General features: G+C 38.5%; 2 protein-coding genes across 4 annotated transcripts; both read left to right on the forward strand.

Moving 5' to 3' along the window:
* The first annotated feature begins 9,796 nt into the window (after window positions 1-9,796).
* LOC128739121 (nucleolysin TIAR) lies at window positions 9,797-36,586 on the forward strand. 3 transcript variants are annotated; one of them, XM_053834729.1, is made up of 5 exons: window positions 9,797-10,100; window positions 10,360-11,332; window positions 29,513-30,045; window positions 30,102-30,195; window positions 30,252-36,586. In XM_053834729.1, exons 2-5 carry the CDS (start codon window positions 10,780-10,782, stop codon window positions 30,416-30,418), a joined length of 1,347 nt encoding a protein of 448 aa, XP_053690704.1. In that variant the 5' UTR covers window positions 9,797-10,100; window positions 10,360-10,779; the 3' UTR covers window positions 30,419-36,586. The 3 variants fall into 3 exon arrangements, with proteins under 3 accessions (XP_053690704.1, XP_053690538.1, XP_053690617.1); XM_053834563.1 differs by having other exon boundaries at window positions 10,386-11,332; XM_053834642.1 differs by having other exon boundaries at window positions 10,392-11,332.
* LOC128745778 (uncharacterized) lies at window positions 30,425-31,414 on the forward strand. The gene has a single exon (XM_053842855.1). The coding sequence runs from the start codon at window positions 30,425-30,427 to the stop codon at window positions 31,412-31,414; it is 990 nt and encodes a 329-aa protein (XP_053698830.1).
* Window positions 36,587-70,592: the final 34,006 nt, after the last annotated feature.

Raw genomic sequence — 70,592 nt, forward strand, 5'->3', positions numbered from 1 at the left:
TCTGTTCCATTCTCTTCGTATAATCAGTACAGACTATCGGATTTCAAACATGTCCATACAGTCGCTCGGTGCTTTCAATACCAAATGGTAAGTTTGCCAATGACGACCAATTTAGGAATTCATACTAATCAATTACGGTTTCTTCAATTGCAGTGTTGATCCTCTTGCAGACCGGTAACTCTGCCCGTTGCGGGTTTCGGCCTTCTTCCGGAGGAGCTCTGCCTTGATCTGCGCTACTAACACGGCTCCCATTGGACTCTGTTCCATTCTCTTCGTATAATCAGTACAGACTATCGGATTTCAAACATGTCCATACAGTCGCTCGGTGCTTTCAATACCAAATGGTAAGTTTGCCAATGACGACCAATTTAGGAATTCATACTAATCAATTACGGTTTCTTCAATTGCAGTGTTGATCCTCTTGCAGACCGGTAACTCTGCCCGTTGCGGGTTTCGGCCTTCTTCCGGTGTAGCTCTGCCTTGATCTGCGCTACTAACACGGCTCCCATTGGACTCTGTTCCATTCTCTTCGTATAATCAATACAGACTATCGGATTTCAAACATGTCCATACAGTCGCTCGGTGCTTTCAATACCAAATGGTAAGTTTGCCAATGACGACCAATTTAGGAATTCATACTAATCAATTACGGTTTCTTCAATTGCAGTGTTGATCCTCTTGCAGACCGGTAACTCTGCCCGTTGCGGGTTTCGGCCTTCTTCCGGTGGAGCTCTGCCTTGATCTGCGCTACTAACACGGCTCCCATTGGACTCTGTTCCATTCTCTTCGCATAATCAGTACAGACAGTATCGTACGACTGATACTGGACGTTTCTTGTCGCTTGCTCTGGTACATAACACGTGGTAAGCCGGTGAACAGCATTATTCAAACGCTAGCTGAGCTAGTGCCAACATCGTTTGCCAGGGCAAACGGGAGTCACGTTCGACTCGTGCACGTGTTCATCGGCGGCTGACCGTGTGACCGTGTGTTGGAGCTGAAGTTCCATTTCGCTGCCGTGATGGAATATCTGGCGACAGGAGTTCTGGAATTGGAACGACATATGCTGCTCGCGACAACAAAACGACCAGAAGCATGAAGCATCCCACGTCACTTGCAGCTGGCCACTTGGAGTGGTATTTCATCGTGATTCAGGACCATACACGAACGGTTTCGTTGATCTCATAGCTGCTGAGGCTTTCCGGTTGGTCCGTTGCAACAAGCCGTGCCTGGTTAGCGGTTATTGGTACTCCAATTTACCGAACAGAGAATTAAATTAAATGCGATAGTGCAAGTTTATTGCAAGCAGGAGTTATGATAATCAAACAATCGGTTCTTTTAAGGACCACACAACGATTGAAGAGTTTATTATATTTTCTTGCCCAGTTATTACAATAATTAACACAGTCAACGAGAGAAAAGTTGAATTTTTCGCCATTGCGGACGACCAACCAATGACGGTAATAAGTTTTCTGGTCACAGGTGACATTTTCTGCGACTTCCAATACGTCTGCAGGTTGTAAATGCTTTATCCGTGTCCTTTTGTAAGCCGCAGAAAAGTTGCGCAAAATATTCAACTTTTTGAAAACTCGCGCGTACCGTCTACCGATTACCAAAGGAAAAGCACTATTCAACGTAGAAACATATCATACAAATTTATTTACGGATGTAGCTTGTATACATGAAGAATCGTATTATTATATACATGGATACATCCTACTATCGCTACAAAGAGACTTACGTGGTCCTACGTCACCTATGCGGTCGTGTCTTGTGCACAACCCCTCTGATTTTTTCTAACAGTTGAGTTATAAAATTTGAAACTGGTATACAACAGTGTTCTATTTCTGCAGATATTTGAAACACGAGTAAAGCGGAGTTTCAAACAGATGGGATATTGTGTATGTGGCCAATAATAAGCAAAATACAAACTTTTGACAGTCGGTTGTTTCATAATCGTTTCCGTTCAGAATGATACAAGTAATTTAAACAAATTTGGGGTGTATTTCGGCCGACGGTTATTTGTTTGGTTGTTTCAAATTGTAAAACCTGCTGTGAGTATAATACGTATGCAGGGTAGTACGAAATTATAGCAAAGGTTTCTATATTTCGCGGCGGCAGCACTATTGCTTTGCTATCAAAATAGTAGTAATGACGGATTTTCTTTAACGTTCATTAAAAGATGATATTCACATTACTATTCGCCGGTCCAACAGAACAAAGGGATGAAACTAAAGACGTGCATTGCTGAAGATTACCTGGGGCCCTATTGTCAAAGTCATCTCACCTAAATTTTTTGCTGGTTAGCCGCTAGGTACCTTCTGGCCGGTTTATGTCGGTAACTTCCGGCTATTTCATAAACGTGATGGTAACAGATGTTAAATATAATTGCTGTGACGCGGTTCAGAAGAACTTTGCATCCAAGGGTATTGCTTGCTTAATGGTATTTCAGCTAAAGGATCAGTTCTATGAGGAGTATCAAAAAAAAATCAGAGGGGTTGTGTACAAGACACGACCGCATATATAGGTGACGCAGGACTACGTAAGTCTTTTTGTAGTGATAGTGGCATGTATTCATGCTTGTAATCATTCGATTCTTCATGTATACATGCTGTATGCAACATATATACATGCTACATGCGTTGTATGTAACATTTATCAAAGTAGTAACATTACATACGTTCAATTCTCAAAAGATTGTGCATTTGAAAACAATTTAACAAAATCAAGAACACAAACTATTGCTTTCCTGCTACCTTACTGAAATTAAAGATTGTTTTTATTGTCCATGGTTTCCCGTCTCGCAAGTATCCATGGTTAATCGTCTCGCAGTAAAGAATTTGCGATCTGTAGGGACAACGAACTTGTGTCATTTTTTCTGGCACACTTCCCTAACACAGACATCAAATTGGACGAGGTTTAACCGCGTTCGTAAGAAATCTGTTGGCACGAGGGGCTTTGTTACTCTCTCTGGCGTACTTCCCAAGCAAGTACATCAAAATGGTCTAGGTTGAACCGCGATGTTAAGAAATCTTGTTGAAATGAGGAAACTGTCACTTGTTTTGGCTTACTTCCCAAGCACAGATATCAAATTGGTATAGGTTTAGATCATCGTAAAGAATCTTCCAACCAATCACGAAGCAAGAATTCTGGTAAAACATAAGTTCATTATTTTCAATTTTTCAATAGTTCAACATCAAGAATCCATACTTTTCTTCATTTGGGTCAATTTGTAGAAGATTTTTCGATCGATTGGTGTAAGAATATTGAAAATCGATCGGAAAACCGCTGAGCTATTAGCGCTCAAAACCTTTCATTTTTCGTGACGCTCGCATTTTTCGATTTTTTGGAATGACACCCTATCTCAAAACTTGCCGTAAGACGTAGTCCTACGTCAAAAATTGGATTGTACGATATGCTAGTTTATTTTTGTTGTTTGAGAAATGCCAATATTACGGTTACAGGTTGAAAGTTTACAGCGGCCGTGATCCAAACTCGTTTGTACTTCATTCTTTTTTTGTACGATCAAATCTTAAATTGCAAAATAAAAGAGGTACAGTTGCATACTGTTTGAATGGTTGTTTAGTTTAAGCAACTGCTCAACTGCATAAGTTTTCAACTGTTAAATGGAGATCTCTGCGCTGAGTCTAATAAAATGTATCCTAATTGCTATTTCTTATGCAAGTGTAGAGAGCTGAGATTGTGTAGATTCACACATCAGTGGCTATGACTCACTGACCCTAAAAGCGTTCAATTACAAATTTGTTCAGGCCAGTTGCGTTAATCTCATATCGTAAGTGTACTGGAGTCACCTGCTAGAGATGTAACACACCTTGCACCGTCTGATAGAATACATTGGGTTACAAGCGATGTATCTGGTGTAGCTCTTATGTGATGGTTATCGAGAGAGAAAGAGCGCTTGACAGCCGAGCAGAGAATCGGCAGTTTACGGATAGACATGCAAGGGATCAGATCGGTACAAATGGCGACGAGAATAAAAATGAGTAAGTTCAGTGGATAAAAATAGTAGAAATTAGTTAAGTGATTAAGTGATATGAAGAATACTTCCCGGTAAACTAGCCGGTAACGAATAAGTGAATCGTACGTGATGTTCGCGATATATTACACAATGTAGCACGGATAAAAATCTGGTATCGCCGAGCAAAAAGATGGCCGATGAAAGCAAGGGCAGAGCGCTACTTGCTGGATAAGCCGCGTGAGTGAATTGAGGTTTGTTTAGAACGGGTCAGTGCGAGCTTTGCTTTAGTTGAGTAGCCTAGTTTGATTATGTAGGTGTGCTGCGAGACGCACTTCATGTTTGATTTCAGCTTCGGTCATGAGCTGTAGTGCCGTCGTGCGGGCGGGGAGCATTAGGAGAGGCACTTGTAGTATTGCCTTTTACTGTTGAAGCTGATGTTGATTTTCAATTTTTTCATTTGCTATTGCCTGAGCAATAGCGGTTGTTCAGGCGTTTCAGTTGTGGCATGCTTTGCTGGTGGGGATGGAGTGCACTTCAATTGTTTTCGTGTCGAGTTTGGTTAAGGGATTTGTTGGATGTTTCAAATAAACAAATAAACAGATGTGCGACAATCCTGTGGAGTGTCTGATTTGTGAGTCATGTTATAGACATTTCCATTTATGTGTGTGTGTTGGTGCTTGAAAATGAGGCAAACAGGCATCAGCTCTTCCCCAAAAATGAGGCAAATATCATGTATATACACGCGTATTTCGTGTTCATTAGTGTGGGTGCTTGAGCTGTCAGAAAGCTCTATATATGGGCAGGATATATGAATCAACAGATACCTATTTCATGAAAGTATATGGCTCAAGAACTGCCCAAGCAGCACCATTTGTTGCATGAAGGGTTACGCAACTCTAATTGAAACATTCAAATATGGTAAAAGTTCGCATCAGTTACCTTTATCGAACTGTTATGTGATTGAAAAAGCGCAAGAGGTGGAGCCTATATGCAACCAATTGTTACACAGATGTTTTATGGAACATCAATGCGCGTTATCTATCCATTCGCGACTACGATACTAAAAGAGATTTTAAGCCTGTTCGCACTCCCACGAAATCCTATGCCGCGTTGTCAAAACTTGCGTGAAAACATAAACAAAAATACTTCCTTCTCTTTTTTTCTCGCACAAAAACCAATGCGCGTTATCTAAATACAAGCAGGTATTCGCGACTACGATACTAAAAGAGATTTTATGCCTGTTCGCACTCACACGAAATCCTATGTCGCGTTGTCAAAACTTGCGACTACGATACTAAAAGAGATTTTAAGCCTGTTCGCACTCCCACGAAATCATATGCCGCGTTGTCAAAACTTGCGTGAAAACAAAAACAAAAATACTTTCTTCTCTTTTTTCCTCGCACAAAAACCAAACAATTATGAGCAACTTCATCACGAATTATGTTTAGCGGGAACCGGGATTTCCTCTCAGGGCTCCAAGACGAAAATTATTTATATTAATATTCTTAATGCGACTTTAGTTTTTTGGGGCCTATTATGAGCTAATCTCCATGCCATTCAAAATTTATCGTGCAAAATATAATTTTGCTTTGTATTATTTGATGCGCCTCGTGAAAGTTATTAATTTATTTATTTTCAAGTTTAAAGAATTAACCCAGCCAGATTAAGAATTCGTTTACGATGGAAAAATGCGGTGTAAAATCGAACTAGATACTGCAATCAAATAATATTTTAGTAAATGCCATGGATTCCTGATGAATGTTCGTGTAATTATTGTTGAAATAAAAACATTCCTTCGTTGAAAAATATTTTTTCATAAAAATATGATGTATTTGTATTTGTTTGGTTACATTTTATTTAACAATATGCCGTAATCAACATGATGCAACATCATGTGACATTATTGTTTAGCAATGGCATTATAATAACACGATGTTGCGATGAAGTTTCATGTTACTAGATATAGACTAATATATTTGTGACAGCCAGTATTGTCAATTGCAAGGAAAATTGTACCATCCAAAGTGCGATATCGCTCATAAAAGTGCTATTTTGCACTAAATCGTTTCGGTATCTTCGGCGCACTTTTTCGTTATCTTCCAAGCAATAAGTGCTCCGAAGATACCGAAACGATTTAATGCAAAATAACACTTTTATGAGCGATATCGCACTTTGGTTGGTACAATTTTCCTTGCAATTAACAATATAAGTATTGGATAACCTGAATCCAACATATTAATAACATGAAGTTGCTTATTTGTTGCGTGTTTCAATACTGTAACCGGTGAAGTTTTTTGCAATTTAAACAAGACTTCATAGCCACATGGAAGATGTTGCAAGTGCTGCTTGGGTGAGTATGTGGATAATACGCATTATGTATGTGGGTAGCACATAACGATGCAAGTATGTGGGTAGCACATACGGAGGCAAGTATGTGGATAGCACATACGGAGGCAAGTATGTGGGTAGCACATATGTAGGCAAGTAGCACATACCGGTGCATGTATGTGGGTAGCACATACGGAAGCAAGTATGTGGGTAGCACATACCGATGCAAGTATGTGGGTAGCACATACCGGTGCATGTATGTGGGTAGCACATACGGATGTAAATATGTCGGTAGCCCATAATGGTGCGTGTATGTGGGTAGCACATACGGATAAGCCGCCGTAGGGTTGGCTCTCGCCAATGTAGAAAGACATTGGAGTAGCACAGTTGTTGATGTGTGGGTAGCACACACTATATGTGTAGGGAACGCATACAGATAAGCTATCGTGTGGATGGCTAATGTGAGTAGAAAGACATGTGGGGAACACAAGGGTGGTGTGTAGATAGCACGCGCATGTAGCACGATTTAGAAACGTCAGTCGTTTGACCTTTCGAACCAGGTCATGGCACCCGGTTGATGGCTTAAGTGGAGTTATGTTTTAGAATGTTTGGTATTGAATAAAATTGCAGTAAAGGGGGATGGTAGAACCCCTTGTTGATTGCCGGACGTATTGATTTGCAAAATCACTATGGTTTTACTACTAGGTTCTAGGTTGTCGAGTAAAGATGAAAGCGGAAGCCACTGAGCGGACGAGTACGCTTTAATAACCCTTTCGGTTGATAACAATTATGCCCCTAAAACGGGCAAGCGAAGTGAAGAATACTTGGACAAGTATGAACTGTTTGACGATTTTGACAACCTCGTAAGCGATTTATCAAAAACGGAGCAAGTTTGTTTACTAGAATGATCCTGAGGTAGATCAGATCAGAATCGTTGCAGGTTGTCTCCCAAGCTTCTAAAAATAACCAGTTGAATAAAAGACCTTTGAAAAAGTTTTAAATAAAGGGTATACTTGTTCAGAGTGGGTTTATACGTGTCCGAAAAGTATAACAATAAACTCCGTGCGACGTGTACAACCGGTCGCCGGATCGAGCGTGAACGTGAACGTTGAATACAAGCGGATAGGTCATATCGCATATGACCATCACGCATTTACTGCAAACGTATATCGTTCTGACATCATTAAAAATTATCTTCTTCCCAGCCGATTTTGGGTACAATGTTAATTTGCCTAGTTTGGCAAAATTACAACCAAAACGGGCCGGTAAAAAGATGATTTTTGATTTGAGAGCGATAAGCGTCGTGTTTCCTATCACCGTGTTCAGCAAGCGTAGTGCGGGATTTATAAATACATAATGCATAGTGTGTACTATAAACAACCGTATAAAAAGTAGTGAAATTCATAAAAAAATCCTTCCGTTATTTATATCTTTTTCGTATGAAAATTATTCGTCTTTTTATGACAATCATACGAGGTCTCTATAATTTCCATACGACATATATTAACATTTCATATCGTAATCGTATGATTTGCATCTGAGAAAATGTTAATTTTCATAAGAAATCCTTATGTTTTTCGATACACGATGTATGAAAATCATAAGTTTTGTTCATTTGATTTTCATTATAAAATCGTATGATATGCACTAGAAAAAATATTAAACTTCATAAGAAATCGGTATGTTTTTCAATACAGGATGTATGAAAATCATAAGTGTGGTTCGAATGATTTTCATTGCAAAGTCGTATGATTAACATAGTATTTTGCTTTGCAATTGAAAAATGAATTAATGTTTCTAATACTTCACGATCAATACGGTATACGGTTGCTTAAATTAAAACACGTTCCGTCCAACATTTTGCTTGCATGGTGCTCTTGAATATCTGCCTCTGATATCTTCTTTTAAATAATACTTTTATTCGAATAGATGCTTGTGCTACTGCTTGAAAATTCTTAAGTTGAAGTCACTGTTCCAAGATGATACCTTTTTATCATAAATTTGCCCGCTCACGTTGTTTGATATATATGCTCTTGTCTCAACACTACGTAGAAAACCATAAAAAGCAATCTTAGATTGCTACAAAACAGTCTTAGATGATAATTAACACTTTAAAAGCTTACCAGAAATCAGACGAAAAATATCGCGGGCGGATTACAATGTTGCTCATGCTGTTTATTGAACAATCATGTCCGAACATTTTAAAGAATTTCTTTGTTGTGTTACTACTTGTAGGAAAGCGATATAAGGACATTTCTTTGAGACATCTTGATATCACTTTGACGAAAAAATTTCCGCTTGCAATTTGGAATGTTGCACTTCATTGTATTCATGAAAATACATACTAGAAATAATGTTCTAAGCATAAACATAAAAGCTGTAAGAAAAAAAAAAGACAAATCTTGCGTATCCAACGATTTTTTTAAAAAATTAACTAATTTTCCATACAAAATGCTCGAAATCTCAGAACTAGTGTAGATGTGTTAGTGCAAAGTGTATATGACAGCTCGCATTGTCATATACCTGGTATATATCAATTTACTTTGCACAGAGAACAGATTAACAGGCTCGAAGGAAGTAATCGATTTTTTGTGTGTAAAATCTGTCGGTAGCGCCCTCCAGAAATAGTTTGCCAAACGCATGAAAAAATATCCATGTACCTTTATCAATATTTCTTTGTGCTGGAGTTACATAGCAGCGATGGCAGCGACATCAAGATTTAGTTTGCCACTTACTGCTCGAGGGGTGCTCTATTGAAGGATTACTCGTAGATTACATAAAAACCTTTTACACACTTTTTGTCAATTACCTGGTAGTCTGTTCTCTGTGCTTTGACTGCGAGCAACCAGAATAGAGTCGCGCGCAACTAAACCAGCGAAAAAAAAGTTTTAGATAATAATCGCAATATATGCTCGCATTGAATAAAACAACTATCAATCTGTCAAATATGAAATGGTTCGCATTCTGAACTGATTTTAACCACTCGAGGAGAAATAGCCATCGAACTGTCAAATTTTAACTAAAAATTTAAAAATTTCGCGAAATGGTTCACAGCCTTAATTTTACCCGCGTCTAATAATATATGATGGCAACAGTTATACCGTGATCCTAGAGTGACTATATACAGAGTGGCGCCAAGTCATCCCAAATGTATGCAATGCGGCTTTTCCAAGGTTTTTCTTTCTCTTTCCTGCATACGCGTTGGATAGGTCGTCTGCTCGATTGGAATGACACTGACAGATAATTATCATTCCAATTTTGACATTGTCGCCACTCTGTATATAGTCACTCTACGTGATCCTTATTGTTTCAGTGTACTTTGTCGCTGAAATTAAGTCAAATTTTTTTCTTTTATGTGTCCAATTTTCAAGCGTGTATGTAAAATTTTTGACAGCTGACACTTCCAGAGCTACCAACGTGCGCGAATGATTTTTGGTTTGTGAACGCTGCTGTCTGCTGTCGCTAAGCAAAGTTGAAATCGGCCGATCACTGACCGAAAAAGTATCAAATTTTAAAGTTTCCGATTCCGATTATCCGCTCTACTGGAAGTAGCTTGTAAAAACACAGATTATACGACTGATTTCAGTTTCGTTAATTTCTTGCATGTAGGCGAGAATTGCTGCTCAGTATTAAACAATTACAATCTCGGAAAAGAAACGAGATTCTTTTGCTTCCATTGAGGAACAGATTCTCCGCCAGAAATCGGCAGATGAACAAAAGTGTGTGTGTGAATTGTTCAAGTGAAGAATTTGAGTCTAGAAGAAAATATTGTATGACTATGCAGTGATCTTTGGATGTGAGTATGCTCTAACAAACACTTTCTCCGCGGTAAAAGAAAATCTGTTTTCACCAGTATTGCCAGATGTATGTTAACAACTAGATGTAGCAATAATTTTGACATAAAATAAAAATGCACCAATATCATTACATTAATAGCAAATGTTTTTGTTAAAATGGTTAAAATCAGACTTCAATAAACCAGAAGTGCATATATTTTATATATTTTAGGATATTCATCCGGCAACACTGATTATACTGATTTTTAGCAAAAATAGCTCAAGTTGACTAAGGCATTTGAAAGTTTTAGGACATTAATAAACGATTAAATTACTCTGTTATTACGTGGAAATACCTTATCAAAGATTACTGAGTGAGAAAAGTGTGTGCAAAAAACTCAATGTTCTCGTGAACTCCTAAAAAGCTATTTTTTCAAGTGCGGCTGAAAGGCGGAGGGTAGTGATATTCGAGAGAAACAAGTTTTCATTCATCCTACTGCAAATTGGTTGCTGCTTCTTGTTACGCACACACTCTAAAGTCTAGTAGACACGTTCAGCAGGACGAGATCAAAGGAACCATTAGTAAATTTTATCGTATCTTATCCTGAAAGAGTTAAAAGGAGTCTCAGAAAACAAAAAATCCAAACTCGAGAAACGCGATTTTTTTTGAGATCTACAATCAATAATTGGAAAAGGAAAATGACGGACGAGGCTTACCCAAAAACTCTGTACGTGGGTAATTTAGATCAGTCGGTAACGGAGGACTTGCTCTGTGCATTATTTGGTCAAATGGGCACAGTCAAGAGCTGCAAAATTATACGCGAGGCAAGTAGCGATCCTTATGCATTTATAGAATACACCAGTCACCAATCAGCGCAGACTGCTTTAGCCGCAATGAATAAGCGACTATTTCTTAAAAAAGAAATCAAAGTGAACTGGGCTACAAGCCCAGGGAACCAACCGAAGACAGACACCAGTCAACACTATCACATATTTGTCGGCGATCTTAGTCCAGAAATCGAAACCGAAACTTTACGAGAAGCATTTGCTCCTTTTGGTGAGATCTCTAACTGTCGGATTGTGCGTGACCCGCAAACGTTGAAATCCAAGGGTTACGCTTTTGTATCTTTTGTAAAGAAAGCTGAGGCTGAAAACGCCATACAGATGATGAACGGACAATGGTTAGGTTCGCGAAGCATTAGAACTAATTGGTCTACTCGAAAGCCCCCGGCACCTCGTGAAAACGCTAAAGGTGAGTTTATAATTAAAAGTATCAAGATTAGTAGTTTAGTTAGAGCGTATATTACTATTTTACTGGTGAATATTCCAAACATAGCATACCATTCATTTTTTTACCGTACACAATGGGATGAAACCCAAATCTAGGTAAACAAAAATACACTAAACCGTTAGTCCTAGGTATAGAACAACATGCTCTGCCTATATTTCCCATTTTTTAGGAATACAGTGGTTTACCGCTTTTATCTACCTCTCCGGAAATTTTTGGTAGACAAATTTGGGAAAAAATAAATTTCTCTAAAATAATTTAAAAGAACAAAAGATATTGTTGATATTGATCATTTTCTTTAAATATCAGCCATTAGCCATAATACATATCAATTCAGCAATTTTTTGGAAATATGTATATCTAAATTTAAAATTGCTCTGATTTGATTTCAATTTTATGTAGTTGTCCTTTTGCAGTAAATTTTAGACTCGTATTTTCATTTGCCCCCTTTCAGATTATCAAATATATTTTTATCTTTCATTACTTGCATATGCTTTTGTAATTTATTTACGATGAAATTCACTGCTAAATGTGGATATATGTTGAAAAACGTTTGTGATTTCGAGTGAAACTCGGGGTAAATTTTTCCAAATGTGATTGTTGCGTTGTTCAGAAAGTGCTTTTATTTCGTTTAAGAATAAGGCCAGTACGGGCAGGCTTGGCATACACTTTTCGCTTTGATTTTGCTCTTTTGATTACTGCTCCTCACCCAAGCAGAATTTGAAAAAGTGGTGTATGGGGCAGTTGTAAAGCTAGTAATTATCTATAATATTGCTGAAGAAAGTGAAGTTTTATCTTTAATATTTACGGCGCTGTAGGGCAGCAATGTCGTTGGTAGCAAAAAGAGCGCTCTTTTTGCTACCAAGCGGGTAGCAGCCTTATAGCGCCATAAATACAAAATGCACAGTAATGCTTACTTCAGCAATATTGTAGATAAAAGCAAATTCTACAAACGCCCCATACATAACTTTTTCAAATTTTGCTTGGGTGAGGAGCAGTAATCAAAAGAGCAAAATCAAAACGAAAAGTGTATACCAAGCCTGAGTACAAGGATCACTGATAATGAATAGATGAATGTTTCTGGGGATCATCCTTATTTATCACAGCTGTCACAAATATCTCTGAAAAATGTCGAATTGATTGGGTCGGCCGGAGGTTTATGGTTAGTAAGGAAAGGGGAAGTATACCAGACCCGAATACCGAAGGAGCATTCTACAATGAATATGGGCATTGATACAAAGGTAGCAGATGGGAAAATTATATCAATTTTTGTACATATTATAAAGCAAAGCCTAGGTGCTATATTCCGTTATCGAAACTTGACCTTCTGTTTTTATACGACAGACTTCGCAGCCAGCTGGTAGAGTGCTGGACAATTGCAGGGCCAGTTGCTACGATCCTATTGACTCTAACAGCCTCTCCCAGTTTTTTTTTTCGAACATACGACATACATTCGAACATTCGAACATACGAACATTCGAACATACGACATATACATATTATATTACATTTAATTCACAATACTAATATTTCTAGCGGCTGGGTTTTGTGGTTTCGTCGCCAATTTCCGTTATAAATACTGCGCACTAGCTCTTTGGTCTGGAGGGTGTGACTTTGTTTCATTGCTTTTGTCGACTACCGGGTATGCCCAGGTTTTCTTGCGCTCAATATACTTTGTAGAACTAGCTTGGGACACTGCATAAATGCCGGGGGGTTGAAAGATGAACTTTGTTCCATGGTCCGAGGTTGTTTGTGTTGGAAAACTAATGCTGGGTGCGGGGTTGAGGACGAGACTTTTATTTCTTCACTATACTACAGTTTATAACTCAAGTAGTACGAAATGTCCAGGGCAAACCTCATTTACATCCCAGGATGTCTAGGAACCATCCAGGATACCACCTGGACAGAAAAATATCGATTTTCAATCCCCCTGTCCCATCCATGGACAAGCGTGGACATTGACTCAACCCCCACCCTGTTTGTCCACGTGAACATTTTTTTTTCTTATGAAAAATTTAACAAAACAAAAATGCATTGTGGTAAATTTTGTTTTCAACTTGATTTATGCAGTATTTATTAAAAAAGCTTAGGAAGGAAAAAAGGAAGTTCCATAGTCTAAATCTAAAGGTTTCCACACAATGCATACGAACTTTGAGTCGTTGCGGAAATTTGTGTTTTTCCATGAATTTTCTGTAAAATTTCCGCAGCGTATTAAAATCCGTATGCAAGGTGTTAGGACCTTAATTCTTCTGTTCATAGTCGTCTTGACTTGACTTTCACTTGACGATTTTTTCCGTCAAGAGTATTCCTGTCTGAAATACAAGCAATTCTAGAATGTACGACTGTGTGCTTGCGCAGAAACTATGGACATTCAAATATATGCATCATGTCCGACAGCCAAACAGCTCTAAACGCTCTAAAGTCGGCGAAACGCACATCAAAACATGTCTGGGAATATGTTCAATCACTCCAAAAATTATCTTGTTGTAACCAAGTCAACTTGTACTGGGTCCCAGGTCACTGTGGAATCGATGGAATTTTGCAAGTCGATTAAAATGGAATTTGGAGGAATTCAATAAAATAACGGTAGACATTAGTCATATGGTGCTAGTGTGCTGTGAACAGAACGAATTTTTGATCACCAAAAATCACAATTTACTTAAATTTTTATGCCCAAATATTGCCAAAATATTTTTTTATTGTTTGCTGTCACTGTTCGTTGAATAGCACTGTGAATAACATAAAGCAGTCCCCCGAAAAAGGTGGTGGTGTACGCCCAGGGTGATTTCTTAGTTGTCCATTATTCAATAAAGATGGTTTTTGGTACATTGGTAGTATCTGGGATAACTTCTACGGGGTGAAGTGGCTGTCAAATTCATACATTTTCGATGTCCCACGCATAGGTACCAAAATGTTAATTTTGACAGGAACCAAAAAATTTGCTGGGAATTCCCCTTTACCGAGGACCATTTGAAAGTTGCTCTCTTCACTCCTACATGAAAAAGAGATAGCAACACACCATGCCCTTGGATAACTTAGTCAATTGCCAACAATGAACTTTATTGGTTAATGGGCAGTTGAGATATCACGTTGGGCATACAACACCACCCATCATCTTATTCGAGAGATTCCTGTAGTTTAAACGTAATTTGAGTAACCTGGATTTACTACATTGGATTTTACTACAAAAGTTCAAATTAATGGACAAAGTAGTCAAATCCCCTTCAAAAAAAAGTCTCCAAGCCTGGAAAACTCAGGGAATTCTTTTTTCGAAATTGAGCAGACACCTCCATCATTTTTCCTCTCATCATCGTTATCATCCTCATCATCATAAACATCATACATCATGATCATCATCATCATCGCCGTCCTCATCTCATCATCATCATTATATTTGAAATCTGACATTCCGGCCTTTTGCAGAGTGAGTTCGTGGAGTCCGCGCAGAGCCGGAACGTCTCCGCCTGCGGGCATAGGCGTGTCGGCTATGCTTGGGGCTCTACCTGTGTTTTAGTGGGCGACGTTGTCCTGTCAGATAGAACTGGTGTTTGTGGTTGATGACATCACGAAAGGGTCCGGCAGTGTTTTATACGCTATTAAGCGACCAGCTGGATAACCTGCCTATAAAAAAGGAAAAAAATCAGAAGGGCTGTGTACAGGACACGACCGCATAGGCGACACAGGACTACGTCAGTCTCCTTGCAGTGATAATTGCATGTATCCACGCATGTAATAATACGATTCTTCATGTATTGTATATCATGCTACATGATGCAGCATTTGTTGAGACTAACTGCAGGTTGAGAAAATTCGATTATTTTTAAATGAATGTTAATAGCGTCTCAAATCTTACTTCAACATCAAACACTATTTACATATATATATATGTATTTTGATGACATCAAAAAATTGTTATGTTAAAATGGCTTGACTGTGCTGCAGGTTGAAAAATTCAAATTTTTGCACAAGTCGATAATTTTTGCCTTTCTACCTATAAATATGTAGTACAAAGGTATAGAAATCACTCGGAAAACCGGAAATGGAAAGAAGGTCCTGCGGACCGAATGTCATATACCATTCGGCTCAGTTTCGAAAATTGAGCATTTTCTGTGTGTATATATATGTGTGTGTGTGTCACAAAACAAAATGTCACAAAAAATGCAATGTTTTGATAAAGAAGTTATATTAAAGGTCTATTTCATTATATTATGTCGAAAAAATAGGAATAAACTGCGCTCAACAGGTGAAATAACCAAAACAAGAAAAATACCTTCAAACGCTGTTTTCTCAACTCGATGATATTGCAGATGGGACTGATATGCGATTCGAGGCAGCATAGGTCGCTTAACTGATTTGAACAAAATAGATTGCATTTGAAAGGGGAGCCTTTCAAAACCTTAACTTCCAAATTTCATGATGAATGGGCTTGTGGTTTGAAAGTTGCATAAAGAAATGTGATACAAAAGTATTCAAAACATATTTTTGTTACATATAAATATCAATTTAATGGGAAATACTTTACAATTTATTGTTATTTGAAAATACTGTCGGGATCTATTAAACGAAACCGAGTTATTGAAAATCGGATGATTACTTCAAAAGTTATTCAAACTTTAACACTTAAGCACTGTATATTAAAACTTTCAATACGTGCAAAGCCAAAATATTACAATCAAGGGTCGATTGTATGTATGTATGCATGCATGTATGAATGTATGTATGTGTGCATGTATGTATGTATCATACATCCTTATGAGGTATCCAACACATCAGCAAAGTTTAATTTCAATTAAAAATAATCGAAACAAAAATGGCTCTTTTTCCAGCGTTTTAACCTTCCTAGTGCATTGGGGTCGTTTTCGACCCATCGGCATACTTACAAAGCTTGATACTCAGTAACGGTACGAGCTAGAGACTTGAAATTTTCTGACTTTTCCTAACTTTGGAAAATTAGCATTGTGGGGGAGTTTCAGCTTTCAGCGACATCTAGAAGAGCCACAGCAAAAAAAGTTACATATTATGCATTAAGGGTCGAAAACGACCCAAGTTTTGAAATTGCTCTCATTCATCCATTTTCAATCCGAATTTCGTTTTCTTTACCTCGTTTGAAAGATATGGCCAAAAACTAGCACCCAAGGTATGTTGGGGAATATTTGTTGACTGCTGGCCACTTCTGCGTCGGTTCCGGAACACCCACTACCAGGTCCCGGGGAATATTTTTATATTTTGAGATAATTCATTTTGCGGCACATCAAATCACATTGGCTTGATAAAATAAGACTAGTGGAAGTACAATGGGGACATTTTGGACCCGAATGGCCATTTCCGCATCGGTTACGGAACATCCGGTACCTGGTTTTTGAGGCCATTTTTGAATTTTAGGATGATTTCTATTGCGGCACGTCAAATTTCATCTCATTGATAACAAAAGACTATTGAAAGTATAATAAACACATGTTGAAGGCAAATGGCCACATCAGCATCGGTCCTGGAACATCCGGTACCCGGTTTTTGGGGACATTTTTGTATTTTAGGATAACTCATAATGCGACATATCAAATCACATCGGCTTGATAAAATAAGACTGATGGAAGTAAAACAATGTCATTTAGAAGCCAAATGGCCACTTTACCATCGGTACTGGGTCATCCGGTACCAGTTTCGGGGGACATTTTTGGCTTTTGAGATAATTCACCATGCGGCACCTCAAATCACATCGCGTTGATAAAATAACAACAATGGAAGTATAATGGGGCGTCAGTCGCATATAATTCGGTACCCGGTATTTATAATGAACCGTAAAACGGGGTAACTCGGGGCAGATGAATTACCCTGTAATCCAAAAATGTCCCCAAAACCCGGATACCGGATAGTCCGGAACCGATGGTGAAATGGTAATTTTGGCTCCAAAATTTTTCCATTGTACTTCCATTAGTGTTATTTCATCAAGCCAATGTGATTTGATGTGGCGCATGATGAATTATCGTATCCAAAAATGTTCTCATAAACCGTGCACCCGATGTTCCGGAACCGATGATGAAATGGCCATTTGTCTTCAAATGGTCCCCATAGCTCTTGTAACTGTTTTATTTGATCACGTTGTGATTTGATGTGCCGCAAGATGAATTATTTCATAATTAAAAAAAACCGGCGGAACCAGGTACCGGATGTTGCGGAACCGATGGTAAAATGGCCATTTGGCTTCTAAATGACCTTATTTTATTTTCATCAGTCTTATTTAATCAAGCCGATGTGATTTGATGTGTCGCAAGATGGGTTATCCTAAAATACAAAAATGGCCCCAAAACCCGGGTACCGGATGTTCCGGGACCAATGCTGATGTAGCCATTTGCCTTCAAAATGTCTTTATTATACTTTCAATAGTCTTACGTTATCAAGCTGATGTAATTTGACGTGTCGCAAGATAAATCATCCTCAAATTTAAAATTGTCCTCAAAAACCGGGTACCGGATGTTCCAGAACCAATGAGGAAATGGCCGCTTGGGTCCAAAATGTTCCCATTGTACTTCCATTAATCTTATTTTATCAAGCCAATGTGATTTGATGTACCGCAAAATGAATTATCTCAAAATATAAAAATATTCCCCGGGACCTGGTAGTGGGTGATCCGGAACAGACGCAGAAATGGCCATCAGTCAACAAATATTCCCCAACATACCTTGGGTGCTAGTTTTTGGCCATATCTTTCAAACGAGGTAAAGAAAACGAAATTCGGATTGAAAATGGATGAATGAGAGCAATTTCAAAACTTGGGTCGTTTTCGACCCTTAATGCATAATATGTAACTTTTTTCTAATGCATTAGGAAGGTTAAGCAGGATGTGCTCTGAAACATTTCAATCGTTCTTTTTTCAGTTTTCTTCTCTTACTGTTGCCCGCAATCGGAAATGTTTGTGGCAACTTGCTTTTTGAATTATTGATTTACTACATACATTCATTCTGGAGTCTAGTAAGGAAAATACAATAGTTGCTCGCAGTAAATTGAAGTTTAAAAATATGACTAACTGAATTATAGATACATATTCAGATAGGGTATGTCGCTGCTTCGTCGTAATTGCCTATTCCCGTCCTATCCAACATAAATTATTAAAAATATCAGCGATTTTATGACACACAATGCAAAATTAGTTATTTCCTAATATTTTAGTTTATTGACTGTCATATGCGATCAATCAAAGTGAGCTGAGATCTATTTAAATGCTTTTTTCATTAAAGAATTCCCAGCAGCCAAATTTCCTACATTTATTCGCGCGACGAAGACTAATCGTTTCAATTTCCGTCATTCATAAAATCAAAACAATTTACGCAACCCATTGTCGTTATTCTCCAGCCGGAAAAACTTGCATGACCAGCAAAAATCTTGCAGAATAACATTTGTTATACCGTCCTACACAAATACATGCGCGCTAGCTGCGTAAACATCATTGTGATTTTTAGTTTGGACGATGAAAAATTTTGATGGGCGGATTTTAAAACGGTACGACCAATTTAAGTATTGCAGTCAGTTGTGTAATTTCAATAAAATGCTTTAATAATCGCTTTTTAGTGAATTCAAAGTGCACGGGTCGGAAGGTAAGTGTGTCTAAGTCAAATCAGCACAAGAACTTTTGGAGTATTCATTAAATCTACCGCCATCCGGGGTGAGATTGGGCCACGGGGGTGAGATTGTGCCAAAAACGAAAAATGTTTATTTGTGAAAATTTATTATATCTATAGAAACTGGTGACATAAATTCAAAATGATGATGAACATAACATATTTCTTCATAACTTAGAATGGAACACAGACAATATTAGCAAACTATTTAGCCTAAACAAGGTTTCAAAGTTCGCGATCAAAAATACGCGGAAATAACGCTTGTAAAAAATGTTCCGCATAAACCAACCCAAACAAGAAATCGCATCAACTTGCTATTTTGAAGGTATATAAACTAATCATTTACAATGTATTGAAAGGCTATTATGCGTTGGATAAATTTTGATTACGAAAATAATATTTTTCGAAACTTTGTACTTTTCGAGCTTCACGGGGGTGAGATTGTGCCAAGCCATAATGATCGATCTAATTTGTAGATTTCACATACACAGCCAAAATACGTCAGTATACACCAGTACACTCACATTCTTTACTATTGAGCACAATATTTTGACAGATTAGATTGCATCATCCATTTTGGAGCAAACAGCATCATAGGTCTGCTAAATAATTTAAACTAATTTTTACTTTTTCTTTGGAAATTCCAGATACTTTAAATAAACACTCTATTATAAGACGAATATATTATACCGTGTATAAACATCCAGTTTTAAGGAGGGGGAGGGGGTGGGATAGGCCACATGCTCTGCGGCCGCGGGTTCTCGAACGAAGTAATGGTTTCTTTTGTTAAATGATCAAATTGGAATGCCCCCTTAGGATACACCCCTTCATATATCTCCCTCTTGTAAACCCTAGAAACGCTACTGGCTATATAAAGGCTGTGCATTGACTACGAACTCTTTTTTAGTTATTTTCGTTCATACTTTTTGTATGATGCGTTGTTTTTGGCCGACCCCCTGCCCCTAATAGTCCACTTAGTTCATGGACGACCCCATGTGAACTACTTTACACTGATATTTATGTGTATTCTTTATAAACATGATAATGTTCACTGTTTAGGTTTTTAGCCCAACTTTATGTTTTTGGCACAATGTCACCCCCTAGAAGGGGTGAGATTGTGCCAAAGTTCATGCACTTCCAGTAAAATTAGGTTTCATTGTAACTAAACCATCTCTACGGTAGTTGTTAATTGAACAATTTAGTATATATTGACAGGTTTGAAATCAACTTAGTTCCTAAATTGTGTGTATACTGAGCTAAAGAAGAAAAATATAATGTTTTTTGGCACAATCTCGCCCCGGATGACGGTACCTAAGAAATGTTGAAAATTAGAGTGTCTTTCCTTACTAAGACGGGAATTAGAAATAAACCCCACTAAGAAATAAAAAAAGATCTAGTAGAAAGGCCAGCTCTCGCCGCTAGGTGGATTAATTCGGGTTTTTTACATCGTTTTTACTCATTTTCATGATTGAAAGCTACTATAGAAATAAGTTAAAGTTGTTTGGAAAATGTTTTTTACCTTACTGCCTTATATCGAGTTGACGGTCAAATAAACATTGGCATCACTACGGATCCCTCCCGCTTTGTCTTGTCCATCATTTTTGAAAGAAATTAATCTAAATGTAAAGCTTGACTATTGTAACTATGTAAAGAATTGCAGGCAACTAACTGACGCAAAGCAGCAAATGAAATTTTCAAAACTATTCTCGGGAAACGTTTCATTTATTTTTTCTTTGGTTACTTACGCTGATTTTATAAGAGGGCATGTCAATTGACAGTTCGTTTCATAGATCATTTTGCGATGACGTCATTTTGCCGTCAAATGACACCACTTGGTGCTTTGTTTACATGTTTTTTGTCACATCCAGCAGTTTCGATTTAAAATTTCGTGAAGGATTACTGCATCAGTTGCTTTAAAATGCATGTAAGGTGCTTTCTCTTAAATAAAAACTATAATTTTGTATCATTATCTGCCGGACAAAGATAGAAAACTCAATTCAAACTTTAACACCATGTAAACAAACCACCAAGTGCTGTCAAAAAAGTGTGATTAGGAGCTCCCGTGTAATGATCTATACATTCGTCGGTTTACTACCAAAAGGGTGCAAGTAAAAAATGTAACTACAGGTATACCTCGATAGTACGTACAGCCGCGCATCGTTTAGCGTACGTACTATCGAAACGTTCGTACTATCGAATCACAACTTTTAATGTAAAGTATTATTTGTATTATGCTAAATATTGTCAAAAACTTCCAAATTTTGATATATTATAAAACAAATAATTATTTTAGCAAAATTATTTTAGAAAAAAACTACAAACGTTAAAAAATAGTTGTAAATTAAAGCAAAAGGAATCCAAAAACGCTTAGTTTTTTCAAAATTCTCCCTCAAATTGAAAATTTACATATTTTAATTGAATAAATCTAGGTAAAGGTTTGGTAGGTACATAGTTGTCTATATGTAACTGAAATGAGGAAGCATGGAAAAAGGAACTCAATAGCCGTCATACGGGCTATTTCATTCCAATTCCGCTAATATCGATCGAGTGAGCTTCCAGTATCTATATGCTGGCTATATACCAGGCTGCTTATCTGCCCCTAAAAGCGTAACTGTCCCATATGATTTTTTTATCGATTTTGAGAAAAACACGGAAGTAACTTATTTATATCCTAAATTACCTAAAAAACTGTAATTCAGACGGACTGCGAAAAATCCAAAAAGCATCAAGCATGAACAGTTCCATATGCAAAATAAAAGCATAACTGTCCCATATATATTGTCCATTATGAACATTTTCTTTTTGCCAGTTGAGGTAACAATATTTTTTTTAATTTACGCCTCTATTGAGTGTGATGATAACTTAACAAAAAAGTAATATGAAAGTAATATTTGTTTCTAAGTTTATATCCCTACGATAAAACTGAACCTTGTCGTGGTGTAGGGCTTTTTAACTAATCAGTAAATGAACAGCGGTCACGTTTACTTCTGAATGTGGGTATATATCAAAATACTTTTGTGATTTCAAGTGGGACTCGGGGTAAAAATTTACCAAATGTGATTGTTGCGTTGTTCAGAAAGTGCTTTTATTCCGTTTAAGAATAAGGCCAGTATGGGGATCTCTGACAATAGATGAAGTTTTCTGGGATTCATCCTTATTTATCACAACTGTCACAAATATCTCCGAAAAATGTCGGATTGATTGAGTTGGTCGGGGGCTTAGGGTTAGTAAGGGGATGTAAGCGGGATACCAGATCCGATTGGATGCCGAAGGACCACTCTGTAATGATTACGGGTAATAGCACTTCTTAGGTAGCAGATGGGAAAATTAGGTCAATTCGTGTCGCGTGTTCGAGTTTCGGCTAGGCGGTGCTGCTAGATAGAGTAGGATTTTTGCACTGGCCCCGTGGCTGTCCTGAGCTCTGATGGCCGCCCGCGGGCTCTGTCGATGGGAAGGGGTCGAGTATTAAAGAGACGTTTAAGCCCAGAGCTTTACAGCACTTTGGTCTCGAGGGTTGGAAGGCGGGCGAGTCTCTATATTTAGAAGCTTCTGTCGACTACCGCGAACGTACAGCTTGTCCTGCGCTCAATTTACTTTGTATCGTGGGAATGCACTGTGAATACTAAGGAGATGAAAGATTAAATTTGCCCTGATAAGTTGATAACCACTAATGCTCCGAAATTTGTCTTACCTATTGGTTCATTTGTGGTTGTTTGTGTTGGAAAACTGAAAGCGGGCGCGCGGTTGAAGACCGGTGTCAGGCGGGGCTGACGAATTCTCCACTTCTTCACTATACCACATATTGCAACTCGAGGGGTACAAAAAGTCCAAAGCACATTTACAAATTCGATCTATTATTTTTCTTCTCATCATCATAATTATCATCATCATCGTCATCATCATCATTATATTTAAAATATGACATTCCGGCCTTTGGCAGAGAGATCTTAGAGTCAGTTCGTGGAGTCCGCGCAGGGCCGAAACGCCTCCGCCTGCGGGTATAGGCGTGACGGCTATGCTTGGGGCTCTACCTGTGTTTTAGTGGGCGCCAGTGCCTGTCTCGTCAGGTAGAACTGATGTTTGAGGTCTCCCTGACACTTTGTTGACAACACAAAAGGGCCCAGCGCAGAGTTTTATACGCTATTAAGCGACCAGTTGGATAACCCGAAAAAAAGGAAAAAAAAAAGGAAATATTTGTTTCTAAGTTTATATCAAAGCTCGGTCACGATTTTTTCTTAATCGGTAAAGATTTCACACAGGCACAATTTTCTTTTGGCTATGACAGGGAGAAGAGTATTTGATAGAGCAGCTTTTTTCTACGATTCGATTCCACAATGTTCTTTATGGTGATTTTTTATTTCATTCGAGATGTTTTCAAAAAAATAACTCGTGTTGTTTTTTCGACAGTAGAGCATACTTGTAGCTCAAAATTCATACTTCATCAAGTTTTCTGCTGTATTTAACAGCGAAGCTGCCGTCTTTTGAATATAATCTTTCGAATGCTTTCGAGATATTGTAATTTATAAATTGTTGATGATGATGACTATGTCCAAGACCGCGATGTCTTCCTTGGCTTCTCTAATCACGATTTTAAAATCCTGAAATATTATAGGAGCGTTCGGTTGTGCATACATTGGCAAAGGAATTATCCTCCGCCATGTACGGTTAAAAATTTAAACAGAATATATGGGACAGACATGCTTTTACTTAGCAACTTGCGCTTGTAAATAAAAGCATAACTGTCCAATCTTCGAAATTTGGAAATAAATGCATTTGTGTTTAACTTTACAACAAAATTAATGTGGATAGTTTAATTACTAGCATAACGTGATTTTTTCTCCGAAGAAAGTAAAATCATTCATGAATAATGATGCACAACATATATATTGCTTGCAGTCTCATTTCCCCACTTCACTTTTTTCCATATGGGACAGCTATGTTTTTATGGGTAGTAACCGTATTACACGTAGGTATTTGACGAACACCACTATCTGCAAATGAACGAATATAACATTGCCTGCTGAACCCCCCGTCGCAGTTGCGAAGATTGCGAATCACGGAAAAGGTGAATTCTCTGACCAAAAATTTGCAATATCTAATGCCGATAAGTCTACCCGGAATGCGAAAATAACTGTTATTTAGAACGTATATTTGATTAATTTACTATTTAAGAACTGTTTTTAAAATAATGTTTTTTTTTACATAATAGAAATAACTGATATTATTCAAAAATTTATAATTATTGAATACGTATTTGCTTGTATTGACTCATAAATATTCATAAAAAACTTTCTATATAGAAAATAAAAAAAAATCATTGTTGGAAAATGTACGTACTATCGAGGCAAAATGTACGTATTATGGAGGGTACGTATTATCGAGGGTACGTACTAACGAGGGTACGTACTATGGAGGTATACCTGTATAGGGATGTTCAGTCATAATGTCAAAATTGTTTAAACGTATTGAAGAGTCAATTTTCGTTAATTTAATCTAATAAGTGCCTTCATTACATGTTGTATAGTAATATAGCATAAAAACCGTTTGTTGACATTTTGCGACTTACGATTAGAGAGCCACTGATTTTCCTCGCTTTGAGAAATGCTGCCACGATGCTCCAAAAACCGTTATTATCAAAAGAAATTCTCCATGAAATCTGAGTATGTCAGTCGATTCGTAATACTTACCACCATATTTGGGTAAAATTTAAAAAAATCGTATGCACCGTTTTGAAGATACGGGCTTTTAAAGTGAAATGAGCACAAATCTCAAGAAAATGGACGAAAGACCTGTATACAAATGCGCACAATGGTATTTGTTCAATATCGGTATATGTATTGCTTTTGAGCTATGCTGGATGCAATATAAGGAATTTGAATGACTTAAATATGAAAGATGAGTATGTATTAACAAATACTGCAGTAATTATGCATATTTGTGATTATGTGTAAATAGCGTGTCAAAAAATGGTTTTAAATAGTCTTCATACATATACATTTATGTACATAATTAATATTATTGAATAAAAACTTAATAAATAACCTTAAATCTAAAATTGATTACATAAACTTACACAACTAATTATTTAGTTAATTATTCTTCCAACTAATACAAATAAATTAAACTATCCCAAATGTCCACTATAATAGTCAACTACTGCGCGTAAAAGTTGCTTTTTATACGATGCTGATGTTTTTAGGGTTTTATATCTTTCCCAAGTTGTCGAGAAGTCACTGTGCACAGATTCTGTGGCCTGTTCATTGTGCCAGCCCAAGCCACGTCCAGATTCTTCACAAAACTCTTTAATGTGAAATATGGTTCCCAGCAAGCAGCGAAACTATCGATATCTTCTCTATATCCATCTTGCAAATCAAATGCGAAACATTTTTGATAGAGGCTTTTGAAATGCTTCAGGACCTAAAGATAAAGAAGTGAAGGTTTACATTTGTCTGCAATAGTCGAAAAAAGGAAACCTTACATCGGTATAGCCACGTAAATCCTCATTGTCCATCAGGATATCTACATTATCAAGCAAACTGTGGCAGGCACGACCCGTAAACCCATAAGTTCGCTGCTGATGTCTTACATGATTTTGGTTGATCCATAGATCTGCCCAGTCTGGACTTATTTTTTCAACGGGTTTGAATACTGTGTTTACTATCCCAAGCGTCACGCGGAGGGGAGGCAAAGGGCATAGTCTCAAAATAGGAGTTCTATATCTTGACCGCGTACCATCGTAGGCCTGATGCAGCTAGCGTAATTCTTCCGGTTTTTGGATTCCAGATGTTTTCTACAATTTTCGCGGAAGTTCCCGATTGTTCTTGGTACTCAACGTAATGCAAGGTTTGCCTTTTCCATCTCGCAATAAGGGCAGGGATTCGCTGAGGGATGTGCCATGATTCCAATTAGATGGTTGATGATTTTCAAATCTCCGGCAATAATCGATTCGAATTGATGCAGTTTTAAAAGTTTTATCCAAATTAGAGAAATATTGTCGTAAATGAAGCCGTTTTACGCCACTATCTTTGAAAGCATTAGCATGATTGTTTTGAGTCTTCGGTATGACAGAAAAGGGTTATTTTTGAAAAGCCGCCTCCACCATCGATACCTCGCTTAATGGAGATCATTATTGTTAACTAAGGCCTAGTTTTCTTGATTCGTTGGATGAGTTCGGGTACATTTTTGCAATATACCACGGGTACGTGGGAAGACTGGGTCAAATAGACATCTTCAGCTGAATTAAAAATATTCTTAATATGGTATCTTTGAAAGTTCTTTGTTTAATTTATCTTCTGCTATTTCTGCAAGCTCTACTATACCGAACAAATCATCGGCTGTGAGTTGAGCCTAGCGAGTTTTTCCTTCAAACCAGTTTGTATCTTCATCCCACCACGCTTTAAGCCTTTTACAATACCTGCCAATCAACAATTTCTTAACCAATCAACAATAAAACAAATTATGTGTTATTGAAAGAACTTCAAATGAAAATATTTATATTTTTTTGAAACGATGGTTCTACAATTGATAAAGGGATGGTAGGGGAAAGAAATGAATTTTTTTTGGCGAAGAAGGGGGAAGAGCGGAAAGGTGAGGAGGTGGGGGGGGGATATTGGTAGCTACGCTTAACAAGTAGTCGTTTTGATTCCTACCTTTTGTCCAATGCTGGAAGGTGTATGAGTCGAACCAAGCTATAATCTGAGATTATAACCGGATTCGAACCCACAACACCCGCCAGGGCATGTGGTTCGCTGGTACTTGTACCTTTGAACCATAGAGACGCTGGACAAAAGGAGACTACAAAACCCACTCATCCATTTTTGAAATTTTGACTAGACAAAGTCAAAAGTCTTACAAATCGATTGGTATACTCAGATCTCAAGGAGAATTTTTTTTGATAATAACTATTTTTGGAGCACCGTGGCTGCGACACGCAGAGCCGCCACAAATACAGATATTTGTGCATGCATAAATTTGGGACCCATCAATTATTTCAGTTGCTGTGATGTCTGGCTCTACTAATGTTCCTGAATTTTAAAGTACTTCATATACTATTTATGTATTATGTTCTTTAAGGCTGTGAACCATTTCGCGAAATTTTTAATTTTTTGGTTAAAATTTGACAGTTCGATGGTTATTTCTCCTTGAGTGGTTAAAATCAGTTCAGAATGCGAACCATTTCATATTTTACGGATTGATAGTTTTTTTTGCTCAATGAGAGCATATAAGGTGAGAATGAAAATATTGTTTATTCTGTCCGAGTTAAAATTGGATTAATTTTTGGTGTTCATTTGCTTTTATTTGATAGATAAAATTCATCTTATTTCAACCCGGGTTGTTTGAACAAATTTATTATGCGATAAGCATCCATACCAATGTAAAAAAAATCCAACGAAAAATCAGTGAAGCACGTCGAAGCTCTCTTCCTCACCTGTGCATATCTCATTGGCTCTCAGAAGCGAACCATCGAACTGTCAAAACCTTGGTCAAAACCAACCATGCTCCCGAGCAGAGTTATTTTCGACAGAAATTAAAAAACCATCGAACTGTCACATTTTAACCAAAAAGTTAAAAATTTCGCAAAATGGTCAAAACTTTCGCAAAAAGATAAGATCGAGAAAATAAAATATATACTTCGGAGAAAACGGTAGGGTCCCAAATTTATGCATGCACAAATATCTGTATTAATGGCAGCTCTGGCGTCACGTCACATGCACAAATTTCCCTTCAACCCTGTTTCCGAGCAAAACAATTCTGAACAAATTCTTGCAGTATATGGATGCAATCTGACAAAAGGAAAGGGTGGCCGCTCACTTTTCTATGACGTTTCACTTTCAGGATATCGGATTGGACTAGGAAACCGCTGTAGGGGTATGAGGTGGGAGTGGGACCATCATCATCATCATTTAATGTTTAAAGGTGGTATCGGTTGAAGGAAAGGGGTGGTTTTACACTTCAACAAAATTGTTTACGTTCAGGACATCAAATTGGACTAGGTTTAATGTTTAAACGATAACACCGGTTGAAGAAGATGCGTGGTTTGGCACCCTGGCGTGCTTCCCAAGCATAGATATCAAATTTCACTAGGTTTAATCGGGTTCGTAAGGAATTTTGTTGGAACGAGGAGGTTTTGTCACTCTTTCTGGCGTACTTCCCAAGCACAGATATGAAATTGGTCTAGGTTCAATTGTCTCAAAGAATCTTCGACCTGTTAGGACGGGGAGATTTTGTTACTTTTTTATTTCTAAAAATACATTAAAACTGTGATAGCGTCTTTTGCAACCAATCACGAAGCGAGGATTGCCAGTTGGACAATGCTTCATTATATTCAATTTTTCAACAGTGTGTATTTTGAAATCAATAGGTTTCTATATTGAGGTTGATGCGTAGAAGATTTTCCGATCGATTGACGCAAAAATATTTAAAGTCGATCGGGAAACCGCTAATTAGCGTCATTTATGCAGGATAGTTGTTCGGCATTCTTGCCGTATTCCCTACGCAACGTCCAACTTTAGCCACCTTTTTAATACTGGGTTCTCCATTAGAGCAATGCGAGTTCATGGTTCATCCTCCCCTACCATTCTCTGTTCTGTACGCCATCGAACATCGTCCTTGGCACTCACAGGTCCTCCTCGAGCATTGCCCACGTTTCATGCCTGTAAAGAACAACCGTCTGAGCGTCTTGAACAGGGTATAATTTGTTTGGGGGCTTAGTCTGGTCGACCGTAATTGCTTGTGTTGAAGCCCATAGTAATTACTTTAACCCTCTAACGGGCTACACCGTAAAAACGATGCGATCAAGCTAATGACTATTTTATCATGAAAGTACACACAAAAAAACCTTAAGTTCTGATTTTCATGCAAAAATAATTATCTGGAGCAGTGGCAGGTAAGAAAAAGTCCAATTTCTCTTTTTCTTTTTTCATGTCTAACGCTCTCCCAGATATTTTTTCAATTCCGATATATTACAAAATTAAAACAATGCATGAAATTTACTCATAGAAATTTCTTTTAGGTCAATCATTTTGTTCTAGATGTCCTTTTCCTTCAAAAGTAAAAAAGGGAGTATTCGCGCATTAATTATTTTCGGAATTTTTGTTTTTGAAAAATGATAAATTGAATGCTGGTCAGAATGTATGATATTAGTATTAAAATGTCAAGAAATCTGTTCTGAATACATTTTGCATATTGCCAATTAAAAACAAATTTCGTATTCGGCTCTGGAGCTCCAAAAGCGAAGGCCGTCTACAGACGGTCTTACCCGTTAGAGGATTAAGAATGTAGTTTATTGAACAGTGATGAGTACAGTATGGTTCCGATTATATCAGCTCCCGATTACATCTACACTATCATATCAGTTTTCCAATTATATCAGCCCAAAATTCACGAGGGGCTGATATTGCAGAACAACACTGTATCACACAACTACTCAAATTTTAAACTAAATGAAATAGCTAATCAAATTTTAAACTAAATCAACTGTAAACATTGATATATTCAACGCACTATTTTTGTACATATTTTATTCTAGGTATTAGAAGCGGAAAGACACCAGGTTTCGAAGAAATCTATAACAACACCGGCCCAACAAACACCACAGTGTATTGTGGAGGATTTCCGCCTAATACAATAACGGATATTCTTATCAATAAGCACTTCAGTCAGTTCGGCCCAATTCAGGATATTAGAGTATTTAAAGATAAAGGATATGCATTCATTAAGTTTATGTCGAAAGAACCAGCAGCACGAGCCATTGAAGGCACTCACAATAGTGAAGTGCAAGGACATCCAGTGAAATGCTATTGGGGTAAGGAGAACGGTGGTGAAATGGCAAGTAATGGTGTTCATGCAGCGGCTGTCGCTGCCGCAGGAATGGTTGGCATCGGTATAAACAGCATAGCTGGAAGTCCACTTCAGTCACAAAACGCTGCGGCTGCCGCAGCAGCAGCCGCCGCCGCTGCAGCTCAACAACATGGTGCTAACCAACAACTTACTCAGGCAGCTGCTGCAGGTGCTGCTCAGTACCCATATTCCGCGTACGGTCAAATGGGATACTGGTATCCGGTATGTATGATTAACTTCCAATTTACTTGTTGTAATAATCATTGTTTGTCTTTTAGGGTTATCCACAAATGCAAACTCAATATATGCAGCAGGGATATGCGTATCCTTATGCTTATGCCACTGCTGCTCCCCAGCAGGCAGGAACTACTGGTATGTTACAAATGTTAATATCAATGTAAAATCTTGCTACAATATATTCTTTCCAGGTTATCGTATGATGCAGCCTAATATGGCCGCTGCTGGTTGGGGTATGCAGACTGTACCAGGGGTAGGCACAAATGGGGCTGCCGCAGCAGCAGCGGCGGCCGCTGCTGCTGCATCTTCCCAGCAACCTATGATGTATGCAACAATGCCGCAGTTCCAGACACAATGAGAAATAATGAAAAACTGTCCCAACAATAGCATCGTCAGCAAAGTAGTAGGAGCCGCAACCACAGCTCAAGTCAATCATCAACCGGCCGCCCATTACAATCTAATAACTAATCCTGCAGCAGCAGCTGTAGCTGCCGCAGCCAATCTCAGCAACAGTCTTATTTCACCACCATCGATTATCACAAATGCTAATAATGCAATTATCTTAGCAGCTCATCACCAACAGCAAACGGCGACAATTCACCAGCATCACTCATTCACACCTCACCATCATCATCTGATAACATCATCGCCGGTTAATCCAAATGCTCCAAGGGCAGCGGCTGCTGCCAAACTTTATCATCAACCAACAGCGACGATCGCGAATTCTTTGCTCGCAACACCTGTCAGTTCTACTGCTTCTTCCAGTACTTGTCAGTTACCAGTGCGAACGATTACAGCCGTGGTTGGTGCAATGACGACTATTGCAACATTAGCGTCCACTGCAGCCACAACCGTGCTAACTCCTTCATCTTCCACGTCCGCCAATGGAATTGTTCCTCAAAGCAATGGTAGTAGTAGTGATAGTAATAGTTGTAACAGCAGTAGTAACAGTATTGCGGCCGCTGTCGCTGCTATCATCAACAGTAATCTTAACTTTAGAAACCACAGCAGCAGTATCTCTAGTAGCAACACAGGTGTAAAAGTTCCCAGCATTAGTACTACCTGCAGTAGCGGAAATGGTAGTAATGTCGAGCATAATCATCTCAAACACAAGATGAACAGTGAAAAGGAAACAGAAGCAAAAGAGATTACCAACGGTGAAGGGACCGCTAACAATGTTCGGAAGAGAATGAAACTGGAAAATGGTGACAGTTGTAGGAATTACTGCATTGAGCTAGAAGGGACGGTAGCAACAACGACTACTCAAATGACAACAACAACAACGATAACGAGCATGCCGTTGACTAACATTGTCAGCAGCACGGACAATTGTAAAATCAAGCAGGAGAGATGAATAGAAAACGATGATGAATGATTGTATAGTGTGAGAGCAAATGCGTATACCGGTCTGAACGGTTCGATATTTTGTTATGTTCCGGCTAAATATTCGCGGTGAGTTTAGCGTAAATGTTCTTTTTCAAATGCTATCGCTTGTTAGTCGCTTACATAGCCTAACTAGAACTCACTTGTTAGACTTTTGAGCGAGCATGAAATTGCAAAGCACAATTTTTCATCTATTTTAATAGTTTTCAACCGGGGGGAATCCTAATAAGATTAAGATAGTATTGGATCATAGTCTGTATGGTTGGAGTGATATTCTACGTCGCTGTAGAATTGGAATACAGTTTTCTTTAGTTTCTTGTTTATTTTCACGAATGTTTCGAAAAACCTCCAAAATAACGTATTGTAAAACATGCGAAAACCAGTTAACGTAATGGTCATAAATTACGGAATGATTGTTTAATAAAGTAGTGACGAATATGTATAATTTTATTTATAGTTTGCCACTTCTTATAACCCTATCCAATCGAACTTATTCTTAAACACAAAATGCCGGTTTTTCATTCACATGGATAGCTTGATGCTTGAATACGCCAGCTCAGGCTAATGGATGATTGATTGATAATGATTCAGCAACATATTATAGTACCATTTTGCAAATTTGTTCCAGATGTTATTAATTTTCTGTTAGAAAGTGTAACATTTTCGACATTGTTTGGTGAAAGTGTCAACTGTACAACTACCACTTATTAGTGGCAGCATGAGGTTCGAGTAGGCCGAGATGCTTGAAGATTTTTCAATTACTGCTATAATCTAGAAGGCAGTATTTTCTGGCCACTAACAATTAAGACATTCTGCCAGTATCGCTTTTTTCACTTCCTCAGTATTTTATTGTGTTTTACATAGTATCATTGCAAACAAAAATACTAACCCAAAGTTTTACCGAATGAAGCAGTTAAACGCCGTTCACAAACGACGTCCGGTATTTTTCAACGGTTAGGAACCCTCCCACCCTCTATTGCCCATTTTCGTCAGCTTAATCCCGCCACCCTCACTAAGGTGGACGTCCAGATTGAGCGTTTTATCGTACATTGCACGTTTATTTATCAGTCCTTGTCACTGAATTTGCCGGATTTTTCAATCGTTTTTGATTTTTGTGAATGGACGTCCGAAATCACGTATTCCTTCCCTCCCCGGAGTCCAATAGCATCCGTTTTTTTTTCAAAGCCTCGTGGTGAGTTATGTTACCCAATGCATTTCCCTACCTTTTAACTCCCAAGTGGCTAATATTGAAGCTTTTGCGGCAATCGATTCGACTTTCATTGATTTAGTATCAGCCTTTTTGAGTGAGTATCAAGAAAAACAGATTTTTATTTAGCATATTAAGGTTAATGAATAGAAGTTCTTGTTTATTCAGTTTACCTGGACACAAACAGTCGAGTCCATTCCCTCGAGTTTAAAATTTGGTTGCACTGAGTAAAAATCTTTTTCATGCCAAAACGTGCAAAAGCTACGAGAGATTCGTTTGCTCAAAATGTTATAAATATTTAAATTGCTTTTATACTATATGCAACTGCACACAAAGACAATTGGCAATTACTTCAATAGGCCAAGAATCACTAAATCTACTGAATTAGAAAACTAGGTTTTTCAATGCCGAATAAAGAAGTAGAAAAATAAACATCAATATGTATAGGGAGGGTGCATGTCGTATTTTTGTATAGTGTTACTAAGGTAACGAGAATTTTTATATAACTTTTTGTGAATTTGCTGAAAATTGCAAGCCATTCTAATTTAAATAAAACAAACTAGAAAGATTTGGATAAAGTGATATTCATGTGAGCAGCCGTAGAATACCATGCCAGACCAAAGCGCGCGAAAAGTAACACTTTACTTGGAATGGTGCGTATTTATATTTCGCCGCAGCTGCAGCTGATGTTACCAATGGAGTACGCAAATACTATTTTCAAGAATGTCCAATGATAAGGATATTTTTATTATGGTAATGTGTAGATACCAGAAACTACGACATCATGGTCAGATATTACCGCACCATTTTTGAACGTTTTGCTATTAACCGATTTTATTCAAATTCTCACGAGAAGACCTTTGTTAGATTTAAGCAAATGTATGGTATCACTCCAATAAGTACCAAAATTGTTCAAATTTTTCCGATCTGACATACATGTTTAGTGTCATTCTAGGGCGTTTTAAATATGACTTTTGCGAGTAACTGCTTTAAGCAACTATCCCGGACAGATAACGGAAAACTGTCTTTGAGACTAAAGGCCCAAACAGAATGCTGCGTCAACGCTTTCGTCAGCGTTATTCTGACAGTTTTCCCATGAGTTTACTGTCAAATTGGCGCTAACGGATGCGTTGACGATGCATTCTGTTTGTGCCTTAAGCAATTAAGCATTTCGGGCGTGTCTTCTTGAGTTTTACATGTTTTTAACAGGCTGCTACTAAAGAGAATGTTTTAGAAGAACACTTGATCATTGGAAAGAAAATGGTCAAAAATAGTTACTCTTAGTAAACTTATCCTATACATAAATAGTTTTCATTATTGGTGACGCCACATTCTTGCTAATCCTTGGTTTCCCTCGCCATAACAACTTTACACAAAACTAACGTTGAATGGGCTCTCCAATATGCCCTACGATCAGGTTTATCAAATTTAGTGCTGTGACAAAAAACACTTACGATGCCGCTTGACACAAGCAATTATTTTTTTTTTATTTTATTTTCTTCTAATATTTATTCTCAGTAATATAAGAACGTTAGTATTGCACACATTGCAACATAGAATTTTCAATATATCAAAATTAATTCCTGGTGGTTTTACAATGTGTGTTCTGTATGTACACCGAAGCAATACTTTACAGAGAACAATACCTAACATACCTACTACTCACTGTGAATGGTATGAACACCAGGCATCAGGATGTTTGCCAGTTTTATTGTGTCGCCAGCACTAAATTGGACTTCCGTAAAATCGGCAAACGATTTTTCTTCCGTACCGTACTTTAAACCTAGTGTCGGAAGTAGTGCACTGTATAGCAAATGAGCAAATTAATGTACGGTACGAAAGAAAAATCGTTTGCCGTTTTTGCGGAAGTCCAATTTAGTGCTGGATACACTCTATATTCACATGCCCACACTTCGTGACCTTTGTTTTATACTAAATGTCTTAAACAACTCGTTTCGAATGTGTAATCAAACGTGACGTGTAACTTCGAGCTTTTTTTACTAGCGGGATTGCATACTAGCTTTTCAGCATAGGCAACGTTTATTTTTACTTCGTTTTTCGAAAACAATTTAAAATATGATCATAATTTGCTTTATTTTCAAAAAACTTATTGTACTTTAAACTTTCGTTAAAATAGAACTAATGTATTCGAAGGTTACTGCGCAAATCTTCCAGTTTTATTTCACGTTGCTTGGTTCGAAACATTTTTCGGCAAAATGTAAAGTTCCGTAACTTTGAGAATTGCTGGAATTGTCACGTTAGTGTTGATTTATGTTTTTGTTGTGTGTAGAAGCTCTGTTAAAAATGTGTTTATATTATTACTTATTTCAACCGTTCTGCCTTACTTTAAAACTTTATTGATTGTTTTTGTAAAAAAGGGATATTTGCACCGGTATTTATGAAAACTTGGGTTTTGCATTCAAAACCCAACGTGTAGTCAAACGCAAATTAGAATATTTGCGCAATTGTTTACATTATGTTACATTATTTATGATATCCTTTCAATTTGTTTAATTTATACCCTGTTGCACTCAATAATCCGTTGAAATTGCCAGAACTGACATGCATTTCCTCCGCCCGAATTGAAAGAGCAATTCAAACATAGTTCGAAATATTCGACATTTGTTCCAATAATTAAGCGCAACAAATCGTTTTTCTAGTATGAAGAGTAAAATATGTATAGAAGAAGTAACATGCGTGTAATTTTTTCTACGTGAATAAAAGTAAGGTGAAGAATAATACGAATTGAAACAAAATTGTATCTCACCAATTACGCTCAGATAGGCCCAATTGAAAAAATGTCGTGTGATAAAAGCGTAAGTTTCAAATGTAAACATTGACATTTTTGGCATTCTACTTTCTACTTACTTCTAGAATTTAGATCAAGTATAGTTGAAATATTGATTCTTACGCTGTTATCGAACGTAAACAAAAAATTGAACACTCTGTTACTAATAATTAGAGCGGTTTAATTGTTTTTCGTTCTCGTATGAGTGAACGCGTGGATGTTGTTTTGCTTCTAATTATTTAGAACTCGCCAGCAAGGTTAGAATTAAATGAAGATAATTATTGGATAGATTTTTCTTTCCTTCGAGTGAGAATGTAATTTAAAATTGTATGGTAACAAGAAGATTTGTGGGGAAAATACAGTTTGATTGAAGATTGATCATAAAGCAATCAAACTTCTATTTAAGTTGATAAGAAACATAAAACTTATAACACAAAGCTTTTCACCATCATGTTGACCAAACCTACGATACCGCGAGGTAAACTCGTATAACAAGGCTGCTTCATGATTTAGAGCCACATGTGACTCTTATAAGTAACAGCGACATGCAACTGTTGAATAAATGGGATTTAGTTTAAAAATAAACAAACATTACCAATTCGGTTCATTTTTGAAAAATTTTGTTTTCTGTTTTAAAATGCAAGGAGACGAACCGATAATGTAAGAATTAGATGACGGATTGAAAAAATATTAATCTTAGATTCTAAGTAATTATTCTAGTTATTGATAAATGAAATCTATTGATAAAAGTAAATTTAAACCTTTAGTAATTAAGAATTTATATATATAAGGTGGCAAAAAAATCATCGCGTATGAAACTGGAATTAGCAAGTGCGAAAGTTGGTAAAGCTTTAGTGTAAAATTCTTTTATTTTAAAAAGAAATCACGAGAAACGCTCTGATGTATGAAAAAGTGAAAGAAAATAAAAACAAAAGACACAAAAGCGTGAATGGTTAATTGTAAGCATCCTATAATATACAATTATGAGTTGCCGTAAAACGAAAAAAACGTTTTTAAAACAACTAAGAAGAACGGAACTTAAAAGTATCACTGGCGTGTAAGTAGAATCGTGACACGTAAGCACGAGAGTTTGCGACTAAGAAACTTTATGACGGAGAAAAGAACTGTGTGATATAAACAAAACAAAACCAGAAAATCAATTATAGTTATTTTAAAAACCATAAAAAATAAAAAAAAATTTGAAAAACTTGAGATATATGAAAATAATGAGGTGACCTGAAAGAAAGCCATTTATATACTCGAATAACACTCTCTGTCTCAAGGGTATTTTTATTGTTGTTGAGTTTATTACAGAGAGGTTTCAGATGGGTTATTCACCTTCTCGAGGGTATTTACCATTTAGGTAGTTTATAGTTTAGATTAGAAATTACAAATCTAAAGTTTGGTGTCGGTTGGACCCCCTTGATCAATGGGAGTATTTCGATTTTTAAAGAAAATAACCATTTTTGTCAGACCCTCTTTCTTTTTTTATATATATCTGGAAATATTAGCTTTAGAAAGACACTATTTTCACATTTTCAAAGGAAATTCGAAGATAGGAATTCCAAAAAGATACATATAGCACGGTGCTCCCCCAGACCGTTATTATAAAAAAAATGCTCCGTGAGGTTGTACTGCATCTCTAGTGAAATTTTCAAAATCCTCTTACGGTGGAAATTTAAGTGCCGTAAGTACTAAAAACAATGTAAAAACGACGAAACATTGCAAATCACGTGTTAAACCATTAGTTCATGAAAAAATCTGTAGAAAATGCTCTTCACATTTCAGATACATTACACAAGGCAGCAACCTTGGACCTATCTTGTTTACCTTGTTCTTCAACGATGCAGCGAATTTATATAACGGTAAATGTAAACTAGTTTACGCTGATGATTTCAAAATTTACAACACCATCGAAAATCTCACTGATAGCCACGTTCTTCAAGCCCGCCTGCATCGTTTTGCTGAACGGTGTAAAGTAAACAGAACGACCCTTAGCGTTGAGAAGTGCGTCGTTCTATCTTTTCCTCGCAAAAGAAGCCGGGAAGTCTACAGCTTTGACTATTCATTTGGAAATCACACCTTGGAGCGGACAGAAGTTGTAAAAGATTTAGGAGTGAACCTACCCAGGTAACCAATAAGCATTACCACAAGCATATCGATAAGCGATAGCAGATAAGCGTTTATTAGCATACCTGGCGTTTTATACAGCATGCTGCAGTATATTAGCTTTTTGAATGCGTAGCTGTTGTAAATTAGCTTGCAAAATTCTATTTTAAATCTTCTTGTCGGTAATCAGCTGGTAACAAGCATTGTCAGCATTATAAGAGGGTTAACAGTAAAGTAGCTGTATATTTTGCCAAAGTAGCATTTAAGTAGCAATTAAGGTGACTTAAATGCTTATTGGCTTGCATGTAAATAACATTGGTAATGCTTGTTGGTTACCTGGGTAGACTCGAAGCTTACGTTCAGACAGCAACAAGCATCAGTGGTCGATAAAGCTAATCGGCAACTCGGGTTTATGTTTAAGATAGCTCAGGAGTTCGATGACCCCCTCTGCCTCCGGTCGCTGTACTATGCTTTAGTTAGATCCCATCTTGAATCTTCCGCTATTATTTGGTCCTCGTATCATATGAATTGGATCCGTCGCATCGAAAATATTCAGCGGAACTTTGTATGGTACGCCCTTAGAAACCTACGCTGGATCAACCCTGACCACTTGCCGCCGTATAAATCCCGCTGTCGATTGCTTGGTATTACTTCACTCGAAAATAGGAGGAAAATCGCTAAAGCTGTTTTTGCTGCTAAAATTATTTCGTCCGAAATTGATTGTCCCAATCTTTTGGAACTACTTGGTGCTGAGGTCCAATCTAGACATTTAAAAGCTCATGATGGCTTCTTCAGCCTTCTTTTCGCTAGATCCGAGTTTCTACGTAACTCTCCGTTTTATTCTATGTGCACAGTATTTAATGAATTTTTTCACCTTTTTAAATTCGGAGTTAGTAACGCTAGTTTTCAACGTAGACTATTAGATGTATTGTCCTGACTATTGCATATTTGTTATTTTAACCTGTACACTTTGAAGCTTGATTGTTAGCTCTTAAGTTTGTTTTGTTAAGTTTAATGCAGCCAAAAAGAAGGGTTTTTTATGCCTTCCCGGCTCTTTCCCCGAATTCATTAAGACACAAGCAGGGGCGGACTGGGAGCCAAAGGGCCCACCGGACCTTTGATATTAGGGGCCCCAGTTTGCAATATTCTCATGATAGTAAATTAACACAAAAAAAGACATCTACTCTAAAGACATCAGCGTTACAAGGACAGTAAATCGAATGAATATGGGCTCTATTTTGTAAGTCATGTCGTGCAACTCGACTCGACTCAGGCACTGTCGAGTGTCGAGTATCGGGAGAACGGGCAGCATAGCGGCTCAATGCTCGAAACAAAACAAACTCAGTCGTTATTAGGACCGAGTTACCAGCTTTTAGCATGTGCGTCATATTAGCGGTTCACGGTACTTTAGTTTAGACGCATTTTTCTTCAACCCAATCTTCGCTGTTTTGAGTTTTAGTTTGTTGAGCCACCACCCCAGATTCTGTTCTATCGACAATATGCATTTTATTGGGAAAACAGACGAACTAACTAGATTTGCTGAAGATTGCGCCTGTGTGTTGCTCCTTTGATAACATCCTGTAACGGCATGTTGAACAGCCCACACAAGGAACCATTACGTTGAGAAAGTCCCCTGCGAGGTTAGAATGGCCATAATTTACGGTCGAAGGTATCATACGCAACTTTGAAATCAATGAAATAATTGTCCGTTGAATTCTCTATTCATGGACTTTTTGGAGGATCTGCCACAGCGTGAACATTTGATTTGATTTGCGTGATAAATGATATGATGTCAATAGTTCAATATATATGAGTAGCTTACTGCGTCTACACGTCAGAACAGAACAGTTCATAGTGCAGGCGATTCCCGTTCCGAGTTATAGCTATCCCTGGGATTCAACTCTTGGATTCTCCTATAAGAATCATGCTTCTATAAGCAAGGTATTCTGTGCGAATCCTCTGTAGAATTTCTTCACACGATTTCAATGTGAGGAATGCCCGAGACTCTACGCGAATCTTTTTGGTTCATCCTGGTAGAGCTGCGGAAAAAAGAACCCACCGTCTAAAAACGCCAGTACGAAGAGCACGTGCTTGCCAGTCCAGAGGAGAGGTTCGTCAGCAACGACACACGGAGTTTCCACAAAACGGTCAGGTGCAAGAATTTTGCCATGCCTGTAATGTGCAATGATAGTGCTGGCAACCTGCTTACTGACCAAACGACGGTAGCAGCCAGGTGGAAGAGTATTTTCAGACGCTGTTGAATAGAGAAGTAAACACGAAGATCAGCAGCTACAGGATACGAATTTTGAGCGAAGGCCAAGCTGTGGAGCCGCAAACACAGGAGGAGGCCAAAAGAGCAATCAGTGAGCTGAAAAACGGTAAGGTTGCTGTAAAGGATGGTATCCTGGCTGAACTTCTAAAAACGGGGAGCGAGCGCCACCTCATTGTCAGGAACAGAATATGGGAGGAAAATAAATATCGGAGGAGTGGTTGATTGGCCTCATTTCCCATAATTTTAAAAACGGACATCGACATGAGAGTAAAAACTATCGAGGCATTACGTTACTCAATTTTGCCTATAAGGTGCTCTCCCTATTCTGTGTTTTAGACTGAGTTCGTTAGCTGAGTTCTTCGTTGGCGAGAATCAAGCTGGTTTTCATGAGGGTCACGATGGATCAGATATTTACCATGCGTCTAGTAACTGACGAGTTCCGGGAGTACAACTTGCAGACTCATAATATTTTTATGGATTTCAAGGCGGCATACGATTCAGTCAAACGAAATGAGCTGTAACAGTTAACGCTAGGACATGGTTTTCCCACAGGACTAGTTACGTTGATTCGTGTGACGCTGGATGAGTAAAAATTATGAGTCAGAATAGCAGATGAGACCGATAACGTCGATATACCAAAATCAAAAGTAAAGCAGCGAAAGAAGCCTTTAGGTCATTTATTGAGAAATTGGGACTTACCATTAACACCGCCAAAACGAAGTACATGGCGTGGAAATCCAAATGGTGTCGGTGTCGAAGAGGAACTGAATATATTTTGGTATGCTCGTGACATGTGACAACGATGTAAATCGCAAAATAAAACGACTAATTACAGCTGCGAATAGGCCTTTACGCCCGTATTCCGTAGCTTGCAAATTCGCGTAAAACAGACGCTCTAGAGAACACTAATCCTCTCGGTGGCCCTTTACGGACATGAATCATGGACGCTAAAAGAAGCTGATCGACGAATGCTTGGGGTTTAGCGTATAATTTGGCAAAATCCAAAATGGAGTGTAGCGCAGACGCATGAACCACGAGCTATATTAAGAATGCAAATATGCTGTTATAATGAAGATAGCACAGTGTGGCAGTCTGCGCTGGATTGGTCACGTGTCTAGAAGGCCCGTCGAAAGAGGAGCCAAAATTATTGTAAGCAGAGAATCAAGAAGAGGCTGTAAACTTCGGAGTAGACATCGCACTTATAGATGTGTGCTATCGAGGATGATGCACGTTCAGCTGGTGTTCGAGAGGTTTGAAGAAAGGTAGGACCATAATTCATTCGGCGCAGGATCGATAACGGACCGTCGCCACTGAAGTAAACTGAGTATGGAGCTTAAGCCGACAGTTCAATATTTATAAGTAGTCAAATAACTGCGGATGAAATACTAATTCTAATTTTAAATACTCGAATTGAAGCTGGTAATATTTTCGGAGCTTGGACCCCAACAGCTCAACTTAATGATTTCATGAATCATGGGGCCCCAGCAATCGAACATTCATGAGTCATACAAACAGTTTAACTGAAAGAGAAATTTTGGTTTAAACTTCGGGGCTCCAACAGTCCCATTTGAAGCTGAATTTTCAATCATCAAATCGGTTGATTTCATAAATCATGGGGCCCTAACTATCGAACATTCGTGAGTCATGGAAAAAGTTTAATTGAAAGAGAAATTTTGGTTTAAAGTTCGTGGCCCTAATAGTCCCATTCGAAGCTGAATTTTCAATCATCAAATCGGTTGATTTCATAAATCATGGGGCCCCAGCAATCGAACTTTCGTGAGTCATAGAAAAAGTTTACTTGAAATAGAAATTTTGGAAAGTTCGAGGCCCCAACAGTCCTATTCGAAGCTGAATTTTCAATCTTCAATCATCAAATCGGTTGATTTCATGAATCATGGGGCCCCAACAATCGAACATTCGTGAGTCATAGAAAAAGTTTAATTGAAAGAGAAATTTTGGTTTGAAGTTCGGGGCCCCAACAGTCCCATTTGAAGCTGAATTTTCAATCATCAAATCGGTTGATTTCATGAATCATGGGGCCCCAGGAATTGAACATTCGTGAGTCGTAGAAAGAGTTTAGCTGAAATAAAAATTTTGGAAAATCTCATTTTGTGTAACAACGAAATTTTTACTGGGGCCCACCGGGCATTTGCCCGGTTGCCCGGTGGGCCAGTCCGCCCCTGGCTTTTGAATATCAAGTTGTTCAAAAATAAACTGAAACGCGACGTCTGGCTCATACAATAAAACATTTTTACAGCAGAATACTGCCTTAAACGGGTTCGAATTATTTGACTCACAATTTCATTCTCTTCATTGTTACTAGTCGAAGAATCTTGTCGGCATTAACACCATGTTGTTTTACTAAGAGTTTTATAATGTTTTATCAAATTTAGTTCTTTTTCGAATAAGGAGTTGGAAAAAACAAGCAGATTAGAAAATACCGAAAATACCGGTTTTTTTGCCTTTCCAAAACCGGTATTTCGGTATCCAAAAATTGGCCGGTATTACCGGTTTCGGTACTACCGGTTAGGCAGCCCTAAGCCAAACAGATTGGACTTGTCATTAATGTATCGAAAACAAAATACATGAAAGGAAGAGGTTCTAGAGAAGTGAATAAAACCCCGGATTTATTTAGACGGTGATGAAATCGAGGTGGTAGAAGAGTTCGTGTATCTGGGCTCACTGGTTACCGCAGACAACGACACCAGCAGAGAAATACAAAGACGCATTATGGCAGGAAATCGTGCCTACTTTGGACTCCGTAGGACGCTGCGATCGAACAAAATTCGCCACCGCATGAAGTTAACAATCTACAAGACGCCGATTAGACCGGTTGTCCTTTACGGCCATGAGACATGGACTATGCTCGTGGAGGACCAACGCGCCCTTAGTGTATTCGAACGGAAGGTGTTGCGCATCATCTACGGCGGAGTGCAGATGGAAGACGGAATGTGGAGGAGGTGAATGAACCATGAATTGCATCAGCTGCTTAGGGAACCACCCATCGCTCACACCGCAAAAATCGGCAATGGGCTGGGCATGTCGTGAGGATGTCGGACGACAGCCCGGTTAAAAAAGTTCTCAACGATCCGACTGGAACGAGACGGCATGGCGCGCAGCGAGCAAGATGGATCGATCAAGTGGAAGGCGACCTGCGGACCCTACGTATACTACGTGGTTGGCGAATTACGGCCATGGACCAAGTGGAATGGAGACGACTTCTTCGTACAGCACAGGAAACCACGGCCTGGAGCTGATTAAGTAAGTAAGTAAGAATTGCGTAAATACAGGTTATTGCAGATAAGATGGACATGAGTTAAAAATGATGGTAACCGGTAATTCAACGTTTCATGCGTACTATCGTGTGATTTTTTTGTGTTCGCTTTTAGATTCACAGAATAGTATATATTTAGCCCCGCTATTTAATGGGTTCAGGGAAAATCTTTATAAATCCCTAAAACTTCTTTTTGAATGTTAAGATACACTCATGCTTTTTCATTATAGTCTAAAGTAAAGACGATATATAAAGCACAGACGCACAGAGAGAAAAAGTACCTAATTTGGCAGCGCTTTTTCAAATGTTTAAATTATTAAACAACCAGTCAGAATTAAAACAATTTAAGGTATCCCGGGGCAAGTGGGAATACGGGGTAAGTGGGAACGGAGCTCATAACTCTCCTCAACCTTATTTTCTCCAACCGAACCTTTCTAGAAATGAAAGATACAACTCAAACGCATGTATTAAAATTATAGATTATTTATAACAGGCATTCCAAACATCAAAATTGAACTTTCAATTTGAGCATTATTTTCAATTTGCGTTGTAAGTGTGACGCACCTTTTTATAAATGATATTTTGGCCACAGGCTTTACGTAAAAGTTACTTTTTTTCTGACAGTAGGTAAACATAATGAGTGTATTAACAAATTACACCCGAAAACTAGTTGTTTCATTTGACAAACGGCATTAAAAAAATGGGTCGAAATAAGGTCGGCACTTCAAAGCACCCGGGGCAAGTGGGACCTATTAAAAATAAAGTGTTTCAGCACAAAACTTCCTGTCTTAATACATTTTTTAGAAGATGAACTATCGAACATTTTCAGTTCAATTACATAATATTTATACCAGTAAAGCTTTAAAATAAAACCGAAAAAAACTAAACCAAGGGGCCCCAAAAAAGAAACCCACATGCACAGCTTGTGAGGGAACAAACAGTTTGGTCACATTTTGGTTACACCTAAACGATGTTAATTGAATTTGGAAAGTCAAATTTGATATAATTAAGCAAATCTGCAACTGGAATTGAAACAATAAAGTGTTGTGGTTATTGAAACGTAACTATCTCTTATGAGTAGCTCTACCGAATTCCCAAGCAACTAGAAGTTCGGATTTTACTTGACAGGCGAACTCGTAAGTTCGCAATTAGTTCTAATTCAGTCCCGTGGAACTTTCTCGCTGATTAATAGTGTGTATCAAGTATACGTAGAACTAAATACTTTAAGAAGTACTGTGAGTACTTCATGGATACTTCAAAGCTATTAGGATGCTACATGAAGTTCTGAAGTAACCTAAGTTGCTAACAAGTTCTGTATGTATGTTTTTAGCCGCGAAATGGTCATATGTTCATTTTTATTGTTCAAATTTCTGAACATCAGACAAGCAGAACATAAAGCTTTACACAAGTCATGAATATAAATAAAAAGGCTATGATGATTTTTATTTTCAAACTATGCGCATTTTTGTTGTGTTGCACATCAATAACATGCTAGCCTATCAATAACATGCTTACCTGCAACTCACTGCCACGTAATTGGTCCGAATTTAAATGTTCTATAATAAACCCGCGCTTTATAAAGCTGCCGCCAAGTTGCAAACTTTCGTTTGAACAGCTTAAGAGTAGCAAAATTCACATCGCTTGCATACACCAGAAATTACGCAATGGATCAGGATAGGCTTATCACGTAGAATGCCCGGGTTCAAATCCGACAGCAGGTATGTTTTACCTTTGTTATACTATAACAAAGGTTTAAAAATTGGTCGAAAAACACGAAATTGATCCGAGGCCCGGAGGGCCAAGTCACATATACCAATCGATAGGGTTCGACGATTTGAGCAATGTCTGTGTGTGTGTGTGTGTGTGTGTGTGTGTGTGTGTGTGTGTGTGTGTGTGTGTGTGTGTGTGTGTGTGTGTGTGTGTGTGTGTGTGTGTGTGTGTGTGTGTGTGTGTGTGTGTGTGTGTGTGTGTGTGTGTGTGTGTGTGTGTGTGTGTGTGTGTGTGTGTGTGTGTGTGTGTGTGTGTGTGTGTGTGTGTGTGTGTGTGTGTGTGTGTGTGTGTGTGTGTGTGTGTGTGTGTGTGTGTGTGTGTGTGTGTGTGTGTGTGTGTGTGTGTGTGTGTGTGTGTGTGTGTGTGTGTGTGTGTGTGTGTGTGTGTGTGTGTGTGTGTGTGTGTGTGTGTGTGTGTGTGTGTGTGTGTGTGTGTGTGTGTGTGTGTGTGTGTGTGTGTGTGTGTGTGTGTGTGTGTGTGTGTGTGTGTGTGTGTGTGTGTGTGTGTGTGTGTGTGTGTGTGTGTGTGTGTGTGTGTGTGTGTGTGTGTGTGTGTGTGTGTGTGTGTGTGTGTGTGTGTGTGTGTGTGTGTGTGTGTGTGTGTGTGTGTGTGTGTGTGTGTGTGTGTGTGTGTGTGTGTGTGTGTGTGTGTGTGTGTGTGTGTGTGTGTGTGTGTGTGTGTGTGTGTGTGTGTGTGTGTGTGTGTGTGTGTGTGTGTGTGTGTGTGTGTGTGTGTGTGTGTGTGTATGTAATGATTTTTTCTATCGCCTGTTTCTCAGAGATGGCTGAACCGAACGGTTCGCTATTACTTTTGTTTGAAAGGTGTTATTGTCTAGTAGATCACTATTGAGTTGTTTCGTGATACGACATTTCGTTTAAAAGTTATAAGCAAAAATGTGAAAAATACGTGACACTGGTTTCTTCGGAAATACATGACCGATTTCAACGATCTTAGTATCAAATGAAAGCCCTTATTAAAGCTAAATTGTTCAGGAATTTTCAATTGAATACAAACAAGTAGTTTAAAAGTTATGCTTAAAAAACCTGTTTTGACAAGGTAATAATTATCGCCTGTTTCTTAGAGATGGCCAAACCGATTTATAAGCTATTAGTCTCATTTGAAAGATAATATATCCTAATAGATCACTATTGAATGGTTTTTTGATTGGACGTTTAATACGAAAGTTATGAGCAACCGTATACATCACACCAAAATTAACAATAATTTATAATGATTTTAACCTACATAATTTACCTAATTTCAATTATTTTAATATCAAACGAGAGGTTTTGACACCACGAATATATATACAAAGTTTTATAAGAATTGGTTTTACCGGTTAAAAGATATTAACCCTCGAACACTCGCGCCAACTTTCGTAACACAGTTACTCGCGCGCACAATAGCCCCAAACCAAAGAAAACGTGTGCACTAGAGTTTTGACTGGGAAAACTTGGTTTTAGGTTCATCGAACCTTTGGAAGAGTTTCTTGAAATTGAAAGCTCTATCGTCTGGTGGAATTTAAATTTTGATTAATCCCCCTAAAAATGAAATATAAAAAATATTTTTCTTCAGTGTCGATATAATACATTGATGTGTTCTGCAAAGTTATAGAGCATATTATTACAAGAAATTTTAGTAAAGATAGTACCCTTCTATCTCTGCAGAGAAGATAGAAATATCTTATTTATTGTATATGAATTTGTAAAACCAGTTTTTCTATTTTTCCTCTTTTTGTAATTGTTGGGGATTTCAGAAGGCAAGAATTTTTTCTATGGTGAATTGAGATCCCTCTTCTCTCTAGGAGGGGGGGGGGCTCCCAATCAAATAATACACAAATTTTCTCATAACTCGAGAACTAATCAATCAAATGGAACCAAATTTGGCATGTGGGGGTTTAAAAAAAAAGGTAGGATTTTTTCCATGGTGTACTAAGATCCGTTCCCTTTCTAAAAGGGGGGCTCCCATACAAATGAAATACAAATTTCCTCATAAATGTAGAACTAATCAACCAAATGGAACCAAATTTGGCATGTAGGGGTTTCAGAAGGCAAGAATTTTTTCCATGGTGAATTGAGACCCTTCCCCTCTTTAGGAGGGGGGGGGGATTCCATAAAAATAAGATACAAATTTGATCATAACTCGTGAACTAATCAAAAGGAAGCAAATTTAGCATGTAAGGGTTTTTGGAGGCAGGAATTTTTATTATGGTGAATTAGGACCTTTGCCTTCATTAAGAAGGGATGCCATACAAGTGAAATACAAATTTCCTCATAACTCGAGAACTAATCAAGCAAATGGAACCAAATTTGGCATGTGGAAGTTTATGGAGGCATGAATTTATTTTGTGATGGTTTGAGACCCTTCACCCCTGTGGTAGGAGGATAAGGACTCTCATACAACTAAAACCGAAATTTTTGCTTATGTGCCATATTTTTTGCTATGTAACAAGCGGTAAGCTGTGAAAGTAAACTAGTAAAACACTCAGATTCTTTGAACAAACATATGCCAGAAATGCAGTTTACATTAGTCTTTGATCTAATGATCTGATATAGTCCTACGTCATCCATTCGTACAACCCTTAGGGCTTCATATCTTGTAGTTTTTATGTTAGAGGGTTGTTAGATGTTAGATGGGTTAGGAAAACAAGAAGAAGTCGAAAAATAGTGCAAAAGCTGCGCCATAAACATGCTTGAGAATGTAAAATATGATCGACATGATTTCCAGCGCTTGTCATTTTGGATTTATTTATTAAAACATAATACATGACATAAGACATCTGTCCTTTAAAATGTCACTAACGAAAACAAATCTTACGAAATTACTACCGTGCACCGTTTACTTCCTATTTTTCAAATAACATTTCTAATCTCTAATATCTAATGATTGAAAAGAGCATCTATTGATGCGCAAAATATGTTTGAAATTTGTATAAAATTATTTGGAAAAATCAACTTACTAGTATTTTCAATCCTATCACCACTATACCTACATGCTTAAATTAACTGCTATTCTTCGCTTTTTGCTTTTCTTGTACAATTGTGAGTAACAGCAAGTGAAGAAAATGACAATTGAAATCTTAAATCATAGAAAGAAAAAACTTTTCGATTGAATCCCACTATTTAATATTTATTTGCGACAGATACGTAGTTCGCCTAAGACGTGCAGGCTTCATCAGTGTCTTATTTCAAAGCGTATACATATCTGTCGCGAATGAATATTAAATAGTGGAATTTAGTCGGTAAAAGTTTTTTCTTTTCTTTAATTTCAGAGTTCGTATTCCACTAAGAGGCTTCAAAAACTTCAGACAATTGAAATGTTTCTCACTTTTCTTGAATTTCAATGCAAATTAGAAAATTGAAAATGGTCATCACATACACACGTACATACATACATACATACATACATATATACATACATACATGCATACATGCATACATACATACAAACATACATACATACATACATACGTACATACATACATACATACATACATAGATACATACATACATACATACATACATATATACATACATACATACATACATTGAATACAATCAACATTTGATTGGAAGTTTATTCCCCTTTTCTTGAATTTCAATGCAAATTAGAAAATTGAAAATGGTCATCACATACACACGTACATACATACATACATACATACATACATATATACATACATACATGCATACATACATACAAACATACATACATACATACATACATACATACATACATACATACATACATACATACTTGCATACATACATACATACATTGAATACAATCAACATTTGATTGATATGTTTTGATTTCACACTTTTTAACGGTTTAATATACGGTGCTCAAGTGTTAAAGTTTGAATAACTTTTGAATGAACCGTCCGATTTTAAATAACTCGGTTTCGTTTGATAGATCTCAGCAGTAATTTTCAAATAATAATAAAATGTGTGCTGTTTTTCATTGAATTAATGTTTATATGTTTCAAAAATATGTTTTAAATACTATTTTTTCACATTTCTTTATGTAACTTTCAAACTACAAGGCCAATCGTCATGAAATTTGGAAGTTAAATTTGGAAGTCAAATCGGTTAAAGGACCTGTGAGATAATAAAGTCCCATATTTTTCGTATTTTTATACATAACTTTTGAACTGAAAGTCCGATCAAAATGAAATTCAATAGCAATCTATGGGACACCTAGACCTTTCATTTGACACAAAGAACATTAAAATCGGTCCAGTCATCTCCGAGAAAAGTGAGTGAGATTGAAAGCGTTACATACACACACACACACACACACACACACACACACACACACACACACACACACACACACACACACACACACACACACACACACACACACACACACACACACACACACATACATACATACACACACACACAGAAAATGCTCAGTTTTCGAAACTGAGTCGAATGGTATATGACATTCGGCCCGCAGGACCTTCTTTCCATTTCCGGTTTTCCAAGTGATTTCTATACCTTTATACTATATATTTATATAGTAGAAAGGCAAAACATCATGTAATATTCGGTAGTGTGAACCGGAAAACATCGCCAGCGTCAAAAATTATAACAGCCATAAAAACAATTAAACAGCACAAATTTGATAAAATTCTCGACTCAGCACGACACGACACGACACGAGCTTCATTTCTATTACACTACATTCAGAAAAAAACCCAAAAATCACAGGAACCGAAACCGTTGCGACACAGTAAGAAGCAATGTTGCCAGAACTCCATCTCCTCCAAAACCCCCCATATGCAAAATTTGGTTCCATTTGCTCAATTAGTTCTCGAGTTATGAGGAAATTTGTGTTTCATTTGTACGGGAGAACCCCACCCCCTCACAGTTAAAAGACGGATGGGGGTCAATTCACCATAGAAAAAATTTTTGCTTTCTAAAACCCCCACATGCCAAATTTGGTTCCATTTGCTTGATTCGTTCTCGAGTTTTGAGAAAATTTGTGTTTCATTTATATAGAAGCCCCCCTCTTACGCACTCCATAAAATTGCTCTCTTACCCCTCCATAAAATTCCTGGTCATTTTAACTATCCAACGACATATAAATTGTTCAGTTTCGTTTAGTAGTTATTAGCAATTGAAATCTCATTCAAATGTTACACTTCTATTTTCGTTTTCACAAAGTGCTACCCAGTTCCGGCATAGTAAACAAAGACGTAGTCCTACGTCAAAACAAATCAATAGCGATCTATTAGGCTATTTTACCTTTCAAATGAGACTAATAGCGCATAAATCGGTTAGGCCATCTCCGAGAAATGGGCGATAATTATTACCTTGCCAAAACAGGTTTTTCAAGCATAACTTTTAAACTAATTGTTTGTTTTCAATACAACTTGCTGAACATTTTTGTGATAAAAAAGAGCTTTCATTTGGTACCAAGGTAATTGAAATCGGTAATGTAGTTCCGGAGAAAATCGTGTCACGTAGTTTTCACATTTTTGCTTATGTGCCTCCCAGTTGGTTTCGAGGTATGACGCTGGCCGGATAAGCCAGTCGTCCGATGTTGGAATCTCGACTGGGAGAGTCTGTTAGAGTCAATAGGATCGTAGCAACTGGCCCAGCAATTGTCCTGCACTCTAACAGCTGGCTGCGAAGTCTGTCGTATAAAAACAGAAAGTCAAGTTTCAATAACGGAATATAGCACCTAGGCTTTGCTTTGCTTTGTCGGACCACAAAAGAATTCAATAGTGATAGACTAAGCAATAGTACCCAGGGTTGCCACATGCACAGATTATTCTGTGTTTAACAGATATTTGAAAGAAATCACCTGTACAGAATCTGTATGCATAGAATACAGATTTTCACCAAATTACACAGATTAAACAGATTTTTGAGCTTTTACATGAGAGTGAAAGAGACGGAAATAGTCAGCAAAATGACTCTCTATCTCTTTCACTCTCATTGTTTTGCATTGGACAGATTTTTGCACAGATATTTTTCCTTGTCGTACAGATTGTTAGATTTTTCCAACAAAAAACACAGAATTATATGTGGCATCCCTGATAGTACCTACCTTCTCTTCTTTCCCCTCAACTCGTAGGACTTTATATGGATAAAAACGTAATAAATTTAACTTCAGTGAGCGTTGACGGATTCGATAATCCGTTCGCGAGAGGCGGAATCCAGAGATCTCCGCCGATGGATACAAGTGGAAGCGCCAGCGTAAGCGGAAGAGGAAGCGGCACATCTGTCGCTCCAACTGCATCTACGCCGGACGCAGCGACGACCAGCCTGACGCTAATAAAAGCAGCAAACCCGTTCGCGGGAGGAGGCATCCAGCGTTCTCCACCAAGGGCGGAGAAGGATGCACCTAGAAGCGCTAGCGTGGGTGGGAAAGGCAGCGGTATGCCTACCACGCCGGACACAGCGATGAACGGCCCAGCGCTAATCAGGGCGATGGGAAAGAAGAGAGACGCACTACCCAAGTTCACGGCAGGTCGCGACAATTTCTCCAAGGACCTGAAGCAGAGCTTGCTCATGATTCGGAGAACCTTGTGTGCAGCGACCAAAACACACAACGACGTCGTGGTGCGTGCTGGAGAGGTGAAGAAGGGGACCGTGAAGGCGTCGAAATCAGTACAGATGGATGCCTGCCCGTTGACAGGGTGTGGCAACGCGACTGAGAAAGCTACGGAGAGCGCTACCAACAGCGGTAAGGCGTCCGCCAAGCATATGAGACAGTCTCCGGGGGATGGCACCCCTAGTGGACCAAAAAACGCCTGATCGGTAAAAGCCCCCAAGCGAGCGGGTTGGCGGAGCCAATCGATCAACCAGCGGGAAGCACCAAGACGGGTAGCCCGTAGATCGAAGTTAAGGCCAAGAAGAGAAAAAGAAAGAAAGAAAAGCTCCACCTAAACCGACAAGGAAGCGAGCGAAGAAGGGCGACGCTCTAATCCTGAAAACCGACGAGTCGAAATACTCGGAGGTTTTGAAGGCCATGAAAGGAGATGCCCTACTCAGGGATCTGGGCGCGGACGTGCAGAGCATCCGCCGCTCACGCACTGGCTAAATGATCCTCGAGTTAAAGAAGGACGCCACCAAGAAGAGTTCCGCATACAAGTCGGTTGCGGAAGGAGTGCTCGGGGAGGGAGTGCAGATACGTGCTTTCACACCAGAAATGACTCCAGCTTAAAAACCTGGATGAGATCACCAATGTGTGTGAGGTCGTACAGGCTCTCAAAGAGCAAAGTGGAGTGGTCTGGGCAACCGAGGCGGTTCACCTGCGTAGGGATCCTGTCGGGACCCAGGTAGCCACTATACGACTCTCGCTGGCGGACGGAAACGAAGCCCTGAAAGCTGTTAGGCTAAAAGTGGGGTGATCGGAATGCCCACTGAGCGTGCTCAAGCAGTCGGGGGCTTGCTTCCGGTGCTTCGAGCACGGGAATTAGGCCTGGAACTGCAAGGGGCCAGATAGGAGTTAATTGTGCAGGAGATGGGGCAGTGCTGGCCATAAAGCAAGGGACTGCGCGGAGCCGCCCAAGTGCTTGATCTGTACCGGTAAACGGGACGCAAAGCACGTAACGGAAGGTCCAAGGTGCCCGGCCGGAGTGCCGCCGACCAACCCACGATCATAGTGCAAGTGACACTATCAACCTGAACCACTGCAGCACGGTTCTGCAGTTGCCACATCAAGCAGTGTCCGAGTCGGCAACGGACATTGCCATCATCTCGAACCCATATCGCGTCCCTGCCGGAAACGGCAGCTGGGTCTCGGATAGGTCCGGGACGGCGGTTATCTGGACGACAAGCAGGTTCCCGGTTCAAGAGGTTGTGTCAACCGCAGACGAGGGATTTGCGGTTGTCAAAGTGGGTTGAGTGTTCTACTGCAGCTGTTATGCTCCACCGAGATGGTCTGTCGAGCAGTTTCCGCGGATGGTAGACCGAGTATCAATTGTGCTGACTGGTCTAAGGCCGGTGATTGTGGCGGGAGACTTTAACGCTTGGGCGCTAGAGCGGGGAAGTCGTCGCACGAACCATAGGGTTCGGATTCTGCTTGAGGCTCTGACAAAGTTCAACGTAGATTTGGCCAACGTCAGCACCACAAATACCATCAGTAGGAACGGTGCGGAGTCTATCATCGACGTAACATTCGGTATTTCTGGTCTGATAGGAGACTGGAGGGTAGACAATGGCTACACTCACAGTGACCGTCAGGCGGTCCGCTATGGTGTCGGTCAGATAACGAGGCGGCAGGCGGCGAGTAGAGCCGACACTCCAACCACCCGGAAAGGGAAGACATCATACTTCGATCCCGAAGTATTTGTGGAAGCGATCCGGAGAGAGTGCGGTGATCGCTGTATGCCTGAACCGAACGCTGATCATTTAGTTGAGGTACTGTCGCGATCGTGTGACGCTACCATGCCTAGGAAAGGTCGACGTAGGTATGGGAGGTCACCGGCTTACTGGTGGACAGACGAGATTGCGGAACTCCGCGGAGCGAGCTTTCGTACGAGGAGAATTATGCAAAGAGCTCGTTCGGACGAAGGCAGGGCTGAATGTCGAGTAGCACTTATTGCCTACTTTGAAAGGTTATGTGCTAGTGCCAATGCGAACCTACAGGGTCGTAATGGCAAAGACCAAAGGCGTGAAGGCGCCCGCAGAGCAATCGCCAGAGATGCTGGAGCGGATCATCGAGGGCCTCTTTCCGCGCCATGAGCCAAGGCCCTGGCCCCAGACCGCTAAGTCGTATCATGGCCGACGTTCCAGTATCTCAGACCATAGCGTACTCCCAGCCGAACATCCAAAGTAACGTGGGCGACGGCGGTTTGGAGGTCGGGGAGGAAGTGACAGTTGCAAACGAGGAACTCATTGAGATCGCTAAATCCCTAAAGGTGAGCAAGACACCGGGGCCAGACGGAATCCCGATTATGACCATTAAAGCGGCTATTCTAGTGGCTCCTGAATTATTCGGGACAGTAATGAGTAGATGGCTGGAAGATGGCCACTTCCCGGACAGATGAAAGTGACAGAACCTGGTCCTATTGCCAAAGCCGGGAAAACCTCCGGGTGTCCCCTCGTCATATAGGCCGATCTGTCTGCTTGATACTGCCGGCAAGGTGCTGGAGGGGGTTATCCTTAACAGACTCGTACAGTACACTGAGGGTACAAACGGTCTGTCAAGGAACCAATTCGGCTTTCGAAAGGGCAAATCTAGCCCAAGAGGACAGGTATCCGTTATTGCGCAGTTGTCACGCTCGAAGTGAGAAATGCATTTAATAGCGCTAGCTAGGACTCCATAGCTAACTCGCTACGGAACGTCTAAGTGCCGGTGTTGCTGTACAGAATTCTAGAAACTTATTTCCAGAATCGTGTGCTATGCTACAACACGGAGGAGGATCAGAAGTGCGTTCCAATCACCGCAGGGGTTCCGCAAGGTTCCATATTGGGCCCGGTGTTGTGGAACGTCATGTATGACGAGGTGTTGAAGCTAAAGTTCCCGGTAGGGGTTGTGATTGTCGGCTTTGCGGACGACATCACCCTGGAAATCTATGGTGAATCTATCATAGAGGTTGAGTTGACGGCTGCCCAATCTATAAGCATTGTTGAAGATTGGATGCGATCCAGGAAACTGGAGCTAGCGCAGCATAAAACGGAGGTTATCGTGGTGGACAACCGCAAGTCGGTGCAGCAAGCAAATATCAGCGTCGGGGACTGCACTATTTCGTCAACGCGGTCCTTAAAACTCCTGGGAGTTATGGTCGACGACAAGCTCAAGTTCGAGAGCCACGTCGACGATGCCTGCAAGAAGGCTTCCACAGCTATTTCGGCATTGTCTCGTATGATGTCTAATAGCTCTGCGGTATATGGCAGCAAGCGAAGGCTATTAGCTAACGTAATCCAGTCCATACTCAGGCATGACGGGCCGGTGTGGTCATCGGCGTTAGGTACCAAAAGCTATCTAGCCACGCTCGAAAACACCTTTCGTCTCATGTGCTTGAGAGTGGCGAGTACGTATCACACAGTTTCGCATGACGCAATCTGCGTCTTAGCGGGTATGATGCCTATTTGCATCATCAACAGCGAGGACGTCGAGTACTTCAACCAACGTAGAACTAGATGCATACGGAGTACCACAAGATCGGCCTCGATGACCACATGGCAGCGGGCATGGTCTAATTCCACAAAAGGTCGGTAGACACATCGACTTATCCCAGAACTATCCGGGTGGGTCAACAGGCGCTACAGCGAAGTCAACTTCCACCTGACACAGATTCTGCCAGGGCATGGTTGTTTTAGACATCTGCACAAGTTCGGGCATGCGGAGTCCCCCGCGTGGCAGTGAGCGGACAGAACACTACTCCGGATAACTTAGTCCAAAGGATGTGTTCTAGCTCGGAAGTCTGGGGAGCGGTCAATGTGGCAGCTACCCAGATTGTACTTGAGCTGCAAAACCGTTGGAGAGCCGATCAACGGCGAATAAATAGCCTAACTACCATGGTCCAGTAGTTATCTAAGAGGGTGCATTAAGCACAATAGCCCCTCCCTAGAGTAATACAGGTATACCTCGATAGTACGTACACCCGCGCATCGTTTAGCGTACGTACTATCGAAACGTACGTACTATCGAATCACAATTTTTATGGTAAAGTATTATTTTTATTATACTAAATATTGTCTAAAACTTCCAAATTAGATAGATCAGATCAGATATTATAAAATAAATAATTATCTTAGTAAAATTATTTTGGAAAAAAACTGCAAATGTTAAAAAATAGTTGAAAAGTAAAGCAAAAGGAATCCAAAAACACCTAATTTTTCAAAATTCTCTCAAATTGAAAATTTACATATTTTAACCGAATAAATCTAGATAAAGGTTTGGTACATAGTTGTAAATATATGCTAGAATGAGGAAACATGACAAGAGGAGCTCAATAGCCATCATTCGGGATATTTCATTCCAAATCCACTATAATAACAATCGAGTGAGCTTCCAGTCTATATGCTAGACAATAAGCTAAGTGAGTGCTATGAACAGAAAATAGTTAACTACAATAATCGAAGCTTCAGCTGTAGGCTGCGTAGATTGGAGAAGTTCCTATAAGGCTGCTTATCTGCGTAGGAAAGCATACCTGTCCCATGTGAATATTGATCGATTTTGAGAAAAACACGGAAGTAGTTTATTTATATCCTAATTTACCTTACAAACTGTAATTTAGACGGACTTTGTTCGAAAAATTTTCCAAAAAATATCAAACATGAACAGTTCCATATGCAAAATAAAAGCATAACTGTCCCATAATAATATTGTCCATTATAAACATTTTCTTTTTGCCAATTTAGGTAACAATATTCTTTTAATTTTCGCCTCTATTGAGTGTGATAATAACTTAACAAAAAGATAATATGAAAGTAATATTTATTTCTAAGTTTATTTCAAAGTTCTACCACGATTTTTTCTTAATCGGCAAAGATTTCACACAGGCACAATTTTCTTCGGCGATGACAGGGAGAAAAGTATTTGATAGAGCGACTTTTCTCTACGTTTCGATTCCACAATATGGTGATTTTTTTCCATTTGAGAAGTTTTCAAAAAATAGCTTGTGTTGTTTTTTCGACAGCAGAGCATACTTGAAGTTCGAAATTCAAACTTCATCGAGTTTGTATTTAGCAGTGAAGCTGCCCTTTTTTGAATATAGTCTTTCGAATGCCTTCGAGATATTGAGATTTATAAATTGTGTATTTCGAAACCAGACCGCGACGTCTTTCTTGGCTTCTTTAATCACGATCTTAAAGTCCTGAAATATTATTGGAGCGTCCCGGTTGCACATACATTAGCATTGGAACTATCTTCCGCCATGTACTGTTAAAAATTTAAAAAAATACTTGTGGGACAGACATGCTTTTATTTAGCAAACGCTTGTAACTAAAAGCATATTTGTCCAATCTTCGAAATTCTGAGAAAAAAAATGCATTTGTGTTTAACTTTACAACAAAATTAATGTGGATAGTTTAATTACTAGTGTAACGTAATTTTTTCTCCGAAGAAAGTAGAATATTTTTTGTATAATGACGACAACATATATTCTCCCGTCGCAGTTGGGAAGAATGCGAATCGCAGAAAAGGTGAATTCTCTGAGCAAAAATCTGCAAAATCTAGTAGCGACCATGAGTCTGCCCGGAATGCTTAAATAACTGTTATTTAGAACGTATATTTGATTAATTTACTATTTAAGAACTGTTTTTAATTTTAAAATAATGGTTTTTTACATAATAGAAATAACTAATATTATTCAAAAATTTATAATTATTGAATACGTATTTGCTTGTATTGACTCATAAATATTCATAAAAATATTTCTGCTTTATATAGAAACTAAAAAAATCATTGTTAGAAAATGTACGTACTATCGAGGCAAAATGTACGTATTATGGAGGGTACGTATTATCGAGGGTACGTACTAACGAGGGTACGTACTATGGAGGTATACCTGTACCAATGAGGTGGTGCCAGGGGGATTGAGGCTGGAGACTCGAGTAGGGTTTTAGTGGGTCCAGATCCTCACGCCCCATTAGCGGGTCGGGATACCAAACCCCATTCCCTGAGTTGTCTTCTCAGGTGTCTAATAGTACCGTATCTTCTAAGGTGCTCAGCAGATTTCCCTACTTGTAAAAAAAGAAACACACACAGACATTGCTCAATTCGTCGGGCTCTATCCATTAGTATATGTGACTCGGCCCTCCCGAGCCTCGAATCAACTTCGTGGTTTTCAACCAATTTCTAAACCTTTGTTATATATAGTACTAGCTGACCCGACAAACTTCGTATTGCCACAAATTAACCTGTGTTGTACATAAATCATGAATCTCGGATGATCTTTGTCACTATCTCGAGTTTTGCAAGCCCCCCAGGGGGCGGCGCTTCCGACGGCGGATCACCGGCAACACTCGCGACCGGCTCGTCCTGAATGATCTAGTGTTACTATAGATAGTTTTTGTGGTCTTGTTATTGATTAATGTTTTATGGAAGAGTCTCGAATTTCTCGAGTTGGATTAGTTTTTGAGTTTCGCAAAAATTTCTGTTTTATTTGTATGAGAGTCCATATCCCCCTACCACAGGGGTGAGAGGTCTCTAACTATCATAAAATAAATTCAAGACTCAAAAATCTCCTACATGCTAAATTTGGTTCTATTTGCTTGATTAGTACTCAAATTATAAGGAAATTTGTATTTCGTTTGTATGGGAGCCCACCCTCTTAAAAGGGAAAGGGGTCGTAATACACCACAGAAAAAAAATTCTGCCATCTAAAACTCTCACATGCCAAATTTGGTTCCATTTGCTTGATTAGTTCTAAAGTTATGAGCAAATTTGTATTTGTTATAATTAATAATAAGGAGTTATAATTCCCCTTATAAAGAGGGGAGGGGTCTCAAATTACCCTAGAATAAATTCTTGTCACCGAAAACACCCACATGCCAAATTTGGTTCTATTTGCTTGATTAGTTCTCGAGTTATGCAGAACTTTGTGTTTCATTTGTATGGGAGCCCCCCCTCTTAGTGGGGGGAGGGGTCTCTTACCATCACTAAAACCTTTCCTGGCCCCAAAAACCTCTACATGCAAATTTTCACGCCGATTGGTTCAGTAGTTTTTGATTCTATAAGGAACACAGGACAGACAGACAGACAGACAGAAATCCTTCTTTATAGGTATAGATAACAAAGGTAAAAAAAACAAAATCACCATTTTGTATCAAAATTTTCTTCTGACGTTATAAAACACACGTTCTCCGTAATTAAAGTTACTAGATTTTTTTTGGATGAATGCGAGACATATTGAATAGCTTATTTGCTAAATCGGTTCGGTAGTAAAGATGGTATTATTTAGCAGGGTGGCCACTCAGTCGGGAAAATCGGGAAAACCGGGAAAAAGTCGGGAATCACTAACAGCCGGGAAAAACCCGGGAAAAAGCCGGGAATTTTACAAATAAACCGGGAAATACTCGCCTAAGAAGTTTTTTTTTTCAATAGCTGCATTTTTTCAATCAAAATCTTCAGGGCGCCTTTCAGGTTTTTTTCATCTCGCCACTTCAGTTCGACTTCAGTTCAGTTCATTCGTGACTTCTACGGGATTGTGATTTGAACCCGAACCCCTCTCCACTATCCTCTTGGTTCGATTAACAGCATCCAATTGACCGAAGTGCGTTAGTTCGGCTGGTTAATACTTACTTAGTTTACTCATGAGTTAGATCGACACCAAACTAGCTAATGGCACCTTCACTAGTCGTTCACCGAGCGGAAAACAAAATATTCTAAAATCTTATGGAGACTTGTGACGCATTATTAGGGGGAAGTAACCCAGTACCGGATACTTAAGGATTTCGACTTATATAAAATCAACACTTTGCACAACTTCAGTTTTTTTCACTGGAAGAGTAATATAGAAAACTGTTTTCCAATAAAAATAGGATACTCGTACTTGAATCTTTAATGAACCGTTTTAAAAGCCAAATGAGAAATCGATAAAAATGATTACTTAAAAATTGTGTCTCCCAATACCAGACACTTAACAGAAATCATAAAATAAATCAATTAAGGACTCATATTTCTGAATAAAACATGTCAAAATGTTTAAAATCTCTTAGGCTTATACAAATTTGAAAAAAAGTTTATGTCACCCCTCCCTTCAAAAATTTTCGAAATTTGAAGGGGCAAAAAAATAAAGTGCAATAATGTTGCATTCTGTAATGGTAAGCAGATTTTTACAATTCAACGAGTTTACAGCTCTAAATTACCCAATTCGTGCAAAGTTGAAGTAATTATCCCGTTAGTCTCGATCAACTATCCTACACCATCTTAGCTTTCTGATTCCTGCTACAGGTCACAGGCGACTATTGTGATTAACCTTTAAGTTCCGACGCCGAAAATTGGAGTGCTTGGAATTAGACTTTTGGCTTCATTTACTTTAAATTTTGTTCCATTTTAATTCAACTTGCTTCAAAAGAATCGAATTAGATTGAGGCATCAATCTACTAAACAATGTATTAGTGAAATTTGCTACCACTTTTGACGGAGATATTCCGAATTGCTGTGGGATTATATTTTGCTGTCATAGGTAGTAGATAAGATTAAAATAAAAATACAACAAATTACACACGCTGGAACATCAGCTTTCGGTGCTTTCGGGGTTCCAAATTGATCGTTTTATTCCGTATTGTCCAAGAACCTACCCTAATTTTGGATGTAAGGGACGAAAAACTTATAGATCTAATTTTTTACCACGCATTGGACGCATGCAGAAAGGATGTCACTGAACTGTTCTAAACTTTTCTGACTATTGTCATGTTGTGATTATCATTGGGATCGACGGTGGCCCCGACCATTACATCAAATCAAGTCATGTTCAGTTATATTGCTTTTTTATTGAGCTTTATCTGCTTTTGCTTTAAAAATGGAGTTTTAGTATGGAAATGTATGCAAGTGGAATTAAATTGGAATAACACTTTCATTGCTAGGCAGTCGAAACAGTCTAATCTTATAACATTACATTGTCCAAACCGCTATCATCTGAAGCTTATGGGTGCACTGCAAGGTGATATATGTCAATTCTGCGGCACAGAAAAGATAAACTCGGAACATCTGTTATGCCGATGTCCGGCATTTTTCAATTAAAGATCAAGGTTCTTCGACGGAGGGCTGTTAGAAGCCCTGATATTTGAAAAACAACTCCCAGCGCAGTACTGCACCTCATCCTAGTGCAGCACCGGACTGGACAAATGCTATTAGTTAAACAATGACAATCGCTTCTGATAGTGGTGCGTTTGCATCCTTAATATATCAAAGATAAACACGTTATTGTTGAGAACCAGCATCAACTGAGGAATGGGCTGATATTCGTATGACTAAAAGGTTGACCAAGAAACAAACGGTTTCAAACGTGAATGGTGTGAGAGATTTTTTTCTTAAAAAATGTCGGTAGCATAGCACATGAGTTTCAAGTAAAAAAGTTGTAGGGACCTAAATTGCCATTTTTACGAGAAGATTAGATTCCGATACTATTTCGTGGTCACCGAGTTCTGAACTACTGTGTTACCTGACTCACTGCGAAATGCGTTGTATTCGCGGGATCGTGTTGGTTCGAAAGGTTTCGAAAAATATCGCCCTTGTATCGAAAATATCGTTAATTTTGATCACTAAAAATAACGTACTTAAACGTTATATTTCATGTGCCAGTAGTACGCGATAATTGTATTGTGAAAGTAAATTGTTATTTATGCAACTTTTTACAAATTAAATGCAATAACAAAAGCACAACTTACAAAAAATCGTTTGTTATCGATATTAACTGCATATGCGTTATAAACGAATAAAGCGTATGGTTACGTTTTATTTCAATAATACGCATATTCGCAGTGAGTCAGGTAAAACAGTAGTAAGTGACACAGGTTTGGACTATTATCCAAATCCGAGTGACATACAAGTAAAAAGCAAAATTCAACTGAAGGTTTACGGGAAATTAGCAGTCATCAACTTTTCGTCAAAAAGCCCAATTTCGGAAGCAGTTTTTGAGCCCAAAAGCGAAGTTTTGATCGTAAAATTGTAAATACTGCATTCTTCTTGCGAATCTGAACATTTCAAACATATTTTCATGAACAGAATTTTTGTTTCAAACAAAAAACTGCTTTTGAAATTGGCAGAATCGATGACGACTAATTTCATCTTAAGTTACACGTTTATGGCTCACTAAGGTGATCCTGTAGCACTCCACTATTTTCAAGTTGGTTCATCTCTGCCAGAATACTTACTTTATGTGCTTGGATCAAAAAATTTTGAAAATTGTTTTGGTTTGAACTAAAATTTAAGTACTGTACAACTTTTTTGTATTAAACTTTTATTAATCTGGAAAAATAAACACTGGTTTCTTCTCCTTTGTTTAGTTATTGAAGGTTTGATGTTATTATTTTTTTCTTGCCCCCCCCTTGAACAATATTTCGAGACCAGGACATAAACTTTTTTCCAAATTTGTATAAGCCTTATTGCTTGCATACTTGTTGACTAAAAATTGCCTTGAATAAAAATCAACAGTTTTTTATGCCTATATCGATGCTCTTCTGTTTTCTATGAGAAATTGATCATCAACAGGTTTCCTTATTTTCTCATATTTAAGACAACCGGTTCGGGATAACTAATGTTTTTTTTCTTCTCATTCTTTTTTTTTGCAAAATCTTGATCAAGATTTTTAAGAATCAAGTAAAGCATTTTGCTGTTATCCGAAACAAAACAATTCGATCGGCGGTAGATAAAAACAATCAAATCTCTGTGTTCATGGATGATTCTGACATATAAAATCACATATGCTAATTTTTTGTCTTTTTTGTTGATTTTATCATATTAGCTACTAAGGTGCACCATTTGAACTATGAAAGTCAGAAGTGTCCGGCGCTGGGGAACTAATATAATATAAATATAATTCCCTATATCCCCCTAACTCTTTTCTAAATTTATGCTCAAGATTTCAAACATCTAGTTATTGCAATTTTGATTCATGAATTATTTCAGACAGTAAAAGTGGTGAATGTTATGGTTTTAACATTCTTTTTACAATCTTAAGATAAAATATAATCCTTAAAGCATGAGTTTCTAATACGCATTTTGTTAAGATTCCATCTGTTTGACATGATGCATCTCGGCATTTGAAACGGGCAATAACAGGGGGAAATATATTCAAATATTGGATAATGCGAGAAGCAAACTGACAGTGATATAAAATTGTGCTATAGACTCCTAATTAAATTAATGCTATTGAGGGAGCAATCTAGTTCTATCCTGTCCCACGTAATAAACATTTGACGATTTGTTATAAACCATTTGGACTTAAATTGGAGTTAATGGGCCGTATGAATGAAACAGCTTGCTTTGCTTTTCCCGTGTAAATCTTATGGGAGAGTTTGTTATTTATACGGCCTAATGGTACGTGTCCCACCCCAGTGTGGGATGGAACCTGGACTCGCCAGTAATTAACCTTCTAACGGGCAACATAGAAAAAATGTGATCAAGCTAATAAATATTTTTTCATGAAATTTAACTCAAAATTTGATTTTCAAGCAAAAATATTTATCCAGAGCAGTGCCAGGAAACGAATAGTCTAACTTCTCTTTTTCATTTTTCGTATCTATCGTTCAACCCAGATATTTTTTTAATTCAGATATATTACAAAATTGAAATAAATCATTTAAATCACTCATAGAAAAAAATTAAGATCAATCATTTTGCTCTAGAATACCTTTTTCTTCAAAAGTAAGGAAGGCAAAATTCGCGGAATATTTTTTTCGCAATTTACCTGAATTCTTGTTTTTTAAAAACATCAACATACCAATTTCAAAGGAAATTTCGTATGTGGCTCATGATATTACACGTCACAATTTTAGTCAAAAATTTAGGTTTTCTTGCCACAGGAACTGATCCCTTGCCAAATCATACATTTATCCGCTAAAACAAACTTGCATCCGTTAAGAACCATCCCGCGAGTAGGAGTTTTGAAGAACTTGACCCCCGATAATTGGTTGTAATCGACTTTCGCATAAGTTTCACATCCATGATCCATCGCGCTTCGACAGCACCTAGTCGTACAACTTACATGCCCGAATTCTGACCATTTGCACGGTACCTGTAGCCTTCCAAATTCGCCGTACAGTGTAGCAGCCATCTTCAGTTTTTTCTCCAAATCAATCTGAGATATTGGGATTAGCCTTAACTTTCCGAAAAAAAAAACTTTTCGAATGATCTTTACCCGCAGTTGACGATCAAGGGTTTCACTCCGACGTTTGGTTTGCACTTTGCGGGCAGTCGTGAGAATTTTCTAACATATTTTGTTTAAAAGTTTTTGATAACTCACGCCACTATACCTTTGGAATAATCCAGCAGTTTTGCCTGCTCCTGAGTTGACGCCGATGGATTTTGGGGTTGACTGTGTCAATCATTTTTATTTTCTCCTCTTGCATGATAAATATTTCGGAACCACATTAGTTTTAGACTACAAAAAATATAAATCAAGCAAAACTGTTTACAAGCAACATAACGCAGTCAAAAACTTGCATATCCGACTGAGAGCACCGCTATCGCCAAAATGAATTGCCCCATTTCTAAACGATCTAAGCTTAATTTATTTAAATTGAACAATTATCGTTATCAAGAGGGTTTCTCAAACGGCCAGACAGTTTTAAAATAATCCGACCTGTTGAAAAATTTTTCGGTCGGGAAAATCATACATAAACCGGGAAAAAGTCGGGAAAAAACCGGGAATTTGAAATTTAAAATTAAGTGGCCACCCTGTTATTTAGAATTTGGGCACATTTTGGTGATAGCGGCACTCCCAGTGGCCGTGAATGCTAGCTTTTGGTAGCGTTGTGTTATTGGTAAACAGTCCTGCTCGGTATATATTTTCACAGTTTAAAGGTGACGCGGTTTCACATGCAGGAGAAATGAAAAAAAATGTGTGCGGTCACCTGCAGAATCCATCAGCGTCTGCTCGGGAGCTGACGGGACCGACGGATTATCCTAAGAGAGCTGTAGTGTGAGTAAATGTAATTGGGTGCAAGGAAACTCTCAGGGCTGTCCGTAAGGCGTAGGCCAGGTCAACTTCCGTTGAGGGTCATTCGGAAAGACAAGGCTGATCTCAGCACCATGGATTGTGGTTTGGCGAAAAGACGCAAATCCGTCTCGAAATGGCTACAAGTGTTACCGAGCAAGTGGGGAGCCCACCACAAGCCTCAAAAACTAAACAAAGGCTAGAAACCGATCTCGTGGGTTGTGCGGCCGGGTGGTGACGAAATGCGATGCATGTGTCTGAATCGATGATGAATAAGCTACAGAGAAGGCCGATTTCAGCAAAACGCAAGGGTTAAATTCTTCATGGCCTGGCTCGCGGTAGGGTTTGTAGCAGATTCGAGATTGGTTTTGGGGATGTGCTAGTGATAAAAGGTTATGACTTGGCAAGGGATCTGGTTCATTGGCATCCATGTAAAAACCTGTTTTGTGACGGATGAGAATTCGAAGATACATAGGGGTAGGTGCCTCACAAGGCGAATTTTGCCCTTCATTAAGTCCCATGATAGTCTGCTGCAGTTTCAACATCCATGCTACAATGGACAATGGACTTCAGTTCATTTCAAAAGAACTGAGTGCACATAATTATCCCAGGGTCCAGTCAATATTGAAATACTGGAAGATAATGAAACGCAAGCTGAAGATGAAGAGAACCAGCGACATTGGTCAGATGAGGAGTTCTAGGTGCCGTGCCGTGACTGGAGAGGGTGTGCACCGGCTGACGAGCAGTGTCAGCAACAGGTTTTTTCATGTAATGTAACATAATTTCCTATGTTTCATCCAGCAGTAGAAACGTTGGAGCATAAACTGGTGGAATGCCAACGTGTAGCCGATGCGTGGAAACTGCTGCAGCACATGATCGCAGCGTGGCTTCCCGGACGACGAAGATTGGAGTACATAGACATCAAAGAACCAGTGCTCAATAGAATGTCGAAAATAAGCAAGAACAAAATATTATGCTTAGTTACAAATTACATCTGCTTTATAAATAATTGTAGGAACTTTAAAGACAACAATTCGCTAAAAGCTAGTCTAGAACTGTAAATACTAATTTAAATAAACATGACTAAACCATAAAAAAAATCCATAGAAACTGTTTCGATTAAAAAATTAATCAATACGGGACGCTTAGTAATCCGGGACAAGCCATCCAAATCGGGGACGTCTGGTCAGCCTACCGTAATCTCACGCGCTATATCTCTACGTATTTGCGTTGGTAAGATGAATTGCTTATTAACTTAGAGACTATACTTCGAGAAGCGCTTCATTGGTTTCATTCGGTCTGGTATTGTAAACCAATCTTCATCTTCATAAATCGCCAAGAATTTGATACTGTTTCACAGTGGCCAATGTTCTTAATTTAATTTTTGTTACTTTGAAATTTTCCACAAAAATTCTCGAAAAATGTCTTTTCTCTATGATAGAATTACGCTTGCCCCATATATTCAAAATGCCATATCTCCCAAACTACCAATATTTTTTCGGAGCCCCTCTGTATCTCAGGCACTTGCACATTTGCGGTTGTGAACCCTTTTTTCATTTGAATGTGTCTACTCCCTTTGTTAGTTCCCCTCATGTTGCCCCCCACTACTTGTAAATCTGTTTTTTTTTTCGATAATACCTATAAATCGACACAAAGCCTTTTTTACGTTTTTGAACCTCCCCCTTGTTAGTGGCCATCCTATTCCCCTTTTCAAAAATCCAGCAACTTGTATAGCTGCTATCAGGGCTGTCCTGCACTCAGTGCACCTATTTTGCTTTTTTAGCTGTAGCACCTCAGCCAAAGAAAATTCGAAAATGTTTTGTATGAGGCATTTATAGAGTCGATTATCGTCGAGTAATTTTTCGAATTTTCAAAAACCGTTACGTACCAATTTAGATATTAAACTAAAGCTTCAAAATCATCCTTGATATCCGTTCTACGATACTCCGTTGGTTCCCGGCACGTACCGCCAGCAAGGAACGATTTTCTAGAGGGCATTCACGCGCCCACCTGCCACCAGCATAATAATCACTATTCTGGTATCCAAAAAATACAAAATATACCTTCAAATATACCTTAACCAATAACCAAAATACCCCAACACTTAACTATAATTCTAGCATCTGAAAAAGATATACGAAAATCTATTATTTTTCGGTTTTCCAGAGTAGGGTCCCCCCTTAAGATAGAGCAATACTTAGTTCAGCAATCTTATGGATAATCATCGACTCTATAAATGCCCCATACATAACATTTTCGAATTTTGTTTGGCTGAGGTGCTACAGGTAAAAAAGCAAAATAGGTGCACTGAGTGCAGGACAACCCTGGCTGCTATCTAGGATTGGGCAAAATTTCCAAAAGTATCGATAATTGAATATCGATATCAAATCCGCCGGTTTATCGATACCCTCGATATATCGTTCTTGATGCATCGATATTAGCTTTATCGATACTATTTAAGGCGGCATTCTGGGATTCATGTTGAGCAAAATGAGTTCCTCCAAAACACACACGTAACCTAGCACGTAACACATCGCTCGCTCCAATGCAGCTTTATTTTAGCCACGTCACTTTGTTCGGTTAACCGTACTCGTGCATTATCTGCCATAGCTGTTTGCGCTCGACTGAGTCGTATGCTGCACTGGAATCCACAAAAATGTGTCTGATGGGTGCCCAAGTAACAACGGTAGCTGAATTGCAAGAGTAATGGCTGTTTACGGGTTGGTTTATGGTGATCAAAGCTGCATAAAGTAAGCTCTTAAATGGTGTTTAAATAAGCGAAGTTTAAACTACTTTAAGTTTTTCAAACCAGGTCTCTCCCAAAAGTTGATAAACAAGCTTAATAGAGGATTTTTCTGCTAAACAATCTGCTTCTAAACATCAAACCGTTTTACGGCTGCTTAAAGGTGTTAAAGTGTAGAGTGGAAGCTTTCATTAGGCTCACAGCTTTCAAACTACTTTAAGGCTGCTTAATGGTGTTAAAGTGACTTTACAAACTTCTACCAAGTTTTCTTTCGGCTCACAGCACACATACTGTCAGAGCATAGAATTTCGCAATTCGGCTGACAGCAAAAGTTTGTCAGTTATCGACATTATCGACTGCTTCACGCTAGCCGGGCTAGGCTTCAGGTGTAAAGATATTCTCACTGTCTGTTCTGCAGATGCAAATGGGACGGATCATATGGTGAGTGCTTGTGGATCAAAAGATGGCGGGTTCAATTCCCGGAAAAAAGACATGCATTTTTAATTAGCTAGCTCAATTATAAAGTTATTCGAAATTAAAAATATCGCGTTCGAAACATGTTTACAGCAAAATAAAAAAGGCCGCGTTCCATTTTTTAAATTTAAAAATAGATTTTTTTTTGGCTGCATAAAGGTTGATGAAGCGTTGATTGAGCGACTAGAAAAGCAGATTGCAAAACTATTTCTCGTTCTAAAAATAGAATTGACAGCATTGTGCAACTTGGCTATTTAAAAGCGCAAAAAAATTTCTATTAAGCTTCATTGCAGCTTCGAAAGCAGCTATTAATTAGCCTGAAGCTTGATAAAATCACCAGATTTAGATGTTTAAGAGCTGAAAAAAGATTTTTATTTCTATACCCAAATCATAGATTAGCCACAGGTTGAATAAAATCAGCTATAAAAGCGTTTGATCAGCCTGAAATTGTTACTTGAGTCGCATGTTATACTGCCGAGATTTCTAGATGATTTGTCAGATAGTAAAAATTTGAGAATTTGAGTAGCACGGGCCTCCATAAAGCCCACTTGGTACTACCCTACGAATTCTCTTGGTATGCTATGCTTGCTTGCTAACAAAATCTGTGAGAGCACTTTGTTGGTGGCTTTCAGCAGCGTTATGCTGCAATAATTACATCAACCTAGCTGATCGCCCTTTTTGTAGATAGGTAAACCACACCTTCCATCCACTCCTCCGGTAGTTTCTTCTTCTCCCAAATCCTTGAAATTATCCAGTAAAGTGTCGTTACTAGCAGTTCTTGGTCATTTCTGTAGAGTTCTCTTAACGATTTTTGTACTCCTTCTGCCACTTTTTCCTCTTCAGGATCGTAGTCTCGCGCTCGTTGAAACTTGACCAAATTCTTCTTCGTGGCAATAGATTGACGTAAACAGAGATGTCAAAACTAATGTTCAAGTTTTAAAAGCACATATTATGTCGCGAGAAAAAATCCCTAAAATTTTTGCTTTCTTGGACATTTCTTGGCCTATTCTCAAACCCATTTTCTTTCAGCTTTATCAAAACGGTATCGGGATGGAAGTATCGATTTAGCATAATATCGGCGTCGTAAGTATCGATGGAATATATCGAAATATCGGCCCTTGAGTATCGATATCGCGGGTATCGATACGGTATCGCCCAATCCTACTGCTATCATTCCAAGTGCAAGAGAAACGCACCCTTTTACTCATTTGAAACTTTCTATACCCTTGTAAGAGACCGTCTCCGTCGACCCCCCTACGCTAATTCTTTTATGCCAATTGCCAACAAACATGTGTTTGACAAACGACGTTTGATGAAGAACCGTCCAGGCATTTTAGTGTTAGGGCCTCCCCACTGTTATGAGCCCCCCTCTTTTTTCTCAAACCCTTTAGTTTTGATTCCCTTAGGTCAAGAAACATGTGTACCAAGTTTAATAAAGATCCGTTCAGACATTGCATCCATTGCATCAGCTTACGAGAGAAAACCATTTAAGGGACAAGCTTACGGACAAATAACTCTTAATGTCTAATAACATCAAACCACCAAACTGTCTTGTACCGAGTGTCAGAGGAAAATATTTTTGTCGTAACCGTCAATGTTGATGAGGACCGTTAATTATCAATCTGTCTCCATTTTTAGCAGGTGGGATTAGCCCGTATGAATATAAAATGACTTTATGCCAAATGAGCGGCCCCCGCATGAAACTTCTTCTAAATGGCAGTGTGAGCGCTCAAATAAAAATTGCATACAATTCATGCCATTTTTGTTTGGAAAATTACTGCCACTTGTGACTCACAAGTGAGTCAGATAAATCTGGCTAAATTATCATTTATGCCAAATGAATTTCATGTCAAATAGTTACGCCAGGTAACTTTATGCCACATAGGGTTGTCCCATCACCATTTCCTATAGGAAAAGACGAAACAAGTATGCAATTTGCCTAGCCCTTGTATTGACCTCCTTTTAGAGCAGTGGTGGTCAACTACGACCTAAGGATCACAAATGGTCCTCCCGGGTTGTCCGTTGGTTTCGCGGAATGAATGATAGTGAAATATTTGTGAGTTAAGTTTTTTAATGACTGGGTCTAAAATTATGCATTTTATAAAACTGAAGGTTTTCTACTTTATATGCTGCAGTGAATTATAGAAAGAATAACCTTATATTTTTAGCATGGGAAGTGTTGTTTCCCGAAAGACCTTTGAACTAACATATGGGTCATTCCAAGGGAAATTTACAGTCAATTTTTTTTCTCTTTGGAATATTTTTTTTACGTTCTTTGTTAAAAAAAAATCGACACGTATTTTTGTATTTCAATGTTACTGTTAGAATTTGCAAGATATGATTTTTTAAGTACATATTGTAATCCGAAAAAATCACTATTTTTAAAATACTGATTATAAACATGGTTTGTAATATCAAAAAATGGCTTTCTACCAGATGTGTTCACTATTCCACAAGCTTCCAAAATTGGTATACCCTACCTCCTCTCGATTGTTTTACTATAGTTAAATAGTGTATTTTTTATAAACAATTGCAACTTTTTCAAAGTTGGAACTTTTTTCTCTCAATTTTTTTTTATTTTAAAATATTTGCTGATCTTTCTCGAAGAAACATGCAAAATTTGGAAACGGAGAAATGAATGAGTTATGAGTTTTGACGTAGGACTACGTCTTTGTTTACTATACTGGGACTGGGTAGCACTTTGTAAAAACGAAAAATAGAAGTGTAACGTTTGAATGAAATATTTCAAACGCCCATAGCTACTATACTACTGAACGAAACATAACAGTTAATATGTCGTTGGATAGATAAAATGTCCAGCAATTTTATAGTAACATATTAATAATAATTTTTTATACGCTAAATAGTGAAAATGTGTGTAAAGTTTTAAGGTCGAGTTTTCCCATATATTTCCCTTGTGATCACCTAGCTTCACAGGC

This window comes from Sabethes cyaneus, chromosome 1, assembly GCF_943734655.1.
Source record: "Sabethes cyaneus chromosome 1, idSabCyanKW18_F2, whole genome shotgun sequence".
NCBI lineage: Eukaryota > Metazoa > Arthropoda > Insecta > Diptera > Culicidae > Sabethes > Sabethes cyaneus.

Coding starts and splice junctions, on each gene's coding strand:
- LOC128745778 (XM_053842855.1), top strand. CDS start 30,425: ATGAAAAACTGTCCCAACAATAGCATCGTCAGCAAAGTAGTAGGAGCC.
- LOC128739121 (XM_053834729.1), top strand. CDS start 10,780: ATGACGGACGAGGCTTACCCAAAAACTCTGTACGTGGGTAATTTAGAT. Junction 30,046..30,101: donor AAATGGGATACTGGTATCCG/GTATGTATGATT, acceptor TTTGTCTTTTAG/GGTTATCCACAAATGCAAAC. Junction 30,196..30,251: donor CCAGCAGGCAGGAACTACTG/GTATGTTACAAA, acceptor TATTCTTTCCAG/GTTATCGTATGATGCAGCCT.